Consider the following 70,203-nt stretch of genomic DNA (forward strand, 5'->3'; position numbering starts at 1 on the left):
CTAAAGAGACATCTAAGACCCCCCTTAAGGGCTACACATGGCTGGGAGTTCCGCTGCCCCATGTGACTCTTCCAGCCATCACATTCGTGACGTGGGCTGGGTGCCTTTCAAGCAGAGGTCTTTAGGTGCTCCCATGGGTGATCGGGACACCTATCATCCTTCCTGGGTTTTGTGCCTTCCAGATGTGGCCCATCTCAACGGTGAGATGCCAGCTGGAGAGGAGGTTCTGAATCTGAGACGTTGAAGAACCCCTTCAGGAGATGATCAAGTTTGGGAGATCCTAGACCCGTGATGGCGAACCTATGGCACACGTGCCACAGGTGGCACGTTGAGCCATATCTGCGGGCACGTGAGCATTGCCCTAGCTCAGCTCCAGCTGATTTTTGGGCCTTGTGGGCCTACCGGAAGTCAGGAAATGGGCCGTTTCCGGCCTCCGGAGGGCTTCCGGGCAGGGGTGAGGGAGGCCCTTTTCGCCCTCCCCAGGCTCCAAGAAAGTCCCTGGAGCCTGGGGAGGGTGAAAAACAGGCCTACCAGGCTCACCGGTAATCTTTTTGCCATCACATGCCAAAAGTGTGGGGGGGGCACAGGGGGGCATTGAATTATGGGTGTGGACACACGCACGCATGACCCCCCCATACCGCCCCCGCTTTTGGCACACGGCGGCAAAAAGGTTAGTCATCACTGTCCTAGACCTTCTCGCTCTTCACTAGCCGAAGCATCTGGAAGTTCATGCCAGTCTAGAGAACCAGGGTTGATCTTACTAGACCACGGAAACGGCTCCTTAAAAAAATAAGATTCTCATGGTCCATCAGGTGTGGGACGTGGCTGGGAAGATCCTGCTACAGGAAGGTCCCCCCCCCTTACGTTCTTGCTGAAAGCTAGAGCAAATTAGGAGTCCTTGCTGGTCTCTGAAGTGGATAGTTTTCTTGTAGGCCTTTCGTGACCCCACTAGATAACATCATCCGGGCTAGTGAGGGATGTGGTTTGCTGCTAGTTTATATAGAAGTGGCTTCCTCTATCAGTGTCGATGGGAGTGTTGTTTCCTTCTTGGTAGATCCTTGATTAAGCTGTTGTTTACTGTTTGCCTGAGTTGGTAGTTCCACCTACCAAGTTCCATTAACCCTATCAAGGAGCAAATCTCACTCCTTTTTAGCCTTGATGATGTTACCTAGTTGGGTCACAAAACGTCTGCAAGAATGCAACCAAGCTTAGACAGCACCAAGGAACCCACAGTCAGCCACCTCCTCCTCCTCTTCCTCCTCCTCTCCACAAACCCCACTCCCTTCTAGCACTGATGATGCTACCTAGCTGGGTCATAAAACGTCTCCAAAGAAGGCAGCCAAGCTCGGAGAGCCCCAAGGACTCCTCGTTTTCAACCCTGAGCTACAAATATTTGTCGGAGCAACTTACTAGTGGAATCCCGGCTACCCTATATACACACACGCATCTCTCCATCCTAAAGCTACACATTATAAACAAGATTGTGGTGTCGGTAGGCTCATAGATAGCCACTTTTGTCTCGCTTTCGTTCTCTCTCGTTGGGCTTGCAGTCCGAGGGGCATCATACCTGCCTTAACCAGAGGGGGGGTCAAGCTTTGTGCCAAAACCAAGTCTCTTGTGTCCCCCCCCCACCTCCCCAGGATTACGCCAAGGCAGTCCGCGCCAACTGTCTCTCCCTCCCTTCCGTTTCTCTCCGTAATTGTAATTCTTCGCTGCCTCATTCCGAATGTCTTAATATCTTGTATTTATTTTTGTTGACCAAGTAAATGCTTTTCTTTTTATTTTTTAACTGGGCTGGTTCTTTTCTTCCACCACCGTGCAAAATAAGGCCAGGCGCCTAATCCTCGCTCGACTTCACGACCCACCATCGAGTCCAAACTGTCCGTCGCTAAGCGAGACGATGGCGAGCTTTGCCCCATTTCTGGCCACCGTTGTTAAGCGAACGCCGCGGTTGTCCGTTAGCAAGGAGTTCTTCAGTGAATCGGGCTTCCCCGTAGTCCGAAGGTCTCAAAAGGGGATCACGTGACACCCCCACCACTCCCCCGGGACCGTCATAAATATGAAGCAGTTGCCCAGAGTCCAAATTTGGATGACGTGACCCTGGGGATGCGGCAACGGTCGTAAGTGTGAAAAACGATCCTAAGTCGACTTTTGTCTGTGCCGTCGTAACTTTGAACGGTCACTAAACGAACGGTTGTAAGTCCAGGACTACCTGTGTTAGTGTTCTGCCCCAGCAACGGACTCTAAAGAATGCAGCACACACAAAAGTCCGTACAAACCTTAGTTTACTAATTAAGGACTACTAATGAGCTTTCTTAGTAGTTGTTCGAACACAAGTACAGTTTAAATAGGTCTTTTCTGAACAAGGGCTGTTAATTTAACTTCATTAACAGCCGACAAGAATCCAAAGAATCATAACTCAGTTCTGAGGCACAGTATTTCAGATAACCGTAATCTTACTGTGCTTGGCAGAATGCCCAGAAGCAATTTGCAGGAAAACTGATAACAGAGAAACGAGCCAAATCAAACATTTTCTGTAATCAAGACGCGAAGGAATTTGAATGAAGTTGTTCCCTGCAAATTGCCTCAGTCATCATCCTTCCTTAAATAGGCTAGGGGAGTGGCCAATTAGCCCCAAGCCTTACTCTCGAGGAGACCTCCTCCTGAGGAGCCACTCCTGCCTTTTAACAGCTCTGAGCCCTCGTGCATCGAGAAGAGGCTCCTCCTCTTCGTCCCCTTCACTTATGGGAGCTTCTGGAGGTTCTGAAGGCCCTGGCTGAATCCCTGCCTCTGGCACCACATCTTCTCCAGCCTCCGCACTGTCCGACTCGAGCGCCAGCTGCACAGGCTGCTGGCACAGCACCACACCAGCCTCCTCGCTGTCGGAATCAGCTACTAACTGCACAGGCCGCTGACGGGCCACAACAGTTAGATGGAAGAGTCAAACACATCCGTGGGGGGAGGGAACAAACCCTAGATTACGCCTGGATCCTCTTAACGGCCATATTTTCGTTTCCGTCTTCAAATCAAGACATCCCTTTAATAGTTGGATGATGGATTCATTTGAATTTGGAAGCCCTGCGGATGTTTCATTCCCCATATGTGGTTTCCAACGGAAGCTGGTTTGATCATTGCTAGATAAGGAACATTTGCCCTGTTTCCTGGACAGAGGGGTGACAAAACAGCCCATTCTAATTAGCACATCTTGGCTTATTTGAAGACACACACACAAAGTCCTAGATACGTTTTAGACATAACTGGGGACCAAGCTAATGGGTGACTACTGGCTTCACGGGCACAATTGAGCCAGTTTGGTCTACTGGTGAAGGCACCAGGCTAGAAACCAGGCGACGGTGAGTTCTAGTCCCACCTCAGGCATGTAAGCCAGCTGGGTGACTTTGGGCCAATCACCAGAAGACAATGAGTTCTAGTCCCATGAAAGATTCCTGGATAACTTTAGGCCAATCACCAGGCGACTCTGAGTTCTAGTGCCACCTTAGGCATGAAAGCCAGCTGGGTGACTTTGGACCAATCACCAGGAGATAGTGAGTTCTAGTCCCGCCTTAGGCATGTAAGCCAGCTGGATGACTTTGGACCAATCACCAGGAGATAGTGAGTTCTAGTGCCACCTTAGGCATGAAAGCCAGCTGGGTGACTTTGGACCAATCACCAGGAGATAGTGAGTTCTAGTCCCGCCTTAGGCATGTAAGCCAGCTGGATGACTTTGGACCAATCACCAGGAGATAGTGAGTTCTAGTGCCACCTTAGGCATGAAAGCCAGCTGGGTGACTTTGGACCAATCACCAGGAGATAGTGAGTTCTAGTCCCGCCTTAGGCATGTAAGCCAGCTGGATGACTTTGGACCAATCACCAGGAGATAGTGAGTTCTAGTCCCGCCTTAGGCATGAAAGCCAGCTGGATGACTTTGGACCAATCACCAGGAGACAATGAGTTCTAGACACATGAAAGGTTCCTGGCTGACTTTGGGCCAATCACCAGGTGACTGTGAGTTCTAGTCCCACCTTAGGCATGAAAGCCAGCTGGATGACTTTGGACCAATCACCAGGTGACTGTGAGTTCTAGTCCCACCTTAGGCATGAAAGCCAGCTAGGTGACTTTGGACCAATCACCAGGAGACAATGAGTTCTAGACACATGAAAGGTTCCTGGATAACTTTGGGCCAATCACCAGGTGACTCTGAGTTCTAGTCCCACCTTATGCATAAAAGCCAGCTGGGTGAACCAAGAGCCAGGTGATGGTGAGTTCTAGTCCTGCCTTAGGCATGAAAGCCAGCTGGGTGACTTTGGGCCAATGACCGGGAGACGGTGAGTTCTAGTCCCACTTTAGGCATGAAAGCTGGCTGGAGGACTTTGGCCCAATACAAGCACTTGGACCGGACATTCACAGCATCACTATCGCAGTTGAGATACAGAGCTCTTAACAGAAGGCTAAAACGATGGGAGGCCTGCCAAACTTCATGAGGCAAAGAGTTCCATAGGACAGGAGCTGCCACACTTCCTAACTCCTAACTGATGGCAATATTTAGAAGGAATCAGGATTGTGCCCATCCTATCTGATCTAGTAGGACAGGTGGGTGTCCTTAGGGGAAAGACAGTCCTGCAGATTACCTGGCTCTGTGCCATACAGGGCTTTAAAGGTGAGGACTAGCACCTTGAACGTCACTCAAAAAGAAACTGGAAGCTAGCGCAGCTCACACCACAGAGGTGTGAGATGGATAAACCTAGAGACGCCCATTACAGGTAAGACCTGGCTTAGTACCACAATCCAGCCCAATGTTTCTGCTGGAGTTTTGCTCCATTTTATGACTTTCCTTGCCACAGTTGTTAAGTGAATCCCCGCAGTTTTAGTAATATGGTTGCTAAGTGAATCAGGCTTCCCCCTTGACTTTGCTTGTGCAGCAGGTTGCATATTTATGACCGCTGCAACCAAGTCATAAATACGAGTCAATTGCCATGCGCCTGAATTTCGATCGTGTGACCACAGGAATGCCTCCACGGTCGTAAGTGTGAAAAAAGGTCATAACGTCACTTTTTCAGTGCCGGTGTAACTTCGAATGCTCACTAAGTGAACTGACTGAACCCTCCAGACAGTCTTCAAGGGTAGCCCCATGTAGACCACATGGCAGTAATCAAGACAGGAGGTGACCAAGGTGTTAAATAGGAGGGGAAAGAGAACTGAGCCATGAGGCACCCCACAAAGTGGAGGCTTTGGCCTGGGCCTCTCTTCCCTATCAACCCCCGACTGGAACCCACCCCAGAAGATGGAGAACCTACAGAATACTGCCACCCACCCACAACTCCCCAAACTGGTCCAGAAGGATGCCACATCCGATGCTCCTGAAGATCTCTGAGAGGTCAAGAAGACCAAGGATGGATGCTCCACCCCATCCGATGCTCCCAAAGACCTCCAAGGATGGATGCACCATCCCATCCGATGCTCCCAAAGACCTCCAAGGATGGATGCACCACCCTGTCCCATGCTCCTGAAGACCCCTGGGAGGTCATGAAGACCAAGGATGGATGCTCCACCCCATCTGATGCTCCCGAAGACCCCTGAGAGGACAAGAAGACCAAGGATGGATGCACCACCCCATCTGATGCTCCCAAAGATCCCAAAGACCCCCAAGTATGGGTGCGCCACCCTGTCCCATGCTCCTGAAGACCCATGGGAGGTCAAGAAGACCAAGGATGGATGCTCCACCTCATCCGATGCTCCTAAAGACCTCCAAGGATGGATGCACCACCCTGTCCCATTCTCCTGAAGACCCATGGGAGGTCAAGAAGACTAAGGATGGATCTCTCACCCCTCCTATGCTCCTGAAGACCCCTGATAGGACAAGAAGACCAAGGATGGATGCTCCACCCCATCCAATGCTTCCAAAGACCCCAAAGACCTCCAAGGATGGATGTGCCACCCTGTCCCATGCCCCTGAAGACCTCTGGGAGGTCAAGAAGATCAAAGATGGATGTGCCACCCTGTCCCATTCTCCTGAAGACCCCTGGGAGGTCAAGAAGACCAATGATGGATCTCTCACCCCCTCCAATGTTCCCGAAGACCCCTGATAAGACAAGAAGACCAAGGATGGATGCTCCACCCCATCCAATGCTTCCAAAGACCCCAAAGACCTCCAAGGATGGATGTGCCACCCTGTCCCATTCTCCCGAAGACCCCTGGGAGGTCAAGAAGATCAAGGATGGATGTGCCACTCTGTCCCATTCTCCCGAAGACCCCTGATAAGACAAGAAGACCAAGGATGGATGCTTCAACCCATCCAATACTTCTGAAGACCCCCCCTGAGAGGTCAAGAAGACCAAGGATGGATGCTCAGCCCTACCCCGTTCCCACCAGAGGTCATCCATCAGCGCCATCAAGGCCATCCCAGCTCCAATGTTGTGTATTTTTGTGTGCGCGTGTGTGTGCGACAAAAACTTCAGCGACAGATTTCACAAAACATGTTTCTTAAATTAGCTCTAGCCCGCTACGGCTCCCTTTGCAAGATGAAACGGCTCCTTGTCCGCCTGGCTGATGTTTGTTTATCCTCTCCATCCAGTCCTCGGCTGATGGGCTGATGAGACCGTGGACCGTGAGGCAGGAGAAATGACGCGCTTCTTGGCATCCGACCTCCCGACACACCGTTTGTTTGGGTTAAGCTGTGTTTGCTTTTTTCTTTCTTTCTTTTTTTTTTTTAAGTACACAATTTCAGAAGAAACTGGACGGGATAAAATTAGTCCGTGGCCTTGCTTAAAATTAGATTTGCAAGGTTTCCATGCGGAGGGAGGCAAAGGGTGACTAGTAGATGATGCTTCCTGTTTTTGTAAACTTTATTTTTCCCCCTCTCTTTTGATCGTCATTAAAACAGGAAGAAGTTCAAATCTGTTGCTGTTACCAGAGGTGGTATTCAGCCGGTTCGCACCGGTTTGGGAGAGCCGGTAGTAGAAATCATAGGGGACCTGCTCCGGCTCTATGCTGTTCTATTTAGGCACGTTTTTGAGGCTGGGCGCATGCGCGGAAAGCATACGCACAAGCAAAACACTCACACAGGGGTGAAATCCAGAAGGTTCTGGCAGGTTCTGGAGAACCGGTAGCGGAAATTTTGAGCAGTTCGGAGAATCGGCAAATACCACCTCTGGCTCACCCCAGAGTGGAGTGGGAATGGAGATTTTGCAATATCCTTCGCCCAGGAGTGGGGAGAGAATGGGGATGTCAGGTTTCGAGCTCGTCTCAAATAAATTGCATTTCAAACAAAGTCTTTGAAGAAAAACTCCCATTTATTAAGCACGACATTCTAACTCCGACTTCATCGCAGCCAACACTGACTTCCAGACCCAAAACCCTCCCTTTCCGTTCCCCACTCCCCTGCACTCATTGGCCATCTTCCAAGTCACTCTACTGCTAATCTACTGCTCCAGCTCAAAGGAATTTCCCCCCTCCCATCCCATCTCCTAGGGGATATTATCTCCAGGGAAAATAAGTAGGTGAAAAGTCAAACGTCCCTTTCCAGACACCTCCACTCCTCCTTCTTATGTCAGCACTAGAGTAAATGCAGCTTGAAGTACTGACAGGGGATTTTGTAGTATCCTTCCACTGGAGTGAGAAGGGAATGGGGATTTTGCAGTATCCTTCCCCCAGGAGTGGGAGGGAATGGGGATTTTGCAGTATCGTTCACCTGGAGTGGGGTGAGAATGGGGATTTTGCAATATCCTTCCCCCAGGAGTGGGGAGAAATGGGGATTTTGCAGTATCCTTCCCCTGCCATGCCCACCAAGCCACGCCCACCAAGCCACACCAGACCACGCCCACAGAACTGGTAGTAAAAAAATTTGTACTCCACCACCACGCTCACATTTTTGGTGCTGGGAGAACCGGTAGGTTCAATTATATGAATCCCACCTCTGGCTGTTACCCGAAACTAGCTTCAGAAATACACCTGATCACTTTGGATTCTTGGGAGATCTCCGTCCGCACTTTCCAATGGTCAACTAATGGCTCTGTTCGTGTTTGTAAAGAGATTTTGTGGCGTCGGACTGAACAAAGATACAAGCAGTTCTGAGGCTGATGTGTGAATTTCAGTTCACCAAAGTTCCTTCTCTTCCAGGGGCTTTTCTAGCACTAACGACAGACAATCCAGATGTTGCTGGGTTCCAGATGCTGTCCAACTTGGAGGTTGGCTGCAGCTGAAGGGAGTTAGAATCACAGCGTTGAAAGAGAATCAGTTGCCCCGACCTCTATTAGATTAACATTTTAGCTTTCCTGGATGATGATTACTAGAGCTTGAATCTTAACTAAAACAGCCTTATGTGGCATGCCCACTTGCTGAGCCCGAATGCATTTGTATATGTATTTTAAAAACAGCTGGAATCTTAAAAGAACACCCAATCTCTGTGTTTTCAGAAGAAATGTTGCAAGTTACTCTATCTATCTATCTATCTATCTATCTATCTATCTATCTATCTATCATCTATCTATCTATCTATCTATTTATCTATCTATTCTCTCTATTCCCTTTATCTATCATCCTATCTACCTACCTATCTATCATCTAGCTATCTAGAATGGAATGGAATGGAATGGAATGGAATGGAATGGAAAGGAAAGGAAAGGAAAGGAAAAGAAAAAAAGAAAAAGAAAAAGAAAAGAGAAGAAAAGAAAAGAAAACTTTATTGTCACTTTGAAATGTACATTAATTGGCATACATTAAAATGAAATTTCATTACATACAGCTCTCAAAGGGTCACTACCTCCAATATACACAACATAAACATGACAAATAAATACAAAATTATGTATATACCCACATATACTGTATTATATCTATCTATCTATCTATCTATCTATCTATCTATCTATCTATCATCTATCAATCTGTCTGTCTCATTTGGCTATCTATATTTCTCTGTCTATATCTATCTGTCTGTCTGTCTGTTTCTATCATTATCATCTCTCTCTCTCTCTCTCTCATTAACTCTATCTATCTATCATTATATCTTTCTATCGATATCTCTCTATCATCTACCAGTATCTGTCTTTCCATCCATCCATCCATCCATCCATCCATCCATCCATCCATCCATCCATCCATCCCTGTATCCATATCCATATCCATAATCTCTCTATCTCTCTATCATCTATCTCTCTATCTCTCTATCTCTCTATCTATCTATCTATCTATCTATATCTCTCTTTCTTTCTTTCTCTCTCTCTCTCTCTATGTATCTATGTATCTATATCATTCATCTATCTACCTATTATTTATCTATCTATCTATCTATCTATCTATCTATCTATCTATCTATCTATATCTCTCTTTCTCTCTATGTATCTATGTATCTATATCATTCATCTATCTATCTACCTATTATCTATCTATCTATCTATCTATCTATCTATCTATCTATCTATCTTATCTATCTATGTATCTAATCTAACATCTCCATCTTCATCTATTTATCATCTATCTCTGTCTTATCTAGAATTTCTGTTGCTAAGTGAGACATTGGTTAAGTGAATTCTGCCTCATTTTACAACCTATCTTCCCCCAGTTGTTAAGTGAATCACTGCCGTTGTTACGTTAGTCACATGGTTGTTAAGTGAATCTGGGTTCCCCACTGACTTTGCTTGACAGAAGGTTGCAAAAGGGGAATCACATGATCGCGGGACACTGCAACCGTCGTAAGCCTGAATCAATTGCCAAGTGTCCTAATTTTGATCTGGGAATGCCAGAACGGTCGTGAGGTATGAAAAACGACAGTAAGTCAACTTTTTCCAGTGCCATTGTAACTTTGAACGGTCACTAAACGAAGTGTTGTAAGTCGAGGACTACCTATATGGTAGAATTCCCTAACAAGAGCCATGGTGGCACAGTGGTTAGAGTGGAGCATTGCAGCTTAAGTCTGCTGCCTGCCAGCAGTTCGATCCTCACTGCCTCAAGGTTTGACTCAGCCTTCCATCCTTCCGAGGTGGGTAAAATGAGGACCCAGATTGTTGGAAGGGCAAGAGGCTGACTCTGTAAACCGCTTAGAGAGGTCTGGAAAGCACCGTGAAGCGGTATATAAGTCTAAGAGCTATTTGCTATTGTCCCATCCAAATTTTCCCCTTGCTTAGCTTGCAAAGCTTAATCTAGGCCACATGCCGGCTGAGACCAACTGATGCTAAATATTTTATAAGGCTTTTTCATTAAGTCTTTGCAAGATCCAGAGAAGTCAAAAGACAGACTGCCGAAAAAGTCCCGGCATTGCACAACCTCAGCAAAGCATCCTAGAGACTCAAAAGATCTTCCACGGAGTTTTAAGATGCAGCTAACGTCAAATTGGGTGACCAATGACTTGCCCGGCACACGGGAAGGGACTATAAGTATCCACAGCGGAGGGTGTGAGCATCGGTCAGATCTCCGGGACGAAGGAGGAGGACTTAAGAATCCATCGGAGGTGAGCAGATTTTGTTTTTTTTTTTTGCTAAGCTTCTCTTAACAAGTTTGCGTCTTCTGAGCAATTTAAGGGAGGGATACGAAACTGCATGTTCAGATGGGCAGATATATTTATTGCAATTGCAGGCAATGTCAGATGGCAAAGATGCAAAGTTCCTTGGGTTGTATTACGATGCTTTTTTTCCCCTTTTTTTGCACACCCCAATCAGTGAGCCGTGGGTGGCTGCCGAACCTGGTTGCACAGGTGAAATGGACAGCCAGTGCAGTAGCCTTGCCAAATTGGGTCATGGATGATTGAAACAAGCAAGGTATTTGACATCTGCTGTTAAACCAGGATTGGGTTGCAGGCAGTAATGTGCCTGTTTTCTTTTATCATTCTTTGCTCAATTTCGGGAGTCGTTCTTTGCTTTGCGTTGTTTAAAGTTTCCTCTCTGGTGCCCAGCTCTAGGAAAACAATCAAAGCGTGTGGCAAACGGTTTTTTTGAAGGAAAAAAAAAGAGAGTTCCTTCTTAGGGGCAGCTAGGCTCTAGAAACAACTAGTGAGCAGTAAACTTTCTTATTTCATCAAGCTGGCCTGGCCTAAATCTTTCCCCCTTTTAAATGTAAATTTTAATTTGTTTTTAAATTATTGGGTATTTTAAATTTGTCTCAGCCAAATTATTTAATTTGTTTTTATTCTGTTTTAAATTTTTGTATTTATGTGTTTTATTCTGTGGCTGTTCACCGCCCTGAGTCCTTCGGGAGTAGGGCGGTATATAAATCCAATAAAAACAAAAGAAAAACAAAAACAGATGCTGTAAAAGAGAAGGAAGGAAGGAAGGAAGGAAGGAAGGAAGGAAGGAAGGAAGGAAGGAAGGAAGGGAGGGAGGGAGGAGAGAGGGAGGGAGGGAGGGAGGAAGAAAGGAAGAAGGAAGGAAGGAAGAAGAGGAAGAAAGGAAGAAAGAAGAGGGAGGAGAGGGAGGGAGGAAGAAAGGAAGAAAGAAGGAAGAAGGAAGGAAGGAGAAGGAGAAAGGAAGGAAGAAGAGAAGGAAGGAAGAGAAAGAAAGGAGGAAGAAAAAGAAAGAAAGAAGAAAGAAGAAAGAAGAAAGAAGAAAGAAAGAAAAAGACAGGGAGGAAGGGAGAGAGCAGAAGAAAGGAAGGAAAAGAAAGGAAGGAAGAATCGCAGAACCTGAGGGAAAATTTTTATAAAATGTTTTATAGATGGCATTTAGATCCCAAAAAGTTGTCATGTATGTACCCTAATGTTCAGCCAAAATGTTGGAGATGTGAATGTTTGGATGCTACGTATTATCATGTTTGGTGGACCTGTAGGAAAGTTAAGGCTTTTTGGATAAAAATTTGGTGGGTCATGCAGAATGTTTTGAAGAAAAAAATTCAATTTTCTCCACAACTGTTTTTATTGGGTATAGTTAAGGGTTTTACATTGAGTGAAACAAAATTGATATTGTATATGATAACAGCAGCAAGATTGTTGATAGGCAAATATTGGAAGAATGAAGTTATGCCCACTATTGAGGAATGGACTTTGAAGATGGCCAGTTTTGCAGAGATGGCGAAGATTTCAGCATATTTAAAAGATTGCTCACAAGAGACTTATGAATGGGAATGGAAAAGGTGGATAGAATATGTTCAGAACAAATATCAAACTAGAAAGTATCAAATAGCTTTTATTTGAAAATAATGTATTAGAAATATTTTAATGTAATGAGGTAAAGAGAAAAATTATACAGGGGAGGGAGGGGTTCAAGTTTACATATAAGTGTTATATTAAGGGTTCTTTATGAGTATGAGTATATTATAGGGAAGTCTGGGGGGAGGGGAGGGTTAGGGAGGTTGGGGAGGTTGGGGAGTTTGGGGGGGGAGGTGGGGGGGGAAAGGGGTGAAAATGTAATTGTAAAACTTTTGCAATAAAAAAAAAAAGAAAGGAAGGAAGAAAAAGAAGAAAGAGAAGAAAGAAAGAGGGAGGGAGAGAGGAAGGAAAGAAAGAAAGAAAGAAAGAAAGAAAGAAAGAAAGAAAGAAAGAAAGAAAGAAAGAAAGAAAGAAAGAAAGAAAGAAAGAAAGAAAGAGGGTTGTGGAGCCAGCAGTATAGATTACTACCAATAAGGGAGAATATTTGTAGCTCAGGGTTGAAATGAGGGCTCCTTGGTGCTCTGAGCTTGGTTGTTTTCTTGTAGACATATCATGACCCAACTAGGTAACGTCATCAATGCTACAAGGGATTGGAGGAAGAGGAGGAGGAGGACTATGGGGTCCTTGGTGCTCTCTGAGCTTAGTTGTTTTCTTGCAGAAGTTTCATCACCCAAACTTATAAATGCTGGTGCAAGAAAACAACCAGAAAGCAGCATTAAAGGTGCTTTTTTTCAGGAGACAATGGGACTTCCTTGGTTTTTCTTTGAAGACATTTCGCTTCTCCTCCAAGAAGCTTCTTCAGCTCTGATAGGATGGTGGGGAATGGAAGGATTGATATTCCTTGCAGACAGCTGGTCATTTGCATCCTTTTAGAGAGTCATTGAGGCCCCCTGGAGGCTTATCTGTGTCCTCAGGGTCACCTGAGTGGTGCAAATGGTTCCTGTAGTCTGCAATTTTTTTCCTCTGGAAATCCATTCCTACTCCCACACCATTCCAAGGGTGCTCATCCCAAATTTGGAATGGATTTCCAGAGGAAAAATGGCAGACTACAAAAACCATTTGCACCACTCACTTTGTGACTCTGAGGACACAAAGAAACCTCCAAGGACTTCAACAATAAACTATTTTATATATTTATTGTATATAAACCTCCCTTCCTTCTAGCACTGATGATGTTCCCTAGTTGGGTAATGAAACGTTTGCAAGAAAGCAGCCAAGCTCAGAGAGCACCAAGGACAATACCTACTGAGGTGGATCCCTTATAAATATGCCCCTCTGGTTGTTTTTTTGCTTGCTTGTTTTAGTTATATTTTTATGGATTTTAATGCTGTTTAGTAATAATTGTGTAAATAGTTATGTAAATAAATAAATTCCAAGACAAATTTATTTATTTATTTATTTATTAGTTCGATTTATATGCCGTCCTTCTCCGGAGACTCAGGGCGGCTTACAATGCATTAAGCAATAGCCTTCATACTTTTATATACCTGCTTAGTAGGGCTTTCGGCCCCCCCCCAAGAGGTGTTCTTTTTTATACAAAGTCCGCTTATTGCCCCCACAATCTGGGTCCTCATTTTACCGACCTCGAAAGGATGGAAGGCTGAGTCAACCTTGAGCCTGGTGAGATTTGAACTCGCCGTAATTGCAGGCAGCTGGCAGCTAAGCTGGCAGCTGTTAAGTGCTACTTAACAGCACTTTAGTCCGCTGTGCCACCAAGGCTCTTTCGGAATTGTTAGTGGTAACCAATGTTTAGATTTTATTTTATTTTTTACGTTTTATTTTCATTTATCAAATGTATATGGCTGCCTATCTTATGGACTCTGAGTAGCGTATAACAATCTAGTAAAACACTAAAAATATACAATAGTCATCATCTAAAACTGTAGAATTCTTTATTGGCCAAGTGTGATTGGACACACAAGGAATTTGTGTGCTTGGTGGCGCAGTGGACTAAACTGCTGTTAAAGTAGCATTTAGCTGCCAGCTGCCTGCAATTACTGCGAGTTCAAATCTCACCAGGCTCAAGGTTGACTCAGCCTTCCATCCTTTCGAGGTCGGTAAAATGAGGACCCGGATTGTGGGGGCAATAAGCTGACTTTGTATAAAATAGAACACCTCTTGGGGGGGGGGGCAAAAGCCCTACTAAGCAGGTATATACAAAAGTATGAAGGCTATTGCTTAACGCATTGTAAGACGCCCTGAGTCTCCGGAGAAGGGCGGCATATAAATCGAACCAATAAATAAATAAATAAATAAAGCGGGAGGGCTTTTATGGCCTCCAATCTGCCATAGTTGCTGTAAAATTTAAAAACTCTAATCTCATGACATAGATTTATGTGAGCAAAATACTTCTTCTTGGTAGTCTTTATTTGAGCATGTCCATTTTCAACCTCAAACCACACAACTATGTTTGGGGTTTAAATCATAGTTTTAAACCCCAAACATAGATTTAAAACATAGCTTGAAAACAGATTTAAAACTATGAACATCTACCAGCTAACCCAAGAAACAGGCATTAGAAATATAAATCAAAATTAATTTTTTTCCCAAAGTGTTTTGAACACCGGAAGAACCCGAAATAAATGCTAGAATTTGGTGGCCGTTGGGTAGAAGACATTGCCATGCCTACCCTTAAAATTGCATCTCAAAGAATGCCGCTGTGGGGAGCACAACATCTTGAGATGATCTTGAGAGACAGAAGAAAAACTTGGCCGTTATCTCCATCATTGTGGTTGTCTTAACAGGACTGGGTTGAGACTTGAATGCTTACGGTAACCCGGCCAAGAAATATTTCCACATTTCCATTCTTCTCCCGTCCTTCCAGATTCCGCAGAGATAGCGGGGTTGAAGACCACATCATGGTGTACGAAAGATCCCTCTTGGTCTTCCTCTGCATCGTTTTTTCTATCGGCGTGCAACTGACAAGAACTCAGCACTGGTCCCACGGCTGGTATCCTGGAGGGAAGCGAGACGTTGCGTTCCCTGGAAACCTTGAGGTACATCAACGCTAGCCTAGATCCCCTGTCCATATTGCTCATTCCAGATGCATTAAACTGATGATCTTCGCCCCAGGGAGCCAGCTAGTCAAAGAGGATGGATCAATACTTTGGGTGGCTGCCAGCTCAGGGAAGACAGGCCTAAAATCTATTCTATTCTATTTAATTTTGGTCACCACACTATTAAAAAAAGATGTGGACACTCTAGAAAGAGTGCAGAGAAGAGCAACAAAGATGATTAAGGGACTGGAGGCTAAAACATATAAAGAACGGTTGCAGGAACTGGGTATGTCTAGTTTGATGAAAAGAAGGACCAGGGGAGACATGATAGCAGTCTTCCAATATCTCAGGGGCTGCCCCAAAGAAGAGGAAGTCAAGCTATTTCCAAAGCACCTGAGGGCAGGACAAGAAGCAATGGGAGGAAACTAATCAAGGAGAGAAGCAACTTAGAACTAAGGAGGAATTTCTTGACAGTGAGAACAATTAATCAGTGAAACAAGTTGCCTCCAGAAGTTGTGAATTCTCCAACACTGGAGGTTTTTAAGAAGATGTTGGATAATCATTTGTCTGAAGTGGTGTAGGGTTTCCTGCCTAAGCAGGGGGGTGGACTAGAAGACCTCCAAGGTCCCTTCCAACTCTGTTATTCTATTCTATTCTAAGAACGGTTGCAGGAACTGGGCATGGCTAGCCTAGTGAAGAGAAGGACCAGGGGAGACATGATAGCATCTTCCAATATTTGGGGGGCTGCCACAGAGAGGAGGGGGTCAAGCTGACACCTGAAGGCCAGACAAGGAATAAAGAATGGAAACAGATCAAGGAGAGATTCAACCTGGAAATAAGGAGAAATTTTCTGACAGTGAGAACAATCCACCGATGGAACAGAAGTTGCCTTCAGAAGTTGTGGGAGCTTCATCCCTGGAGGCTTTCCAAGAAGAGACTGGACTGCCATCTGTCAGAAATGGCGTAGGGTCTCCTGCTTGGGTGAAGGGTGGGGTTGGACTAGATGACCCACAAGATCTCTTCCAACTCCGTCAATCTGCAATTTTCTCTTTCCTCGTCTCATTTCCAGGACTCTGAAGAGGGCAAACTTTGTGATGGAGGAGGCTGCCCATATCCAGAAGTCCCAAGCGATAAAGTGATGAAGCACTTACTGGTAAGCAGTTGAGATTTTGTCTATGGAGATCCTCAATCATCCAGGTCATGGATGATTGAACCAAAAGTGCTTTTCCAAAAGGCAGCTGGACTTTCCATTTCCCCTTGGAAAACGTTTTGCTTCTCATCCAAGTTCTGAAGAAGCTTCTTGGATGAGAAGCGAAATGTTTTCCAAGAAGGAAAAAAAAAAAAAAAACCCAAGTAAATTGGAAAAGCAGCTTTGGGACAAAAACATTGAATTCTTCTTCTGGAGAAGTTCATGCCACTTGATGAAAAGATCCAGTGTAGGAAAGCTTCTCGGCACCTTGTTGGGGAGAAGTAAGAGGAGTTGTATGTGGGACGCGGTGGCTCAGTGGCTTAAGACGCTGGGGTTGTCGATCGAAAAGTTGGCAGTTCAGCGGTTCGAGTCCCTAGTGCCGCGTAATGGGGTGAGCTCCCGTGACTTGTCCCAGCTTCTGCCAACCTAGCAGTTCGAAAGCAGGTAAAAAATGCAAGTAGACAAAATAGGGACCCCCTTTGGTGGGAAGGTAACCACGTTCCATGCGCCTTTGGCGTTGAGTCATGCCGGCCACATGACCACGGAGACGTCTTCGGACAGCGCTGGCTCTTCGGCTTTGAAACGGAGATGAGCACCGCCCCCTAGAGTCGGGAACGACGACTAGCACGTATATGCGAGGGGTACCTTTACCTTTACCTTTAAGATAACTTGTAGGATGAGCTTCAATGAGATTGAGTAACACCTTCTTTTGAGTCCTTACATTGTTTGAGGAAATAGGTTGTCCAAGGAGCAAAGCACGAAGGCTAAACAATATTCCAAAAAAGGAATCACAAATAGAAATATAATTGTGGTGACGTTTAGAGACAATTCAAGATTTCTGCAGAGTAAACCAAGAGCAACTCTGATCTTCCTAAATAGAGTAAACCGAGGCATGATAACCAGATTACGGAATACAGGCTGATAAAGAGAAGAATGTGAAGAGTAGGTGATATAAGGAGTAGCACAGGGAGTCCTCAACTTACGATCACAATTGAGCCCAACATGTCTGTTGTTAAGCGAGACATTTCTTAAGTACGTTTTGCCCCGTTTTACTACCTTTCCTGCCATGTTGTTAAATGAATTGCTGTTGCTGTTAAGTTAGGAATGTGGCTTCCCCATGAATTTTGCTTGTCAGCTTGCAACCGTCATGTGGATGCCGGCGTCCCGGTATAGCCAGCTGGTGCCATCGCTGGCTATTGGGGGCGAGTCACTGACCCCCACAGAGGAGGCTCGCAACTTGGGCGTCCTCCTGGACACATGGCTGTCTTTAGAAGAGCATATGACGGCCGTGGCCAGGGGGGCTTTTTATCAGGTTCGCCTGATACGCCAGTTGCGCCCCTTTCTGGATCGGGACTCCTTGTGCATGGTCACTCATGCCTTGGTCACGTCACGCCTGGACTACTGCAACGCTCTCTACATGGGGCTCCCCCTGAGGAGCACCCGGAGGCTCCAGCTGGTGCAGAATGCGGCTGCGCGGGTGATTATGGGAGCGACGTGGGGCTCCCACGTAACACCTCTCCTGCGCGAGCTGCATTGGCTCCCGGTGGTCTTCCGGGTGCGCTTTAAGGTGTTGGTTCTCATCTTTAAAGCGCTCCATGGCTTAGGGCCAGGGTATTTGCGAGACCGCCTGCTGCTACCGATAACCTCCCACCGGCCAATACGCTCCCACAGAGAGGGCCTCCTCGGGGTGCCGTCGGTCAGGCAATGTCGGCTGGCGGCCCCCAGGGGGCGAGCTTTCTCTGTGGGGGCACCCGCCCTCTGGAACGAGCTACTCCCAGGGATATGACTGATCCCGGACCTCCATACTTTCCGCCAGGCGCTGAAGACTTTCTTATTTCAGCAAGCCAGGCTGGCTTAAAATTTTGGTTAATTTTATGGGTAAGGGGTTTTAAATTGGGAAGCTAGTGATTTAATTCTTTTTAATTATCTTCAACTTTTGTATTTGTATGTTTTTTTAATTTTGGCTGTTCACCGCCCTGAGTCCCTTCTGGGAGAAGGGCGGTATACAAAATAAATAAATAAATAAATAAAATAAATAAAATAAATAAATAAATAAATAAATAAATAAATAAATAAATCTGTGTTGGTTGCCACGCACCTGAATTTTGCAATGGTTGTTAAGTGTGAAAAATATTTCTAAGTCACTTTTTTCAGTGCCGTTGTAAGTTTGGTTACTAAAAGAATCGTCGGAAGTCAAGGGCTGTTTGTATATGAATATTCCAGTTCAGGTGATGTCATTTTTATATTGTGACTTTGGATTCTTCCTGAGGCTATTCTAATTAATCCAAAGGAGATCCTCAAGACAGGTGTATAATTTACATTATTCAGTCCACGTTACTGTGATTTGCTTTTATATTTTGTTTCCAAACCAGTTTTTATGCTTCTTTTAAAGTTAAAACTGCAACAATACAATAAGTTCTGTTGATGACGAGACCGTATTTTCAATTTTATCAGGCTGGCATCCTGACTGGACAATTTCAGAAAAAGAAATGAAGGAAAAAAAGAAAGGAAAAGAAAAAAAGAACCCCTTTCTTGAGGAAGACGGGCAGCCTAGAAACATGAAATATATATATATAAATGAAATATAAATAAACAAACAAATAATGGTTTGTGTGCTTTTGGAAATGATTCACTCCTCAACATGAGATTTTTCTCCCTCCGACATCTTGTTGACGGAATTCATCCTTTGTGAATTTGAGAACTTCTGAACCACGAAGCCGACATTACATTCCCTACATCATCGTCTTCTTTTAACGACCGCATAATCCCTTGCGAGGTGGAGTCTGGGCAACCGAATGGAGCTGAGTTGTTTACTGGCCGGATGCCCTTCCTGTCACCAATGCAGAGTTTTGTTCAGCAGATATATACTCAGTGTGCCCAGAGAGAGAAATATCTGCCTCTACCTAGGATCGAACTCACAGCCTCCTGATTGTGAGGCGAGAGCGACACCTCTAAGCCACCACACCATTCGATTAGATTCCCTACATACAAACAGGCCGAAGAGGTTGTAGAAAAAATAGTTTAAAAAGTTAAAAAAAAAAAGTTGGCCACGCCCAGTTATATTACCCCCCCACACACACACACACCAAGCCACGCCCACAGAATCGATAGTAACAAATTTTACATTTCACCACTGGGCACAAGCTAGGAATTAACCATCCAAGAACTCAGTCTGTGCTGGTGGGGGAAAAAAAAGACAAATAAACAGCTCGGAGCCAGAAAATAAAATATTGTATTTAATTACAGAGCAATCCAGAGAACCTAAAGAATAGATCAAATTATTTTTCAAAGAAAAAGACTTCCCTAAGCACCTTTTCCTTTTTCTGAAGAAACCAACCTGTGAAAAAGGAAGGAGCAAATCGGTTTTGCACACCTGCAGAGACAGGATCACTTTTTTCAAAAATTGAAATCTAAAAACGCAGGAACAACTGAGGATGAGATGCCAAAATAAGACACATACACGCACCCCAAATCTCTGAAGAAGATGGATTTCGTCCTGAACAAAGAGCCAGAGCGGTCGTCAAACCAGCCTTGGAAACAGTTTGGAAAGCATGAATTATCCGCCGCTCCCCGCTTTGAGGGCAGTGATACTGATGGGGTGGAGCCATACGCGGATCCCTCGATGCGCTCACCGCAAACCTCGGATCTGGATGGAAGGCGGCTCCTTTCCTTGTGTGAGAGGTGGCTTACGATACGGCCGTCCTCTTAACTATTCTCCCGTCTTTATTGATGGCAAAATTGTAATTCTGGGTCTTGTTCAGGCACTCCTCGATCCGCTGATCCAAGTTTTCGAGAGTGATGAAATTCTGGGATTCTTCCTGGAAAGGAGGAAGGCAAGAATGAGATCGAAGCTGAGCGACACCGGATTGTAGCGTTAAAAAGATTGTGCTTGAGGCTCGGCGTCACGAGAAATTACGAGAGAGCCTCATAAAATCGATTTAGTTACAGAATTGCAGCTCTTCTTCAATTCCTGGGCGGCTTACCAAAAAATAAATAAAAAAAAAAATACAAACCCAATACACAAATTTGTAAAAGCAATCTTCTAACCCTCTTTCTAATCTGAAACCATCGTTTGCAAAACGGCGGTTAACAAACTCAGATTAAGTCATGCTGCAGTGCTCCCCCCCCGAAATCTCTCCATTATTGTGTGATCAACCCAACTGAACGCAGCAGGCCACCTCTGGTGGATCTTGAAAAAGCTACACAGGGTTTTGGAACTGTTTTGCATGGGGATAGGAGACCACTGGGAAATCCCACAATTACCGGTAAAGGAGAATCCTTCAATTATAGGTTAGACCGGGAAGCAGAGGGAAAAGAGAACCAGTGGTCGGTTTTCATTTACCTTGGCTACCGTTTTGGTCGCTCGCGCATCACTTCTGCCCATGCGCAGATTGTATTTGATGATGTCTGGGCGGAGCCTCCCGCCGCTACCGGTTTGCCCGAACCGGGACGAACCGGTAGCAACCCACCACTGGAAAGAACGCACGTGGGAACTCGGCAAGGAAAAGCCACAAGAAAGCTACACAAGTGCGACCATGAAATCACCGTGAGTTGTGTGTGGTTTGAAAAAGCCTTGACAGATTAGATATACAATAGAGAGAATGTACAACGTTCCGGTGAAGGTGAGTGATTGGAGCTTTGGGGCTGCTTTACCTGTAACTGAAGCACCTCCTCCTCTTTCTTCTTGAGAAATTCCTCCTGAAAAACTTCCCTGTGTTGGTCACTTTCTAGCTTGCGGGACTTCTCCAGTAATTCCTCCTTCCGGAGACGCTCCAACCTAGTGTGGGGAATAGAGAATAGGGAAGAAAGAGACGACCTACTGTTCAAAATGTGACAAATACAGATATACCGTATTTTTCGGAGTATAAGACGTTCCAGAGTATAAGACGCACCTTAAGTTTTTGGGGAGGAAAATAAGAAAAAAAAAATTCTGCCTCTGCCTACCAGCATCCGTCGGTATTCATCTGGCTACCGTCCTGTCAGTGTGTGACAGAGTTGAGGGCTGTTTGGAAACGGAAACAGTATTTGCTGTGTGAGCAACAAGGAAGGAGACAGCAAGGAGCCTGAGCGTGGCTTAGGTCTGCAGCTCTGAGTCTGTGCTGAACTAGTCTAAACTAGTCTGCTGCTCAAAACTGAAACTGAAACTCCTCTCCTCTGCTTGTGTTTTGTTTTGGAAAACCTGCTTTTGGTATTGTATATTTACTTCATGTGTTATATTATATAGAAAGAGAAGTTATTGAATCTTGCTGAATCAAGTTACTTGTGTGTGCTTTCTGGATGTGATTGCTGCTGCAAACTCTTGAGTCCTTGTAGCAAATAGCAAACAGCCAGGTCAGCTTCAACACATTATTGCCTCCTGATTCAGCACGAGCAGCAGATTGGCGGGTGGACTGGCCTCCTGCTGTCTTCAAGAGAGTGGCCTGTGCCTTTTTAAATACAGATGGACTCCTCAACCTAGTCCTGATGGATTTGTTCTATTTTATGCCATACATGATTTATCTCCAGCCTACAACACGGTCCTTTCGGCAGTTCCGAGAAGGCTCCACACCCATTTGCACTATTCAGGTGACCTTGAGGGCACTGCTAAACCTCCAAGTAGCCTCAATGACCCTCTAAAAGGATGCAAATGACCAGCTGTCTGCAAGGAGTACCAATCCTTCTGTTCCCCACTATGTCGGAGCTGAAGAAGCTTCTCAGATGAGAAGCGAAACGTCTTCAAAGACAAACCAGAACATTCAATTGCCTGTGGGGAAAAAAGCACTGAGAATCTCCGTAGACATTCCTCACTGTTAGGAAATTTCTCCTTAATTCCAGGTTGCTTCTCTCCTTGATAAGTTTCCACCTGTTGCTTCTTGTCCTGCCCTCAGGTGCTTTGGAGAATAGCTTGACTCCCTCTTCTTTGGGGCAGCCCCTGAGATATTGGAAGACTGCTATCATGTCTCCCCTAGTCCTTCTTTGCATTAAATTAGACACACCTAGTTCCTGCAACCGTTCTTCCTATGTTTTATCCTTCAGTCCCCTAATCCTCTTTCCTGCTCTTCTCTGCACTCTTTCTAGAGCCTCAACATTATTTCTGTAGCATGGCAACCAGAATTAAAACGCATTAATCCAAGCATGGTATCAACCAGTGCAATATAGTTAAATAGTCTCACTTCTCCTGATCTTGATGCTGTCTAATGTGTGGAATGAGGCAGGCGCACACTGATTTTTACCTGCGCTCGAGTAAACGCTTATTTTCTGCATCGTTCAAGGCCATGAGACGTTGATGTTCGTCGTCCTCAGCTTTCTTCCTCAGCTTCGCCGTTTCCCCGTACTTGAGATCGTAGCTTTTAAATTGTACTTCTTCTTTCATCTCAAATCTAGCAGGGAGCCCAGGACAGAATGTTAAAAAGATTTCATTCCCCCTGCTACAAGAGTGTCTTTTGGCACCCCCTAAGCCCGGGACAGCGAACCTATGGCACGCGTGCCACAGGTGGCACACAGAGCCATATCAGTGGGCATGCGAGCATTGCTCTAGCTCAGCTCCAGCATGCAATCGTGCACCGGCCAGCTGATTTTCGGGCCTTCCGGGCCCACCAGAAGTCAGGAAACAGGTTGTTTCTGGCCTCCGGAGGGCCTCCAGGGGGGTGGGGAAGGCCCGTTTTTCGCTCTCCCCAGGCTCCAGAGTCTTTCTAGGAGTCTGGGATGTCACTGAGTTTTTGTATTTACCAGATGAGCTCATATTTTTGGACTTTAAGACTTTCCGTAGCTTGCCAAGTTTCTTATCAGTAAGCTAACTATGCATGTCCGCATTCTTTCTTTCTCACTTTCTTTGTTCTCCTGCCAGGAGAGGTCTGGCTGCAGAGGGGTGGCCGGCAGGAACGTTGCCAAAATGTAATTATTTTGATAGGAAGGAGAGAGAGAGAGAGAGAGAGAGAGAGAGAGGAAGAAAGGAAGGAAGGAAAAAAAGGAAGGAAGGAGAGAGAGAGAGGAAGAAAGGAAGGAAGGAAAAAAAGGAAGGAAGGAAGGAGGCAGGGAGGGAGAGAGGAAGAAAGGAAGGAAAAAAAGGAAGGAAGGAAGGAAAAAAGGAAGGAAGGAGGCAGGGAGGGAGAGAGGAAGAAAGGAAGGAAAAAAGAAGGAAGGAAGGAAAAAAGGAAGGAAGGAAGGAAGGAGAGAGAGAGGAAGAAAGGAAGGAAGGAAAAAAGGAAGGAAGGAAGGAGGCAGGGAGGGAGAGAGGAAGAAAGGAAGGAAAAAAGGAAGGAAGGAAGGAGAGAGAGAGAGAGAGGAAGGAAGGAAGGAAGGAAAAGAAAGAATAGACATAGATAGACCATAGAGATAGATAAGATGATAGCCAGACAGACCTAGAGAGAGATCATAGAGAAATGAGAGAGAGAGCGGTTCTTCGTCAGCAGGCCGGAGACCCTCACAGGCCCGCAAGACCCTTTCCTGCCCTCCCAAGGACCTTCCCTGCTGGGGATGATGGGCTCAGCAGTCCCGGAGGGCCTCACCTGAGGGCGCTCACCACCCGCCGGTACTGCTCGTAGCGGTCGAGGATGACCAGCAGCTCGGCCGGGTCGACGGGCGGCGGCACCTTGATCCGGTCCGCCTTGGACTTGGCCGGAGGGTCGAAGCGGGTCTTGCGGCCTCGCGAGGGGACCAGGCTCGGGACGCCGCGGCCCAGCAGGGCGGCCCGGCCGGGAAGGCCCCTCAGCCCCGCCGCCAGCATCGGACGGGAAGCGCGGGCACAGGACGACCGGAAAACGAACCGGATCCGGAAGTGGCGCCAGGGACGCCGGGAAATGCAGTCCCGCCGACCGCAAGAGGAAGAACGAACAGAAATACCGTCCGCTCTCCTTTTTCGAGTCCGCAGACCGGAAGTTACGCCAGGGATGATGGGACAAGCGGGGAGCTTCTGGCCGAGCGGCGGAAAAACGTCATCTCATTCCCGGAAGCAGCGTGAACGTGTTTGGGAGTGGAGTGTCCTTCTAGGAATTCTGTCCAATACACCTAGTCCTCGACATACGACCACAATGGAGCCCTACGTTTCTGTTGCTAAGCGAGACGTTCAGTCAATATTATCCCACTTTAGGACATTTGGTGCCACCGCTGTTAAGCGAATCACTGTAGTTGTTAAATTAGTGACTCAGTCATTAAGCGAATCTGTCTTCCCCATTGACTTTGCTTGTCAGAAGGTCGCACAAGGGGATCAATCACGTGACCCCCTTCCCCCTCCCCCACTGCAACCATCATAAATATGAGCCAGTTTGCCAAATTTTGATCACGTGACCATGGGGATGCTGCAACAGTCGCAAGTGTGAAAAACAGTCATAAGTGACTTTTTCCACTGCCGCTGTAACTTCGAATGGTCACTATATGGTGGGACAGGTAACAAATAAAATAAAATAAAATAAATAAAAACACGGATCCAGTTAGATAGTCACTGAAGGGCCCCTCTTTGTTCTTAATATTGTAAGATATTCAGAACACAGGGAGGGATATTTCTTTGCAAGGATGCTTACTTCAAGGCCTCTCAGTTGTCACAGATAAGAACAGTCTACGTGATTTACACCTTGAGGTTAAAGTGACAGAGATGTCCACTTTGTTGTTTCAACAAAAGATAAAAGATATGCTTCAGTAATCTACAAAAAAGAATTATGACTGTTTTGCAAAGAAACTCTGTAATTAGGAAATGTCAACTAAAAATTGATAAATGTATAGGACCATATGAACTGCTGACTTCAAAGAATCCTTTGTCTAGAAGGTTATAAAACCATTGTACCTAATTCCTGTCTTTGTTCAACGCTTCATGTACAGAGCCTTGAACCTATTGCGCAATATATAAAATCTGTCTCTGATTAACCCAAAAGTTGTGTTTGTCTTATTAAATCCACAACAACTAAACGAACTGCTATAAGTCGAGGACTATCTGTATACGCCTGTGATTGTTCCTGAGGCTCGCATTCTCACGTTGGTTCACTGATCTTCTCCGGGATGTTCTGCAGCCCAGCGTGGGAAGCTCTCTCCCCACTCCCCACCCCCAGAAAATGAAATATTTGGGGGACTATTAAAAGAGACAGAATATTATATTTCCCACAAAGGAAAAATGGAGAAACAGATTCTTAAGAGGCAGAAAACCTATTCCAGAGGTGAAATGCTCCCGGTTCGGACCAGATTGCCCGATCCGGTAGTGATGGAGGCGGATGGTTCGGAGAACCGGTAGCAAAAAATCCCTGTCCCCCCCCCCCATGCCCAGCTGAGCCACATGATCATCAGAGACTTTTTAAAAAAACTTTTAAAAGCATTTTTTCTACAACCTCTTTGGCCGAAGAGATTGTAGGGAAAAAAAATACTTTTAAAAGCCTCTGACGATCCCAGCTGAGCTGCGTGATCATCAGAGGCTTTTAAGGTTGTAGAAAAAATGTTTTTAAAAGTAAAAAAAAAAAAAAAAAGTTGGCCATGCCTACCCAGTCACATTACCCGCCACCACCAAGCCACGCCCACAGAACCAGTAGTAACAAATTTTACATTTCACCACTGGCCTATTCACAAACAAAACACCTTCTCCTCCAGCGAAGGGATTAAAATTTCTCCACCCAAATTCTAAGAACAAGACATGACCCTTTAAGGACGTAATAGGATTAACCCACCAACTTTGGAACAGCCAAAGACACGCTAAAAAGACAAAAGCTCACTCCATTGCAGAACCCCCTATAGGCATGGTAGGATATGAGAAAAATCAAAAATATAATAGTATGTAGGTATATAGGTTAGAAATGCATATAAATGAAGATTCGATTTTGCTCAGGCAAGGGGGTTGGACTGGATGACCTGCAGGTGTCCCTTCCAACTCTGCTACTCTGTTAAATTTGTTAGATGTTATTCTGCTTTAAGATAGTTGGAGAACACAGCTAAAAGCATACCAATAGGTAACAATGTTGTATTAGAATAGATATTCTTTTGTTTGAGGCCCATTAGAAAGAGGCCCATTCTTTAATGCCAAGGCAATAGAGATAAGGAAAAGCCATGTTCGCAAAATATTTTATGGGTAATTATAGGGAGGTGTTGATGAACTTGTAATTAGAGAAAGAGATGATATTCTCTCTAAAAGGCACTTCGGATTAGCCGTGATCGGTCCCTGGATGCGATGTAGGAGGGGCATGGGGAGGGGGCATCGGGATAGGGAACTATAAAATGTAATGCTTTTGAAACTTTAGGTGTGACTTCCTGGCTAAAACTCCTTGTTGAGATCTGCTGGGATACCACCCTATTTTGCAAAATTGTTTCTATTATTTTCTTTTAATAAAGTCTCTTTGTTTTCATCGACCCATGCTTGTTGGCTGAATTCATTTCCAACAGCATTTTCAGAAATGGCACGATCTCCAGCAGCAGCAGCAGCATCACAGTGAAAGGATTAGAGCATGTACAGAGTGTAACTAACTCAATTTACGATATTCCTTGCTGAGCTGAAGCTCTGTTGTAACCTAATGTGCCAATTGAGGAGATTAAAGCCTTCAGGCTAATTGCCCAGTTTAGCCTTGCTTGTAACTTAAAATGTGTGTTCTCAGCAACCTAATGGGAGATGACTCTTAACAAACTCTGGGTTATATGCCAGAAAATGTATTTGTTTTTCCCCTTTCTGAGGTCCGTTATTTCAGAGCGCTGAGAAAATCATGAGCTTTGCATAAAACCGTGGAAACCTATAAAGATCCATCCATCATTCAACCAATTGGTCAGCTGCCCCAGAACTATATGCTGTTGGTTCCGTTCATCAATGAACGGAATCCTTCTTTCCAATCAGCCCCCGTTTTATTTCTAGCGCTTTTCTCCCGGCTTGAAACCGGATCTGGATTTTTCTTCCTATACCAGCCTGTGTGATTCTTTTATTTCCAATGCCCCAACCTAGAAAGTGGCCATATTAAGCCTTATGTAGCTATAGATACGGCACCAGATGAGCCCCTTTTTGCTTGTCCTATGGAGGAGGCACCTATCTTGTCTTTATCCGATCCTTCAGCTAGATCAGGGGTCAGCAACCTGTGACTCTGGAGCCGCATGTGGCTCTTTCACCCTTCTGCTGCGGCTCCCTATCACTCAAAATATGTCACAACTGCCAATGTGCAACACCCGCCGGTATGTGATTTATTGAGCTTTTTAACCCCCAGTAGGCCAACCATGGATAATTTTTTTTTTTTAATTTGATTTATATGCCACCCTTCTCCGGAGACTCAGGGCGGCTTACAGTGCGTTAAGCAATAGCCTTCATACTTTTGTATATTTATACAAAATCAGCTTATTGCCCCCACAAACTGGGTCCTCAATTTACCTACCTTAGAAAGGATGGAAGGCTGAGTCAACCTTGAGCCTTGGCGAGATTCGATCTTACTTTAATTGCAGACAGCTGGTGTTAAATTACAGTGCTCTGTCTGTTGAGCTATCCAAGAAAAGAAAAGTTTCAGAAGAAAACAGAACGTTTAATTCAACTACATATGCTAGTTTTGTGGCTGCTCAAGAAATAGTCAGGCATGGGAAAGATTTTGTGGCTCCCGGTGTTTTTTTTTCTGGGGGTCCAAATGGCTCTTTGAGTGTTTAAGGTTGCAGACCCCTGGGCTAGATGATAGCTATCAGATATGACGTTGGATTACATCTCCCACAATCCCATGCCTGCTTTTGAGTTATTCCCACAATCCCTTGCTTGCCTTTCCCATAATCCCCATGTGTTTATGACAGTTGCACTCTCCAGTCCTGGGGTCATGTGATCAACATTTCTAACATTCCCCGCTGGCTCCCGACAAGCTGAGTGAATGGAAGGAGCCAGATTTGCTTAACAACTGCACGGTTCACTTAACAGTTTCAATGGTTTTCTTAACCTCTGTGACAGAAAAAGGTAAAATGAAGCACAATTCACTTAGCAACTGCTTCCCTTAGCAAGGGAAATTTCATAGTGGTCATTAATCAAGGACTACCCGTATTCAAAAGGTAGCTCTTGCAAGCTTAAGGTATGGAATACTTTCTTCTTGCGATCAAATAAGCAACTTCCAATTTAGCTTTTGAAATATTCGTTAAAGAACCCTCGACGACATCCAACGATGGCTACGTGTGAAAGATTAAAATTTTACTATTTTTTCATTGCTTGATCTGAATTTTTAACACGTTTCTGATTTGCTTGGGTTGTTTGGAGCAAACCCAGCCAGTAAAAAAAAATACATTTCATTTTCTCACTCCTTACCAGCCTAATTGGCCCTTAACAGAGGTGGGTTTCAGCAGGTTCTGACCAATTCTGGAGAACCGGTAGTGGAAATTTTGAGTAGTTCGGAGAACCAGTAAATACCACCTCTGGCTGGACCCAGAGTGGGGTGGGAATGGGATTTTGCAGTATCCTTCCCCTGGAGTGGGGAGGGAATGGAGATTTTACAGTATCCTTCCCCTGCCACACCCACCAAGCCACACCCACAGAACCGGTAGTAAAAAAAATTGAAACCCACCACTGGCCCTTAAATATACATCTATAAATTCATTCATTCATTCATTCATTCATTCATTCATTCATTCATTCATTCGTTCATCCATCCATTCATTCATTCATTCATGGGCTAGCTTAAATAACGAATTTTAATGGGTGTTTAGTTTTTTAGTTTTTTAATATAAGGGCCAAATTGTTTAATATGTTTTAAACTGTTTTAAAATTTTATGGATATATGTTTATTGTGGCTGTGCACCGCCCTGAGTCCCTCGGGAGAAGGGCGGTATAAAAATTTAAATAATAAAATAAATAAATAAATCATTCATTCATTCATTCATTCATTCATTCATTCATTCATTCAACCCATGTCCCTCAAGAAGGGGTTCTATTGATTATTGGAAAGCTAAGAAAACACACTGGATTTTAATGGCTGTTCAACTTTTATTTTGCACAAATGTATGAATTGCAGGCTTCTAGCAAACATTTCAGAACCATCTGTCGCATCAGTTTGGCATTATCTACCAGTTCATAAGCTAAAAATTGTTTTTGCGGTGTCCTTCCGTGAGTCTTCTCATTCTTGATCACATATGGAGTCAACCAGGCAACCCTCTGGAAAAGCAAAAACAAAAGCAATGGTAAAGAAGCAAATACCAACAACAGAGTTCAAGCTGTATCTTTGGGACCTGTAGAATTTCAGGTTAGGTTCAGAGGTGGGTTTCAGCAGGTTATGACCAGTTCTGGCGAACCGGTAGCGGAAATTTTGAGTAGTTCGGAGAACCGGTAAATACCATCTCTGACTGGCCCTGCCCCCATCTATTCTCTGCCTCCCGAGTCCCAGCTGATCGGGAGGGAATGGGGATTTTGCAGTAACCTTCCCTTGCCACGCCCACCAAGCCACACCCACCAAGCCACACTCACAGAACTGGTAGTAAAAATTCTGACTGGCCCCGCCCCCATCTATTCTCTGCCTCCCAAGTCCCAGCTGATCGGGAGGAAATGGGGATTTTGCAGTAACCTTCCCCTGGAATGGAGATTTTACAGGATCCTTCCCCTGCCACGCCCACCAAGCCCTGCCGTGCCCACCAAGCTACGCCCACAGAACTGGTAGTAAAACAAATTGAATCCCACCACTGGATAGATTAGATATTAGACCACAGCGAATATAATTTTCTCTGCCCAATAGGTAAACCAGGTAAGGAAATCGACTTCACAGGAGGATTAAAATCACTTTTATTGAAGTTGGCTATCATCACAAACTCTTGCAAATTGGATGCGGACTTTTCTCACACTCCTTACACTCTAAGTACACCAGGGAGGAAGCCTGGCTAGGCTGCTCCCAAATATCTGATGATCTTATTTTAGACATGAGAATATATATTTTCCCCTTTTGCTTATCTGTATCAACGTCATCTTCCTTGCTCTCTACAAGATTTGATATTAGGCCAGAGAAGAGGTAGGTAAGATACTGGATCAAGGGATAATAATAATAATTATAAAATCAAATATAGTAAAAGCAAGAACGATTGCAGGAATTGGGTAGGTCTAGTCTAGTGAAAAGAAAGACTAGGGGGGACATGATAGCAGTCTTCCAATATCTCAGGGGCTTCCACAAAGAAGAGGGGGTCAAAGCACCAGAAAGCAGGACGAGAAGCAATGGATGGAAACTAATCAAGGAGACATTCAACCTAGAACTAAGGAGAAATTTCCTAACAGTGAGGACAATTAACCAGTGGAACAGCTTATTACCAGAAGTTGTGGCTGCTCCATCACTGGAGTTTTTTTAAGGAGAGACTGGACAGTCACTAGTCTGAAATGATAGAGGGTCTCCTGCTTAAGCAGGGGGTTGGACTAGAAGACCTCTGAGGTCCCTTCCAACTGTTATTCTGTTCAGGTTAAGAAGCACTGATTTGACATGTGTTTAAAACAGATTAAATTTACTGTCGATTCCTCATTTTGACTATAGCCAAATGCAACTTGAGTGGAATGGAATGGAGTGGAGTGGAGTGGAGTGGAGTGGAATGGAATGGAATGGAATGGAATAGAATAGAATAGAATAGAATAGAATAGAATAGAATAGAATAGAATAGAATAGAATAGAATAGAATAGAATAGAATAGAATAACAGAGTTGGAAAGTACCTTGGGGGTCTTGTAGTCCAACCCCCTGCTCAGGCAGGAAACCCTCTACCATTTCAGACAAATGGTTGTCCAATCACTTCTTAAAAACCTCCAGTGATGGAGGAGCACCCACTTCTAGTGGCAGGCTGTTCCACTGATTCATTGTTCTAACTGTCAGGAAATTGAGGGCAAAAGAAGAAGGGGACAGCAGAGAACGAGGTGGCTGGATGGAGTCACTGAAGCAGTCGGCGGGAGCTTAAATGGACTCCGGAGGATGGTAGAGGACAGGAAGTCCTGGAGGAACGTAATTCATGGGGTCGCAATAGGTCGGACACGACTTTACAACTAACAACAGTCCTCGATTTACAGATACAATTGTCCAAACTTGCTAAGCGAGATAGTTGTTAAATGAGGTTTGCCCCATTTTATGACCTTCCTTGCCCCAATTGTTAAAGAAATCACTGCCCCCCCCCCCCCATTTACAGCCATTCTTGCAGTCACACAACCGCGATTGACATTTGAAACCGACATTTGCTTCTGGTTTCCTGTGAAAACTACCAATAGCAACGAGGGTCGCTTTACGCCTGCTGGGTTCACTTAATGACTGCGGCAAAACAGATCATAAAATCAGACGCCCTGTTTGCTTAATGGTCCACTTCAAAACCGTCATGACGTACAATCAAAATTCCGGGCTCGGCGACGGACATAAGTCAAGGACTACCTGTATTTGGTTTTGTTCCGGAAGAGGGTTAGGGTGTGCTCACCGTGATTGCAGCAGATGCCGGAGGCAGCACACGTCCCTCCGTTGTTCCCGCACGGTTTCCTTCCAGATTCGCAAGGGGTTGGGAGAAAATTTTCTTCTTGGCATCGCAACGTTTCTGCTGTGCCAAAGAAACAACCGAGCTCTTCCCCGCAACAGATGCTGGGCCCGAAGCAGTGGCCTCTGTTCCTAGGTCCGCAGGAAATGCACTAGTGAGAAACACCAACATCCGAATGTTTAGTAAATATAATGTAGTTGTCAGGTTTCGATGTCATCTCAAATAAATTGCACTCCCAAACAATTAATCTTTGCTGAAATATTCCATTTATTGAGTACGACAGATCTGGCCCCGACTTCATCGTAGCTGATACTAACCCTCTGACCCCCAAACCCTTCCCTTTCCGTTCCCCAATTTCCATCTTCTCATTGGCCATCTTCCAAGTCAGTCTCCCCAGCTTCTGACCTCAGCCCACAGGAATGTCCCCCCTCCCATCCCATCTCCTAGGGCCGTGATGGCGAACCTATCAATGGGCACGCGAGCTCAGCTCCGGGGTGCATGCGTGCACTGGCCAACTGATTTTTGGACCTTCTGGCCCCACTGGAAATCAGCAAATGGGCCATTTCCGGCCTCCAGAGGGCCTCCGGGGGTGGGGAAGGCTGTTTTTGCCCTCCCCAGACTCCTAGAAAGACTCTGGAGGCTGGAGAGGGCAAAAAGAGGACCTACTGGGCCCACCGGGCCATCACATGCCAGAAATGGGGGGAGTGCAGAGGTATCACACACGCATGCGCAGGGGGTGGGGCACATAGAATTACGGGTGTGGGCACATGCGTGCCTGACTCCCCCGCGCTACCCCCCGCTTTTGGCACGCGATGGCAAAAAGGTTAGCCATCCCTGTCCTAGGGGATATTATCTACAGAGAAAATAAGTAGGTGAAAAGTCAAGCCTTGTCTCCTCCTTTTTATGGCAGCATCAGAATGCTGACAGTAGTAAATATTTAGTGTATGTCCTCATCATCATCTTGCAGGCAGCAGCCTACAGAAAACCATCACGATAGGATTAAAATAGAACTTAAATAATGTAGCCTAGTGTCAATTTTTCGGCTGACGAACCCAACCAAAGCAAGCACGGTCGAGACGATCCAATCTCTGAACGCAAAACTTTATTGAGTACATCATTTTGGCACCAAGACAGAGATGAATCCATCGATTTGGAAGTGTGGCCACCAGAGGTGGGTTTCAGCAGGTTCTGACCAGTTCTGGAGAACCGGTAGCGGAAATTTTGAGTAGTTCGGAGAATCGGTAGTAAAAATTCTGACTGGCCCCATCCCCATCTATTCTCTGCCTCCCGAGTCCCAGCTGATTGGGAGGAAATGGGGATTTTGAGTAATCTTCCCCTGGAGTGGGGAGGGAATGGAGATGTTACGGTATCCTTCCCTTGCCATGCCCACCAAGCCACACCCACAGAACCGGTAGTAAAAAAATTTGAAACCCACCACTGGTGGCTACCTCTGTCCCTATAATTCTGCGTCAAATTTCCCAGGCAGGTACCTACCTTTCTGACTTCCATGTCCAGAATAGACCGCTTCCCTCCAATGGGACAGTTCTGGATGTAGCAAGCGGAAGAAAAAGCCAGCAACGAAAATAAGCAGAAAGTCAACATGGTGTAAGACATTTTGGCAACCACCGCCAGTTGCCTAGTTTATAGAATTGCCCCGAAAAATCTCGTCTGGATTTCTTCTTGGTAGCTACCGGCATTTATACTGCTGAGAGGTCTGCGTAGGCAGGGCACCGGCTGCGTGGTCCGTGTCTCTTAAAAAGCATAAGTCATTGCTGTCCATGCCGGAGGTCTCATCTAATATGCCAAGGTCACAGGCGTGAGGCCAGTCAAATATGGACAATTTGCAGTTGTGCGTTTTGCCTCCAAAGTGGGAGAAAAAGAGGGCGAGGACCGAGACTCCAGAAGTCATGGTCGAGCAACTGAATATTTTTCTTCGTAACTTTCAAAAGTCCTCAATGGAGGAAACCAGTTACAGGTAACCCTCAGCCCAAAATAATTCAGCCCAAAATGTCTGTTGCTAAGCAAGACAGTCGCTAAGTGAGTTTTGCTCCATTTTACGGCCTTAATTGTCACAGTGGTTATGAGCGACTTGGATAGTTTTCTTCGTGCTTTCAAGAGTTCTCAATGGAGGAAACCGCTTAGCGCAGGAGTGGGCAAATGTGCCCCTTTTACAACCTGTGTGGACTTCAACTCCCAGAATTCCTGAGACCTTCACCTTCACCATGGTCTTGTTGTGACGGAGGCCCAAGTAGTGATTACCAAACACAATTCAGTCCTCAACAAACTTCTTTTATTAAAACGGAAGTTGTGAGTGCTTCATCACTGGAGGTTTTCAAGAAAAGATTGGACAACCATTTATCCAGAATGGCATAGGGCCGTGATGGCGAACCTATGGCACGCGTGCCAGAGGTGGCATGTGTAGCCATATCGGTGGGCACGTGAGCTCAGGGGATTATCGGGCTTTCTGGGCCCATCAGAAATAGGGAAACAGGCTGTTTCCTGCCTCCGGAGGGCCTCGGGGAGTGGAGGGGAAGGCCCCTTTTTTTGCTCTCCCCAGCCTCCAGAGCCTTTCTAGGAGCCTTTCCGGTCCCACTGGAAGTTGGCAAACAGGCTGTTTCCGCCCTTCGAAGGGCCTCTGGAGGGGGGGGAAGGCCATTTTCGCCCTCCCCAGACTCCGAGAAAGGCTCTGGAGGCTGGGGAGAGCAAACAACGCGGCCTACCGTATCATCGTGTGCCAGGAGCAGGGGGAGTGTAGGGGGTTTGCACACGCATGCGCAGGGGTGGGGCACATAGAATTATGGGTGTGGGCACGCATGTGCGTGACCCACCCTGCTCCTGGCACGTGACGCAAAAAGGTTAGCCATCACTGGCATAGGGTCTCCTTGTTCTGCCCCAGCTACGGAGCCCAAAGAACGCAGCACACACGAAGTCTGTACAAACCTTAGTTTACTAAATTAAATCAGTCTTTTTCAAACAAAAGCTGTTAATTAACTTTCTTAACAGCCTACAAGAATCCAAAGAATAAATAATCGTAATCTTACTATGGTTGGCAGAAAGCCCAGAAGTAATTTGCAGGAAACTGATAAGAGAGTGAACGAAGTTGTTCCCTGCAAATTGCCTCAGTCGTCGTCCTTCCTTAAATAAGCTAAGGGAATGGCCAGTTAGCCCCAGGCCTTACTCTTGAGGAGACCTCCTCCTGAGGAGCCACTCCTGCCTTTTGGCAGCTCTGCACGCCCGTGCACTGAGAAGAGGCTCCTCCTCTTCTTCCTCTTCACTTAAGGGAGCTTCTGGAGGTTCTGAAGGCCCTGGCTGAATCCCCGCTTCTGGCACCACATCTTCTCCAGCCTCCTCACTGTCCGACTCGAGCGCCAGCTGCACAGGCTGCTGGCGCGGCACCACACCAGCCTCCTCGCTGTCGGAAGCAGCTACTAACTGCACAGGCCGCTGACGGGCCACAACATGCGGAGGGTTGGACTAGAAGACCTCCAAGCTCCCTTCTAACCCGATGATCCCATTTCTAAATCCCTTCCTCCAAGCCAGTGTTGAGAGCCAGGAGTGAATATCAGTGAGTAATACCAACTATTAACCGGGGTCATCATATATATGGGGTAGAATCTGTTTTGTTTCTTTCCTTGTTCGACCTTCATCAAAGCCAATCAACCTGTTTGCAATTTTCTCAGCCCTGGACAAGATCTGGAAACACTTAATAATATTTGCAGGGTTGGATTAATAATCTGTCCACTTCTGTTTCGGATCAGCTAATTGTGTGGGAAGTCACCTCTGGACCTCGCTGTCTCTGGTTTTAATATTGGGCACTTAAGCAAGAGCAAGGTTGATAATTGCACATGTCAGCGGCATACAAGGAAAACCGGTTCAAGATATTTTTTAGATGTTCCTAAACTCATCACCGATCTGTTAGGAAATGCAAGAAATCGCACGGGGCATATTATCATCTATGGTGGACTTGTTTGACAGCAAAAAAGTATTGGACTAAAAATTAAAAAGTGACTTGAAGAAATAACAGAACAACATATGGAACAACCTGCCTGCAGAAGTTGTTAATACTCCAACACTGGAAGTTTTTAAGAAGATGTTGGATAACCATTTGTCTGAAGTGGCGTAGGGTTTCCTGCCTGGGCAGGGGGTTGGACTAGAAGACCTCCAAGGTCCCTTCCAACTCGGAAATCGGAACTATTTTTTTATTGGGTATACTTACAAGAAATTATAATAAAGAAATACAATATCTAATTCTACATATTATAACTGCAGCTAGGAGAACCTATGCACAAAATTTTGAAAAATAACGTTATACCAAAAGACGAAGAGGTGATAGGGAAAATTTTGGACTGTGCGGAGATGGACAAATTGACGAAAGAAACAAAAGGAAAAGATGAAACGGAATAATAATAATAATAATAATAATAATAATAATAATAATAATAATTATTATTATTATTATTATTATTATTATTATTATTATTAAAGTATTATTAATATTATTAAGTATGGGAAATGGTACAGGAATAACAAACAAGAAAATATATAATAGGGATGATCTAGAAATCAGGAAGCGTTAATAAAATGATATTAAGTATATAATATGTGTAAAGTAACATATGGATATAATAGTTTGTATAATAAGTAAGGTAGGGGTCAGCAACCTGCGGCTCTGGAGCCGCATGTGGCTCTTTCACCCTTCTGCTGCGGCTCCCTGTCACTCAAAATATGCATCACAACCGCCAATGTGTGATATCCGCTGGCACGCAATTTATTGAGCTTTTCAACCCCCCGGTAGGCCAACCATGGATAAATCCAAGAAAAGAAAAGTTTCAGAAGAAAACAGAATGTTTAATTCAACTACAGATGCTAGTTTTGTGGCCGCTCAAGAAATAGTCAGGCACAGGAAGGGTTTTGTGGCTCCCGGAGTTTTCTTTTCTGTGGGAAGCGGATCCAAATGGCTCTTTGAGTGTTTAAGGTTGCCGACCCCTGAAGTAAGGAATACTATTTATAATATATATGAAATAAGGGAACCACAAAAATAAGTATGTGAATACGTAGGGGGGGGAAAACATAAACTGTGGATATATATACCAATACGGAACTGTTGTAAAATGGAAATTTTTCTGTGTTTTTGTTTTTAAACAAAAAAATAATAAAAAATTATTTAAAAAACAAAACCAAGAGCCAGGTTGATAATTGCAAAGTCAAAGAATATTTTCAGCTCAGCCCTGGATTGCAAGATTGCAGGTATAAGGCAGAGAGCAAGGGATGGAGAGAGATGGAGAGAGAGGGCGAGAGGGAGAAGGGAGAGAAGGGAAGCAGGGCCTACCGGCTCACCTGGCCTCCAGCCCACCGAGGGAGGGAAGGTGGAGAAAAGGAGTGTGAGAGAAAGTGGAGAAAAGAAGTGTGAGAGAAAGTGGAGAAAAGAAGTGTGAGGGAAGGTGGAGAAAGAGAGTGTGAGAGAAGTTGTGGGAGAAGGTGGAGAAAGGGAGTGTGAGAGAAGGTGGAGAAAGGGAGTGAGAGAAAATGGAGGAAAGGAGTGTGAGAGAAGGTGGAGAAAAGAAGTATAAGGGAAGGTGGAGAAAGAGAGTGTGAGAGAAGTTGTGGGAGAAGGTGGAGAAAGGGAGTGTGAGAGAAGGTGGAGAAAGGGAGTGAGAGAAAATGGAGGAAAGGAGTGTGAGAGAAGGTGGAGAAAAGAAGTATAAGGGAAGGTGGAGAAAGGGAGTGTGAGAGAAGGTGGAGAAAGGGAGTGTGAGAGAAAATGGAGGAAAGGAGTGTGAGAGAAGGTGGAGAAAAGAAGTATAAGGGAAGGTGGAGAAAGGGAGTGTGAGAGAAGGTGGAGAAAGGGAGTGTGAGAGAAAATGGAGGAAAGGAGTGTGAGAGAAGGTGGAGAAAAGAAGTATGAGGGAAGGTGGAGAAGGGGAGTGTGAGAGAAGTTGTGAGAGAAGGTGGAGAAAGGGAGTGTGAGAGAAGGTGGAGAAAGGGAGTGAGAGAAGGTGGAGAAAAGAAGTGTGAGGGAAGGTGGAGAAAAGGAGTGTGAGAGAAGTTGTGAGCGAAGGTGGAGAAAGGGAGTGTGAGAGAAGGTGGAGAAAAGAAGTGTGAGGGAAGGTGTAGAAAGGGAGTGTGAGAGAAGTTGTGAGAGAAGGTGGAGAAAGGGAGTGTGAGAGAAGGTGGAGAAAGGGAGTGTGAGAGAAAATGGAGGAAAGGAGTGTGAGGGAAGGTGGAGAAAGGAGTGTCCTTAAACATTTATTTATTTATTTATTTATTTATTTATTTATTTATTTGTTTATTTATTTATTTATTTATTTATTTATTTATTTATTTATTATATTTCTATACCGCCTTTCTCCCGTAGGACTCAAGGCGGTGTACAGTTAGGAAAAATATAGACACACAAACATCATAAAATTGCTAATTAAAATTATTACTTAGTTTGGTCAATTAAATAAAACCCAGAATTAGATAACATTTGATGAGAAACTACAAAAGATAGTAACTTGTGAGTTCCAGGTACCCTCTTTGTATGAGAGAATGCTTTTGAACTGGAACGTTCCCAATAAATCCTCATGAAATGATCTTCCTGTCCTAGGCTGCTTAATAGTGTGTGCCGGGGCACAAGCTGAGACCCAGATTTGGGCAACAATTTGTCCTCGCTAGCCCCTTGCCTTCCCTGCCCCATTAGCTTTGCTACTAGCCCCCTGTCTTCCCTGAACCCCATTAGCTCCGCTCGGTTTCCCTGGCTGGTACCCTTCCTTCCCTGATCCCATTTGCTCTGCTAGATTTCTTCTGACACAAACGAACAGACACAAAGGAACAGAATAACAGAGTTGGAAGGCACCTTGGAGGTCCTCTAGTCCAGCCTTCTAGTTCCCCACTTTCTACCAACTAGGAAGTCTGTGTAGTATGACACATTAACTGGGAAGTATTTATAATATGACACATCTTGCAATACATTAATAGGAACTGTTTCATATCGAATTGTCCACATTCCACACTCAATCCTTAGAGTTTTAACTGGAGGGCAGCTGTCTGGGTTCACACAACCCAGGCCTAATTAAGTCAAAGAACAAGCAGTTGCATTCACACAGCAACCAACCTTGGTTAGTTTTAACCTGGGTTAGGGTTTTTTTTTGTGTGTGTGTCTCATTGGCTTAGGGGGTTGTGACCTTTTTACTTACCTGTGATGAGTTAAACTAGAAAATATTGTAACTTTTGACTTCCAGGTTCCCTCTTTGTAGGACTAAATGCTTTTGAACTGGAACGTTCCCAATAAATCTTAATTAAATGATCTTCCTGTCCCGGGTTGCTTAATAGTGCATGTGGGGCACGAGCCAAGACCCAGATTTGGTCAATATTTTCTCCTCGCTAGCCCCTTGCCTTCCCTGCCCCATTAGCTTTGCTACTAGCCCCCTGTCTTCCCTGACCCCCATCAGCTCCGCTCGATTTCCCTGGCTGGTCCTTTGCCTTCTATGTCCCCCCATTAACCCCTTTTCGGTTTCTCCTGGCTGGTACCCTTCCTTCCCCGATCCCATTAGCTCTACTAGATCTCTTCTGACACAAACGAACGGACACAAAGAAAGAGAATAACAGAGTTGGACCTTGGAGGTCTTCTAAGAGCCAGGAGACCCTATACCAGGGCTGCCATCCGACTCACAATTTTGATGATGCCCTGATTAAAAAAATAATGGGCTGCCAATAAAGTGGCAGCTTTGGGAGAAATGAACAGCTCTTGGCACTGAATGGCTCAGTTACGGGTGTCGGTCGGAGGCTGAGGAGGGAGGGGGCAGAGGCAGAGCCCCCACCCACCTGTGACATTATTGGGGGCACAGCGTTACAGGGCTCCAAACCAATTGATGCGAACAATATAAATACGCAGGGGATGCAGCCAGGACTCAGATACAAAGAGCCAGAAGGCAAGACCGTTTGCCAACCTTCCTAAGATGCCTGCCGGGATCCTTTCGGTGTTTCTCATCGGCCTTCTCACCTTGTCTTCGGCCTGCTACATCCAGAACTGCCCCCGAGGAGGAAAGAGGTCCCTGTCTGATGCAGAAGTCCGACAGGTAAGGCAAAACTTCCCATTTATCCTTCCAGCCTTCTCCCTTAAGGAAGAATTCCATAGTCTTCTCTTCCTTCTCATTGCCCCATCCCTCCATGCAATGGTGATAGAGCAATAATAGAGTTGGAAGGGACCTCAAGAGGTCTTCTAGTCCAACTCATCCGGGAAGCTTCTTCTTCAGTTCTGCAACTAACGGAGCTGAAGAAGCTTTTTGGTTGAGAATAACAGAGTTGAAGCAGAAGGCACAGAATCTCACAGGGCTGGAAGAGATCTCCAAAGTCTTCTAGTCCAACCCATAGGAGACTTTAGATCATTTCAGACAAAGGGTTGTCCAAGAAGGGAAGGGTTTCCAAGAAAAAAAAAAACTAAGAAAATCCAGTTGGTATTTAATAAAATTTTTCATAAAATTGGTTCGTCAGAAACGTTATTGCCAGACTTCTCCTGAGTTTCTGCTACCATCCGCGAACACACGGTCTACAGGCAGAATCGGGGAGATCCCGTCTTGGCAACAGCTGCCTGAAATGTTTTTATTTATTTATGTATTTACATCTCTTTATGATTTGACAGCTGGAGGCCACTAGGGAAGGATGTCCTCAGCATCAAGTTAAACAAATGAGATCCAAACTCTCCCAACGTGGTTTTTCCTGGGACCTGCGTTGCCTTCACGTTTTAGTTTATTTGTTTGTTGATTTCTATCCCGTCTTTTTACAAAGAACTCAAGGCGGTGAAAAAGATCCTTTAACAGAATCACAAAGTTGAAAGGGACCCTGGAGGTCGTCTAGTCCAACCCTCTGCTCAAGCAGGAGAACCTATACCATTCCAAGAAATGGTTGTCCCATCTCTTCTTTAAAACCTCCAGTGATGGAGCACCCACAATTTTGGGTGGCAAGCTGTTCCACTGGTTAATTGTCCTCGCTGTTGGGAAATTTCTCCTTAATTCCAGGTTGCTTCTCTCCTTGATTAGTTTCCATCCGTTGCTTCTTGTCCTGCCTTCTGATGCTTTGGAAAATAAGTTGACCCCCCTCCCCTTTGTGGCAACTCCATGGGTTGGGCACCATCCTAACCCCACCCAGAGTGAGTTCCTGCTAGAACCTTACAAACAAAAGCTAGGAAAATCTTTGGCTGTCTTCCTTACCTGTCTGGGACTGACTTACGTCGCATCGTGGTCAGTGCCAAAACTCAACGGGTTCTTCTCCATCGCATTCTTTTACAGAGAGTTGCGCCTCTGACGCTGCTTGCAAAACTGAGAATGGCGAGAGAGGATGGACGTCTCCAGAAAGGAATTTGACCAGGCTGGACAGCTCAACCAAAGATCTCTTTCTACAACTGATGCACCTGGAGAACAAGCAACAAGGAAAACCACAATTTTATTAAGGTGTCGGAGAGGTGGCGTTCCGTGGGCATCATGGGCTTAAAACCCAAGGCAGCCCTGAGTGATCTAAAGCCTATAATTGTTTAAGAATAAAATGCAAATACTCTACCCTCAAAACCGGTTCTAAATTAATAAAAGTCTTCTTGCATCGTGTGACAAATTAGTTTAAGCGTCATTTATGACGAGAAGATCCAAGCGATGTGAAACTTTATCACAAAACCCTTTGAAGGCCACAAAACTCCTAACCTTTCTGTAAGGTAGAGAAAGGGATGTCAGCACTTCAACCTGCATTTACTCTAGTGCTGACATAAGAAGGAGAAGAGGGGGCAGCTGGCAAGAGGACGCTTGACTTCTCACCTACTTATTTTCCCTGAAGATAATATCCCCTAGGAGATGAGATGGGAGGGGGGGACCTTCCTGGGAGCTGAAGTAGTAGATATGGGGAGAGAGATTTGGGAAGAGGGCCAATGAGACGCAGAGAATTGGGGAACGGAAAGGGAAGGTTTTGGGGTCAGGAAGTCAGTGTTGGCTACGCCACAATCGGGGACAGGTTGTCGTGCTTAATAAAATGAAAGATTTCTTCAAAGACTATTTGTTTGGAAATGCAATTTATTTTATTTGAGACGACATCGAAACCTGACAAGGAAATTCTTTTGTAGATAGACGGGTAGTCCTCATCTTACAACCGGTCACCAAGTGACCATTCAAATTTACGACAGATCGTCCAATACTTACGACTCCGTTCCAAAGTTCTGACATGACCGCATTTTGGGTGTTCTGCAACTGAACCACATTCCTGTGACCACAATTTATGAGATCAGGACCTTGGAGGTCTTCTAGTCCAGCCCCCTGCTCAAACAGGAGACCCTGTACCATTTCAGACAAGTGACTGTCCATTTTCTTCTTAAAAGCCTCCAGTGATGGAGCACCCACAACTTCTGGTGGCAAGCTGTTCCACTGGTTAATTGTCCTGTCAGGAGGTTTCTCCTTAATTCCAGGATGCTTCTCTCCTTGGTTAGTTTCCATCTGTTGCTTCTTGTCTGGCCTTCTGGTGCTTTGGAAAATAAGTTGACCCCCCTCCTCTTTGTGGCAGCCCCTCAAATGAGTAGTCCTTAATGGATCTAAGTCTACATGGAGGGAAGTAAGCAGTGGGGTACCACAAGGTTCCATCTTAGGCCCAGTACTATCTTCATAAATGACTTAGATGAGGGGCTAGAAGGGGAACGTACTAAATTTGCAGATGATGCTAAACTGGCGGGAATAGCTAACGCCCTAGAACAATGGTTCTCAACCTGTGGGTCGGGACCCCTTTGGGGGTCAAATGACCCTTTCACAGGGGTCGCCTAAGACCATCGGAAAACACATATTTTCAATGGTCTTAGGAATAATTTTATTGTTGGGGGTTACCACAACATGGGTGTCAGGGTGCTAATTAATCCCATTCTGCTTTTGAGTAATCGCACCTTGATTTAGAGACGTGGATCGAGGCTTTTCCCTTGAAGCATACTTTTGCAAGAAAATAAACCCCGAAGATATATCTTCTAAGAATAAACTCATTTATTTGTTATAAAGAAAATAAAACATCTTACTAATCTAAATAATTACATTTTGGCAATGTTCCTGCCGGCCACCTCTCTGTGGTCAGACTTCTTGGCAAGAGAACAAAAAAAAGTGTGAAGTAGAAAGAAAAGAATGCGGACATGCGTAGTTAGCTTACTGATAACAAACTTGGCAAGCTACGGAAAGTCTGACAGTCCAGAAATATGAGCTCAGCTGGTAAATACAAAAACGCAGTGACAATGAGGAACCGTATTAAAGGGTCGCAGCATTAGGAAGGTTGAGAGCCACTGCCCTAGAAGATAGGCTCAGGATCCAGATGGATCTTGACAGACGTGAACACTGGGCCCTATCTAACAAAATGAAATTCAACGTAGAGAAAAGTAAAGTCTTACACGTAGGTAAGAAAAATCAAAAGCACACATATAAATTGGGGTAAACCAGGCTTAATAGCCATGACTGTGAGAGGGATCTTGGAGGCTTAGTGGACAACCAGCTGAATGGGAGCTAGCTGTGTGCAGCGGCAGCCAAAAAAGCCAATGCAATCCTAAATTGCATTAACAGAGGGATACAATCAAGATCAAGTGAGATACTAATACCACTCTCGGCCTGTCTGAGCCAGGCCCGTGCGGCTATACATAAAGCCAGATTCCAAAAGTGGTTTGATGAGCTTTTATTTGCGGCTACAAAGCCCAGAGAGCAGCACACGACGAGTGATAAGTTGAAAGTCAGCGCTGAGAGCTTCCGCCTTTCAGCGCCCTTTAAATCATCTGCTCCGTTTCCCAGCTAGCTACCATCTGGCGGCCGAAACTACCACCACCCTCAGCTGTTTGGCGGTTTCTTGAATTGCCCAGCCGATGCAGCTCTCTGGCTTGCCATGATGTCATCCGTCCCTGCTTTGTCATGCGCTGGAAGCCTCGCTGTGATCACTGGCCTGCTGTCAGCCGCCCAAATCGTCCTCCCATCACCTTCCTGCTGGTTGCTTTGGCTGCTGTGTTGCCCACTTTCCCCCCAGTTATGTCGAGCCCTGGACTTGGGCTTGACAGGCGGCTCCCCTCTACCAGGGGTCCACCTACAAGGACAAAAGCATAGGGGTTACTTTCATCAACACGGTCGCTGGTCCCCCCTGGTTTTTGTGGGTGCTTGTGATAGAATCACCATACTAGCCACGTGGCATGGACGTCATGTGCCGTCACCCAGGTTGCCTTGGTGAAGGGGTACCCCTTCCACTGCACTAAGTATTGGATCTTTCATCTAAAAAGTCTGGAATCCGGTATCTTGTCTATTTTGTAGTGGTCCATGTTCACAGGCCCTGGGGGGGGGGGGTGTCAGGGAGTGGCCTGGTTCTAATGGCTTCCACAGGTTTTAGCAGGCTACTGTGGAAGACAGGATGGATTTTGCCTAGCAGTGATGGTAGCTTCAAGGAGACTGTTACAGGGTTGATCGCTCGGATCACAGTGAACGGCCCTAAATACTTAGGACCCAGTTTTTTACTGGGTGTCCAGAGTTTTAAATACTTAGTGGATAGATACATCTGGTCCCCCACCTGGGAAAATTTGTGGTCCACCCGTCTCTTATCGGCCTACTGTTTATACTCCTCTGCAGCTTTCTGTAAAGCCAGTGTTACCTTAAGCCAGACTCCCCATATCTTATCTGCCCATTCTCTCGGGGTCCCTGGGGTTTGGGGGTTAGGGAACTCCATACCATTCACCACCTGGAAGGGGGTGAGGCCAGTACTGTGATGTACCATGTTAATGTAGGTCACTTCTGCAAATGGTAGGAGGCCTGACCAGTCCGATTACTGGTATGACACATAACACCGCAGGTAGCATTCCACCATGGCATTGGTCCGTTCAACCGCTCCATTGGTGATAGGGTGGAATGTCGAGCTTAATCCCTGTGAAGATCCTATCAACCATATGAAGTCCTGCCAGAATCTGCTGGTAAACTGCACCCCCCATCCGAGACAATGTGATGTGGTACCCCATTCAGGCGGTAGATGTGTTGGAGAAACAGATTCGCTAGCCACCGTGCTGATGGTATACCGCTGCAAAGTGTGCCTTTTTTGAGAACAGATCTACCACCGTCCGTATCACTGTGTAACCGCTGCTCTTCGGGAGGTTGATGATGAAATCAATGGCGTTTTCATCCCATGGTTGGCCAGGATCAGCCACTGGTTGTAAGAGGCCGAGTGGTTTTCCCAGCCGTGGTTTGGTTAACGTGCACATTGGACAGCTCTTTACATAGTTCTTGATCTCCGCCTGCATTCGGGGCTACCAGAACTGCTGCCTCGCAAGATGCAACGTCTTAAGGAAGCTGAAGTGATCAGCCTGCTTGACATCATGGCATCGTTTCATCACCGTAGTCTGAAGGACTGTGGGGATGTACATTTTGTCCCCCTTCCAGGCCAGGCCTCCCCTGTGGGTTAATAGAGCCCTATTATCTGCCGACCAAGGGTCATTGAGCAATGCACTGCGCAGTTCATCACGTAATGGGTTTACTGGCTGGCTAGATGGTATAAGGGCCTGTACTATCTCTACCTTAGACACCGCATGCACCCCGAATCAACCAGGGCACCATGTCTGATCCCTTAGTAGGTGTGAGGGTTCTGAATGGTCACAGGTATCATGAAGGGACGAACAGGATCGCTCATCATCAGATCCTCCTGGTCCTCACCATCATCGTCACTGGACACCACCAGGAACTGCCCTGTTCCTGGCGAAACTCCAACCTCCCTGGTGGGTGTCTGTGCGTCTGCTGGCTGCATCTGTGTTGCTACCCGGGATTGTTCAGGTGTCGTTCGGGGCCGTTCTCTGTCCTTGCCCCCAGTTGGAGGTGGTTTTAGGGCTGGCGTTCATGGTGTTTGTGTTGGACACTCTGCTGCCCTATGGCCCACCTAGTTACACCTGAAACAGTGGAATAGCGACCTCCTGGCCTGGTCAGAAGCATTTGGGATCGCTACAGCGGGTCTTGCCTCCCTTGGAGGTAGTGGCCTATCCACAAACCTTCTTGGCCATCCTGGGCATCCGTCCCCCCGCACCTGGAACTCTCTCAGCCCAATGTCTACGTCTACAGCTGCCCGGAACCAATCAGCCAGATGTGGGGGAGGGGTACACACAGGCTTGCCGAAGGTCTCTCCATGCAGAATTGATGAACCAGGAGGCACTCTGGCCACGCTTGTACCCTCCCGGCGATCTTAGGGAATTTGCGCACATACTCTTTTGCCGATCGACTCTTCTGCTTTTTTTTTTTTTTTTTTAATTTGATTTATATGCCGCCCTTCTCTGGAGACTCAGGGCGGCTTACAATGCGTTAAGCAATAGCCTTCATTCTTTTGTATATTTTATACAAAGTCAGCTTATTGCCCCCACAAACTGGGTCCTCATTTCACCTACCTTAGAAAGGATGGAATGCTGAGTCAACCTTGAGCCTGGCGAGATTCGAACCAGCAGAAATTGCAGGCAGCTGTTTTAATGACAGGGTGCACTAAACCACTGTACTATCAAGGCTGCTTAAGTGTCACGAGCTCCCCTTCCGCCAATTGTGCACCGGACTCGTCTTTGAACCTTGATCGCAACGCCTCCAAGAAAAGTCCCATATTCGCCAGTTCCCTGGGGTGGTCACTATGGAGATCAGCTACCCAATCTGTGGGCTCCCCCGTCAAGACTGTTGTAACAGCCACCACCATCGCCCACTGGGATGGTTAAAAGCGTCCGTAAAAGTCCATATGGCTGATGATCTGATTGAGGAAGTGGGCCACCCGTTCAGGGCTGCCATCAAAGGTGGCCTGTATTGGTGGTGGACCCCAGACTGCTTGTTGAAGCCATATCCCTAGGCCCCACAGCGGAGCCTGGTCAGGTGCTCTGTCCACGCCTATTGCCCATCTATCGTCCATTTTTTTTTTTAATTTGATTTATATGCCGCCCTTCTCCGGAGACTCAGGGCGGCTTACAATGCGTTAAGCAATAGCCTTCATACTTTTGTATATTTTATACAAAGTCAGCTTATTGCCCCCACAAACTGGGTCCTCATTTCACCTACCTTAGAAAGGATGGAAGGCTGAGTCGACCTTGAGCCTGGTGAGATTTGAACTTGCAGTAATTGCAAGCAGCAGATGTTAATAACAAGGTGCTTAGACCACTGTACTATCAAGGCTCTTGAGGCCCCGGGTGCCCTCTCTGAGTCTGCTGACCAACCTCCTCATCCGCAGGGGTCCTCGCATGACCTCCACCAAAGAGGAGCCCTCGTCCCAAGGCGTCCGATGCCTCTAGCTTGGCTGGGCGCCTGATCTAAGGGTAACTTTGGACTTTAAGAAGAGATTGGAGAACCTCTCTTCTGAAATGGTATAAGGTTCTCTGCTTGAGCAGGGGGTTGGACTAGGAGACCTCTAAGGTCCCTTCCGACTCTGTTATTCTGCTATTTAGCTTATATAACTGACTGTCTTTATAAAGGGGGCAGGATGTTTTGTCCTGTCCAGGTAAACTTTCCTTTGTACTTACCTTTGATGAGTTAAACTACAAAAGATTGTAACTTTTGAGTTCCAGGTTCCCTCTTTGTAGGGCCAAATGCTTTTGAACTGGAACGTTCCCAATAAATCCTCATGAAATGATCTTCCTGTCCCGGGTTGCTTAATAGGGCATGCGGGGCACGAGCCAAGACCCAGATTTGGTCATCAATTTCTCCTCGCTAGCTCCTTGCCTTCCCTGCCCCATTAGCTTTGCTACTAGCCCCCTGTCTTCCCTGCCCCATTAGCTTTGCTACTAGCCCCCTGTCTTACCTGACCCCCATCAGCTCTGCTCGATTTCTCTGGCTGGTCCCTTGTCTTCTATGTCCCCCACATTAGCTCTGCTCAGTTTCTCCTAGCTGGTACCCTTCCTTCCCTGATCCCATTAGCTCTGCTAGATTTCTTCTGACACAAACAAACAGACACAAAAGAACAGAATAACAGAGTTGGAAGGGGCCTTGGAGATCTTCTAGTCCAACCTCCTGCTCAGGCAGGAAACCGTCTACCATTTCAGAAAATGGTTGTCCAATCTCTTCTTAAAAACCTCCAGGAATGGAGCACCCAAAACTTCTATTGGCAGGTAGTTCCACTGAGTAATTGTTCCTCCCATTTGGAAATTTCTCCTTAGTTCTGGGTTGTTTTCCTCCTTGATTAGTTTAGTTTCCATCTATTGTTTCTTGTCCTGCTTTTGGGTACTAAGGCAGGGGTGAAATGCTCCCGGTTCGGACTGGATCGCCCGATCCGGTAGCGATGGCGGCGGGTGGTTCGGAGAACCAGTAGCAAAAATCCCTTCGCCCCCCCCCTTCCACCATGCTCAGTTGAGCTGCACAATCTTCAAAGGCTTTTTTTTTTTTACTTTTAAAAGCATTTTTTCTACAACCTCTTCCGATGAAAAAATGCTTTTAAAAGTTAAAAAAAAAAAAAAAGCCTCGATCACGCAGCTCGGCTGGGATCCTCAGAGTCTTTTCAAAGCATTTTTTTTCTGCAACCTCTTGGCCGAAGAGGTGGTTAAAAAAATGCTTTGAAAAGTCTCTGACATCCCAGCTGAGTTGCCTGATCGGCAGAGGCTTTTCAAAGCATTAGAAAAAATGCTTTGAAAAGGTTTTTTTTTTTAAAAAAAAAAAGTTGCCCACACCCACCCAGTCACATTACCCCCCCCTCCCACCAAGCCACGTCCACAGAACCGGTAGTAACAGATTTTACATTTCACCCCTGTGCTATGGATAATAGGTGGAACCTTCCTTTTGTTCGTGGCAGTCTCTCGGATATTGGAAGACTGCTGTCATGTCCTTCTTTTGACTACAAGTCACTCAAAGGCAAAATTCACTCCAAGCATCTCTATGCAACTAGGAGCTCTGTTTTAGATGCGGTCTTGTAAGCCAATATATTGTTCCCCACTTTCTACCAACTAGGAAGTCTGTGTAGTATGACACATTAACTGGGAAGTATGTATAATATGACACACCTTGCAATACATTAATGGGAACTGTTTCGTATCGAATTGTCCACATTCTACACTCAATCCTCAGAGTTTTAAGTGGAGGGCAGCTGTCTGGGTTCACACAACCCAGGCCTAATTAAGTCAAAGAACAAGCAGTTGCATTCACACAGCAACCAACCTTGGTTAGTTTTAACCTGGGTTATTTATTATTTATTTATTTATTTATTATTATTTATTTATTAGTTTGATTTATATGCCGCCCTTCTCCGGAGACTCAGGGCGGCTTACAATGCGTTAAGCAATAGCCTTCATACTTTTGTATATACCTGCTTAGTAGGGCTTTCGGCCCCCCCAAGCGGTGTTCTTTTTTATACAAAGTCAGCTTATTGCCCCCACAATCCGGGTCCTCATTTGACCTACCTCGGAAGGATGGAAGGCTGAGTCAACCTTGACCAACTTAACATAGATATTCCAGGAGTATTTAAAAAAAAAAAAAATTCCCAGAATTCTCAGCTAGGATGATATTTGGGACTCCTGGGAATTCCCATATTTAAGGGGGTGCCCGAATTAGCTTATCTTCTGAGCTTGCAAACTGAGAGGCAAAAAAAAAAAAAAAAAAAGGAACCCAACAGGTTGAATTCACACAACAGGAACAGGGTATTTTTTTGTGTGCGGTTGGCTTAGGGGGTTGTGACCTTTGCACTTACCTTTGTTGAGTTAAACTACAAAAGATTGTAACTTTTGAGTTCCAGATTTCCTCTTTGTAGGACCAAATGCTTTTGAACTGGAAGGTTCCCAATAAATCCTCATGAAACGATCTTCCTGTCCCGGATTGCTTAATAGTGCATGTAGGGCACGAGCCGAGACCCAGATTTGGTCAACAATTTCTCCTCGCTAGCCCCTCTTCTTCCCCGCCCCATTAGCTTAGCTACTAGCCCCCTGTCTTCCCTGACCCCCATCAGCTCCGCTTGATTTCCCTGGCTGGTCCTTTGCCTTCTATGTCCCACCATTAGCTCCGCTCATGGCACTGAATGGCTCAGTTACGAGTGTCGGTCAGAGGCTGGTTTTCAGGTAGGAGGTGTGCGGTGGGAGGGGACAGAGGCAGAGCCCCCCCACCCATCTGTAACCATGTTGGGGACACAGCGTTACAGGGCTCCAAACAATTATATTGTTCAATGCGAACAATATAAATACGCAGGGGATGCAGCCAGGAGTCAGATACAAACAGCCAGAAGGCAAGACAACTGGTGCACCCGTTTGCCAGCCTTCTTAAGATGCCTGCCAGGATCCTTTTGGTGTTTTTCTTCAGCCTTCTCACCGTGTCTTCAGCCTGCTACTTCCCGGGGTGTTCCAAACGAGGAAAGCGGACCCCAGGAGTCCGAATAGTAAGCCAGAGAATTCCAGGTTCTTTGCATTTACCCTTCCAGCCTTCTTCCTTAAGGAAGAATTCCATAGCCTTCCCTTCCTTCTCATTGTCCTTTCCTTGTCTGTAGGCTACCAAATATTTTAATTTCCAGCAGGGTGGTAGTGTCAACTTGCAAAGCTTTCAGGTTGCCATGAGCAGGAGGGAGGGAGAACTGAAGTGAATTCCATACATTCTTCCTGACCGCAATCGGAAGGAGGGTGTTAGGTTTCACAGCCAGCCAAAGTGGTTAATTGGAGAATGTGATTTATGACATGGCCAGAGAGGAGGGGAGAGACAGGGTCATAGGGGAACGTAAATCTACGTGGGATCAGTCCTAACTGCATCCGAGTATTGCCGGAATGTTGCTCCTAATAAATGACTATATTTCCTTTGACGTTTGGATCATGGCTCATGAATTAATGAGGGCATCTTTCGGAAACTTGACAGGTAGCTCTCTCCATGAGCCACACTGTTGGCCTGAATGGTAAACCCACCCCCCTCCATGCAAAGGCGATAGAGCAATAATAGAGTTAAAAGGGACCTCAGAGGTCCTCTAATCCAGCCCACTGCTCAAGCAGGAGACCCTTTACCATCCCAGGTTGTCCAATCTCTTCTTAAAAGCCTCCAGCGATGAAGCACCCAAAACCTCTGGTGGCAAGTTGTTCCACTGGTTAAATTGTTCTCACTGTCAGGAAATTTCTCCTTATTTCTAGGTTGGAAATCTCTTTGATTAGTTTCCACCCAACACACCTTCCTTGTCCTCTTTTCCCCAGAACAACAACCCTGTGAGGTAGGTTGGACTGAAAGAGAGTGGCTGGCCCAGTTTTCATGGCTAAGATGAGGCTAGAACTCACAGTCTCCTGGTGATCGGGCCAAAGTCACCCAGTGGGTTTTCATGGCTATGGCAGGATTTGAACTCACCGTGTCCTGCTTTCCAGCCTGGTGTCTTAACCCCTACTAGACTAAACCTTCGAAGGGTGCGTTGCTCTCCCAATCACCTGCAATTTTTTCATTTTTACTACCTTTACTTTCTCTGCGGTGTGCCTCTACAGCAGACTTACTCCTGGGTGTAAGTGTGCCTAGCATTCGATGGTCACCTGGCTTTCGAAAGAGTCTTGAACAATTGCACAGGAGATGGGGCTCCTGAGCTGGACCATTTAGCGAACCTCCAGGTCGAGTTGCAGTCTACCTTAATGTTTTGGGATTTAGAAATGGGAAGGAGCTACAGCAGCTTAGCATGAACCTATGCCTCCAGATAAAAGTGAGACTGGTCTATCAGGGCAACCTTTTTTCTTTTTATTTATTTATATGCCGCCCTTCTCCGGAGACTCAGGGCGGCTTACAATGCGTTAAGCAATAGCCTTCATACTTTTGTGTATATTTATACAAAGTCAGCTTATTGCCCCCACAAACTGGGTCCTCAATTTACCTACCTTAGAAAGGATGGAAGGCTGAGTCAACCTTGAGCCTTGGAGAGATTCGAACTTGCAGTAATTGCAGGCAGCTGGTGTTAAATTACAGTGCTTCTGTCTGTTGAGCTAAACCAGGCTTTTGACTTTCGCTTTTCAGCCCCAGGTCCCTTTTCAGGCAGTCGTTTTCGCGACAAACTATTTTTGTGTTGAATTTATATTTACCTAAAAGAAATAAAGGGAGATCCAAAAAGGGATGCGGTGGCTCAGTGGCTAAGATGCTGAGCTTGTCGATCGAAAGGTCGGCAGTTCAGCGGTTCGAATCCCTAGTGCCGCGGAATGGAGTGAGCTCCCATTCCTTGTTCCAATTTCTGCCAACCTGGCAGTTTGAAAGCAGGTAAAAAATGCAAGTAGAAAAACAGGGACCACCTTTGATGGGAAGGTAACAGCGTTCCGTGCGCCTTTGGCATTGAGTCATGCCGACCACATGACCACGGAGACGTCTTCGGACAGCACTGGCTCTTCGGCTTTGAAACGGAGATGAGCACTGCCCCCTAGAGTCGGGAACGACGACTAGCACATATGTGCGAGAGGAACCTTTACCTTTACATTAGTATAGTTCCACTTCAAGCTATTTAGCTCTCATCAGCTAGCCATATTCGAACCCGAGCTACTTACATATTAGGTAGATGTATTAACCTCTAAACCATGGGCTCTCCTCGCTTTGTCAGCTACACCAGGGTAGAGATTAAGTGGTTTTTTTCCGGTGATACCTCCAGATGTTAATCATTTTATTTTCATCTCTCTTTTAGTGTATGTCCTGTGGCCCTGACAACAGAGGGACCTGCTTCGGGCCGGAGATTTGTTGTGTAAGAGATCATGGCTGCTATTACAAGAATGAATGGAGTGCCCGTTGCCCGGAAGAGAACTTGGACCCTACTCCCTGTGAGGGTAGTAGGACCATCTGCAATGGGAACGGTCGATGCGGATACACAGGCGTTTGCTGCACTCATGGTATTTATAGGAGGGGGGAACCAGAGGCGGGGGAGGGAAAACGAAGAGAAAAAGAAATATCAGACACGTTGTAGAAAATTTAATCGCATTCATCCTCAGCCAAATGTTACGTTGAGGGGTGCTGAAGCCCTAAAGCATTCTGTTCTCTAACCAGATGCCCTCCAGGTGTGTTGGACTTCAACTCCCAGAATTCCTGATAGCCCTGGGAGTTAAAGTTTGAGGCGTCTGAAAAGATTTCAGCACGTTAAAAGCTATCCTCTTCTATAAAGGGAGTCCTCGTTTATCAACGGCCTCCGATCGTGACTGTTCAGAAAGAGGAGGTGATTAAAAATTCATTTCCCAAGCAACGCAGGCGTTTAGAACAACACAAGTCTTCAGAGTGACTCTGATTAAGATCCAGTCAGTTTCAGGCAGCAGCTGCCAGCTGATGGGAGGCTTCGAATCAAATAAGGTGACAAAACTGAGGTCGTTGACTGGCAGTTAGAACTTTTTAAGGATGCACTGTCCTGGGAAGAGAGTAGCTTAGAAAATAAAAACCGAGCATGTTTAAGGAACTTTCTGCTTTGCGAGGGAGGATTTTGTTTCAAAATCTTGTTTCAAAATTTCCGCTACCAGTTCTGCAGAACCTGTCAGAACCTGCTGGATTTCACCATACAGAGGCAATAATACAAGGACAAACCAACTCTTTTATAGATAACAGTCAAGCTAAGCCATGCCCAGGCTCCAAACTGTCTGAGTCACCAAACAGTCCCCATTGGCTGACCTGTTACCATGTCTATTCCAATTCATGAACTCTCCGCCACTGACAAATTTATCTAAAGGAGGTGGCAAGAACCAGTGATCTTTGTCGCCTCTCTCTCTTTCTCTCTCTCCCTCTCTCTCTGTATACATTAAATATATTTTGTTTAATCACCGAGTTGTTGCAACCAACAGCAGTCACTAAATGAGGACTACCTGTATCGGCATTTTTTTCTACTGCATGATCAGGTTTCTCAGCTCCCCATAATCTTATAAAAGTCCAATAAACAAACTTCCTGTAATAGAAGTGGGAGGTGTTTTCTTTTGCCCACTGGGCAGGGATTAAAAACAGTATTACCTATTTCATTGTTTCACAACCTTTGATCCCTTGAAGATGTGTGTACTTCAACTCCCAGAAATTGTGGCTGGGGAATTCTGGGAGTTTATTTATTTATTTATTTATTTATTTATTTAATTTATATACCGCCCTTCTCCCAAAGGGACTCAGGGCGGTGCACAGCCAGCATAAAACACACAAATATAAAATTTAAAAGACAATTTAAAAAATATTAAATAGTTTGGCCCATATCTAATTAAAATAAAACTACCCAATTTAGACATTTAAAATTAAAAATCGACGATTAAAAAATTTAAAAATTAGGCCAGCCCGTCTTGTTGAAATAAAAGCGTCTTGAGGGCCCGGTGTAAGGAGTTGAAGTACACACATCTTCAAGTGGTCAAGGCTGAGGAAAACTGACCTATTCCCAAATCTTTAATTTCCAGAAATCCAGAGGGGAATATTTTCCAATCAGTCAGAATATTGCTGGAAGGGATTTTGGAAGTCTTCTAGTCCAGTCACTTGCTCAAGCAGGAAATCCTATATCAGTGATGGCTCACCTTTTTGCCATCGTGTGCCAAAAGCAGAGGCAGTGCAGAGGGGGGTCATATGTGCGCATGCCCACACCTATAATTCTATGCAGCCTGCACATGCACGCACGACTCTCCGTACTCCCCCCGCTTTTGGCACGCGACGGCACAGTGGGCCCGGTAGGCCCCTTTTTTGCTCTCCCCAGGCTCCAGAGCCACTCTAGGAGCCTGGAGAGGGTGAAAACGGCCTTCCCCAGCCCCCCACGGAGGCCCTCCGGAGGCCGGAAATGGCCCGTTTGCCGACTTCCGGTCCCACCATTTTCGCCCTCCCCAGGCTCCTAGAAAGGCTCTGGAACCTGGGGAGAGCGAAAAAATGGGCCTTCCCCACCCCCACCAAGCCCTCCAAAGGCAGGAAACCGCCGGAGCTCAGCTCGCGTGCCCACCGATATGGCTCCACATGCCACCTGTGGCACGCGTGCCATAGGTTCGCCATCGCAATCCCTATATCATTCCAGACAAATGGTTGTCCAATCTCTTCTTTAAAACCGCCAGTGATGGAGCACCCGCAATTTTTAGTGGCAAGCTGTTCCACTGGTTAATTGTCCTCAGTGTTAGGAACTTTCTCCTTAATTCCAGGTTGCTTCTCTCCTTGATTTGTTTCCATCCATTGTTTCTTGTCCTGCCCTCTGGTGTTTGGAAAATAGGTTGACCCCCTTCCTCTTTGACTCAGTGGGTTGGGCGCCATCCTAACCCCACCCAGCGTGAGTTGCTGCTAAAACCCCACAAACAAGAGCTAGGAAAAGCTTTAGCCATCTTCTCTACCTGTCTGGGACTGATTCAACGGTTATTTCTCCTGTGCATCCTTTTACAGAGACTTGCTTCGCTTCAACTGAGTGCTGAAATTAGAACGGCGAGAAAGGACGGACGTCTCCGGAAAGGAATTTGACTGTGCTGGATGGCTCAGCTGGAGATCTCCTTCTGTTGCAGAAAAATAAATGAATGAATTGAATTTCAAGATCAGAGAAAGCTTTTATTTATTTTGGCCAAAAGGTTCAGACATGCATTCTGTTTTTCATTCTGAACAAAGACCTTGTTTCAGACACGTATCTTTATAGTAACAAAACAGGAAATGTGAAATCTGCCTCTTTAGCTAGCCCCCTCCCTTATCCCTTAGGCAGGAAAGCTCCGTGTGGGTTAACTTTTTGAACCCAGCATTTGTCTCTTATATTTACTAGTTAAAGGGGCCCTTCAGAGATCCTCTAGGCTGACCCCGTATTATTTCACTCTTATATCCAATTTCATTTTACGTTCTGCCTTAACATCGCTTTTCGATTTAAAAAAAACAAAAACAAAACCAGATAAAAATAAATACAAACCTGTTACAGGAAGTCCTCCACTGACGATCACAACTGTGCCCAAAATTTTTGTTGCTAAGTGAGACACGTGTTAAATGCAGTTGGTAAGTTAAATGTCACGGTTGTTAAGTGAATCTGACTTCCTCGTTGATTTTGCTGGCTAGAACGTCGCGAAAGGAGATCACAGGATCCCGAGACACTGCAACCATCATAAATCTGAACCAGTTGCCACGCCTCCGAATTTCGATCATGTGACTATGGGGATGCCACAATGGTCATAAGCGTGAAAAATGGTCCTAGGTCAGAGGTGGGTTTCAGCAGGTTCTGACCAATCCTGGAGAACCGGTAGCGGAGATTTTGAGTAGTTCGGAGAACCGGTAGTACAAATTCTGACTGGCCCCACCCCCATCTATTCTCTGCTTCCCGAGTCCCAGCTGATCAGGAGGGAATGGGGATTTTGCAGTATCCTTCCCCTGGATTGGGATGGGAATGGAGATTTTATAGTATCCTTCCCCTGCCACGCCCACCAAGCCACGCCCACCAAGCCACACCCACAGAACCGGTAGTAAAAAAAATTGAAACCCATCACTTTCCTAGATCACTTTTTTTCAGTGCCATTGTAATTTTGAACGGTCACTAAATGAATTGTTGTAAGTCAGGGACTACCTCTACTGTTGATACTGTTGATACAAAAAGCCAGGGGGGCTTTTTATCAGGTTCGCCTGATACGCCAGTTCCATCCCTTTCTAGATCGGGACTCCCTACGCACGGTCACTCAGGCACTCATAACCTCCCGTCTGGACTACTGCAATGCTCTCTACATGGGGCTCCCCCTGGGGTGCACCCGGAGGCTCCAGCTGATCCAGAATGCGGCCGCACGGGGGATTATGGGAGCGACGGGGCGCTCCCATGTGACACCTCTCCTGCGTAACATTCCCTACCTGTAAGATAAGCTACCTTTCCTTTCCAAGCAGGAGTATGTTTCGATAACAGGATGCCCAGAGCTTACACAATCTGCAGAAAGACAAAGAATTCCTTCCAGATTAATTAACATCTGGTCTATCTCTTCATCCATTCTTAAGTAACCTTACGACTTTCTTTTTCTCTTTAAAATCTAATATCCGTCACCTACAAGCTTCTAGAACAGTAATGGCTAACCTTTTTGCCATTGTGTGCCAAAAGCGTGGGAGCATGGGGGGGGTGTCACACGTGCACGTGCCCATACCCATAAACGCGCCCCCCCTGCTTTTGGCACGCGATGACACAATGAGCCCAGTAGGCCCGTTTTTCACTCTCCTCGGGCTCCTGGGGAGGGCGAAAACAGCCTTCCCCACCCCCCCGGAGGCCCTCCAGAGGCTAGAAACAGCCTGTTTCCTGACCTCCGGTAGGCCCAGAAGGCCTGAAAATCAGCTAGCCGGTGCACGCATGCGCGCAGCAGCTGAGGTAGGGCAACAGCAATATGGTCTCGCGTGCCACCTGTGGCTGTCCCTCGGATATTGGAAGACTGCTGTCATGTCCTCCTTTTGACTACAAGTCACTCAAAGGCAAAATTCACTCCAAGCATCTCTTTTTTTAAAAAAAAATTTTTTTTTATTTAATAAACAAACATACATATACAGACGTAGACATTTAAACAAACTATACATAAACTAACTATACAGAGAGGTCAAGTCTTACAGCTTGAACTTTAAAAATAGAGCTACTTCGGTAATTATATATCCATATATTTATGTATATTTATCTTTCATCATGTATTAATGTTTATACAACGATATTTCATTTTATTTCCTTATTTTTGTATCATTGGGTGGCATTCCCTTATTTCGTGTTCTTTTTATCTAACCAGTTGTACCATTTCTGCCAAGTTAAATAATAGTCTGAGTCTTCTTTTCCCTGTATCTCTTTGGTAAGTTTGTCCATTTCCGCACATTCCATTGTTTTTTCTATTATTCTTTCCTCTGATGGCGTGTCCTCTAGTTTCCACATTTGTGCGAAAGTGATTCTAGCAGCGGTCAGGATATGTATTATCAAGTATTGTGTCTCTTTTTTATAGTCCTTTGTCAGTATTCCTATGTTTCCGGTCTGAGGGGCACTTTTTGGGTGGTGATTTCTTCCAGCTGATTTTGAATTGTTTTCCAAAAATTTTTGGCCTTTGGGCATGACCACCACATATGGTAGTAGGTCCCCTTCTGTATTTTACACTTCCAACAGTTCTGATTCGCATTGGGGAACATCCTTGCCAGACGTGCGGGGGGGAGATGCCATCTATAAAACATCTTGTGCAACAAGCATCTCTATGCAACTAGGAGCTCTGTTTTAGATGCGGCCTTGTAAGCCAATATATAGTTCCCCACTTTCTACCAACTAGGAAGTCTGCGTAGTATGACACTGTAAGGTCCCAAAATACACTTGAGTCACCAGAATGCCAAAAGAGAGACTCAAGACGAGGCTTGCAAAAAAAAAAAAAAAACAGATTTTATTTATGGCCAAAAACAAAATACTGGGTGGAACTATATCCGGAACATACAGATACAATGCATGCAAGGAGATAGCCACACCTTGGGGAAGGTCTGGTGTCCTTTTATACCCTCAGAGACATCAGCTTAGTACCCAATTCTGGCCTCCTAATTTAGGTTTGTGTATTCCTTGTTGCCCTGCAAAGGGGGAATAGAAACTTCCCCAATTAGTTTTATCTTAAGCATTTCTTTGTTTACTCAATTGGCCACTTAGCCCCCTGGCTCTGGAAGACAGGAGTTTATCCAGATCGAACATAAATTAGGCTGAGGTGTAAATTATCCCTTTGTTGATGGCTGTAGTTTCAACTGAGATACTACCATGGTCTTAGATGGCACAAAAACAACAACAACAGGGAGAAGATTGATATGGGTTCAGATCAAATGGCAGGAACAAATGTTTGACAAATACCAGAGACATTACAGAGGCCTAATAACAGAATATGTTTGTTACAGGAGATACAAATATAAAGGCATAATATATGTGATACAAATACAAAGGCATATATGTATTACAGGAACCTCATGGTGACAGAATCTAGTATACCAGTATATCATATCCTAGTATTATTTATTATATCCTTATTATTGTTTCCCTTCAACACATTAACTGGGAACTATGTATAATATGACACACTTTGCAATACATTAATGGGAACTGTTTCGTATCGATTTGTCCACATTCTACACTCAATCCTCAGAGTTTTAACTGAAGGGCAGCTGTCTGTGTTCACACAACCCAGGCCTAATTAAGTCAAAGAACAAGCAGTTGCATTCATACAGCAACCAACCATGGTTAGTTTTAACCTGGGTTAGCTGCACCCCCCGCCCCACCATGCTCAGCTGAGTCACACGATCATCAGAGGCTTTTTTTTTTTAACTTTTCAAAGCATTTTTTCTACAACCTCTTCCAACGAAAAGATGCTTTTAAAAGTAAAAAAAAAAAAAGCCTCTGATGATCGCGCGGCTCAGCTGTGATCCTCAGAGGCTTTTCAAAGCCTTTTTTTTCCTGCAACCTCTTGGTCGAAGAAGTGGTAAAAAAAAATGCTTTGAAAAGTCTCTGACGATCCCAGCTGAGTTGCCTGAGGCTTTTCAAAGCATTAGAAAAAATGCTTTGAAAAGTTAAAAAGAAAAAAAGTTGGCCACGCCTACCCAGTCACATTACCCCACACACACCAAGCCATGCCCACAGAACTGGTAGTAACACATTTTACATTTCACCCCTGCTTTGATGAGTTACACAAGATTGTAACTTTTGAGTTCCAGGTTCCCTCTTTGTAGGACCAAATGGTTTTGAACTGGAACGTTCCCAATAAATTCTCATGAAATGATCTTCCTGTTGCTTAATAGTGCACGCGGGGCATGAGCCGAGACCCAGATTCGGTCAACAATTTCTCCTCGCTAGCCCCTTGCCTTCCCTGCCCCATTAGCTTTGCTACTAGCCCCCTGTCTTCCCTGACCCCCCATTAGCTCCGCTCGATTTCCCTGGCTGGTCCCTTGCTTTCTATGTCCCACCCATTAGCTCCGCTCATGGCACTGAATGGCTCAGTTACAGGTGTCGGTCGGAGGCTGGCTTTCGGGTGGGAGGTCTGCGGAGGGAGGGGACAGAGGCAGAGCCCCCCACCTGTAACCATGTTGGGGACACAGCGTTACAGGGCTCCACACAGACAATGCGAACAATATAAATATGCAGGGGATGCAGCCAGGAGTCAGATACAAACAGCCAGAAGGCAATACAGCTGGTGCGCCCGTTTGCCAGCCTTCCTAAGATGCCTCCCAGGATCCTTTCGGTGTTTCTCTTCAGCCTTCTTGCCATGTCTTCAGCCTGCTACTTGCCGGCATGTTCCAAACGAGGAAAGCGGACCGCTCCCTATACAGAAGTCCGAAGAGTAAGCCAGAAAATCCCAGGTTCTTTGCATTTACCCTTCCAGCCTTCTTCCTTAAGCCTTCCATAGCCTTCCCTTCCTTCCCATTGTCCTTTCCTTGTCTGTTACCAAATATTTAATTTCCAGCAGGGTGGTAGCTCTTTCCATGAGCCACAATGGTGGCCTGAAAGGTAAACCTTGGCATTGAGTCATGCCGGCCACATGACCACGGAGACATCTTCGGACAGCACTGGCTCTTCAGCTTTGAAACGGTGATGAGCACCGCCCCTAGAGTCTGGAACGACTAGCACATATGTGCGAGGGGAACCTTTACCTTTACATTAGTATAGTTCCATTTCAAGCTATTTAGCTCTCGTCAGCTAGCCATATTCGAACCCGAGCTACTTACATATTAGGTAGATGTATTAACCTCTAAACCATGGGCTCTCCTCGCTTTGTCAGCTACACCAGGGTAGAGATTAAGTTGTTTTTTTTCCGGTGATACCTCCAGATGTTAATCATTTTATTTTCATTTCTCTTTTAGTGTATGTCCTGCGGCCCTGGCAACAAAGGGACCTGCTTCGGGCCCCACATTTGTTGTTTAAGAGACTATGGCTGCTATTGGGGTGCCCGTTGCCTGGATGAGAACTTGGACCCTACTCCCTGTGAGGGTAGTAGGTTCATCTGCAATGGGAACGGTCGGTGCGGACACACTGGCGTTTGCTGCACTGATGGTATTTATAGGAGGGGGAACCAGAGGCGGGGGAGGGAAAATGAAGAGGAAAAAGAAATATCAGACACGTTGTAGAAAATTTAATCGCATTCATCCTCAGCCAAATGTTACGTTGAGGGGTGCTGAAGCCCTACCACCATTTTCATCCTCCCCAGGCTCCTAGAAAGGCTCTGGAGCCTGAGGAGAGCGAAAAAACGGGCCTTCCCCACCCCCACCAGGCCCTCCAAAGGCAGGAAACAGCCGGAGCTCAGCTCGCGTGCCCACCGATATGGCTCCACATGCCACCTGTGGCACGTGTGCCATAGGTTCGCCATCGCAATCCCTATATCATTCCAGACAAATGGTTGTCCAATCTCTTCTTTAAAACCTCTAGTGATGGAGCACCCACAATTTCTAGTGGCAAGCTGTTCCACTGGTTAATTGTCCTCACTGTTAGGAAATTTCTCCTTATTCCAGGTTCCTTGATTTGTTTCCATCCATTGTTTCTTGTCCTGCCTTCTGGTGTTTGGAAAATAGGTTGACCCCCTTCCTCTTTGACTCATGGGTTGGGCACCATCCTAACCCCACCCAGAATGAGTTGCTGCTAAAACCCCACAAACAAAGAGCTAGGAAAATCTTTAGCCACTTTCCCTACCTGTCTGTTCTGCCCCAGCTACAGACCCCAAAGAACGCAGCACACACAAAGTCTGTACAAACCTTAGTTTACTAAATTACATCAGTCTTTTTCAAACAAATTAACTGTTAATTAACTTTCTTAACAGCCTACAAGAATCCAAAGAATAAATAATCGTAATCTTACTATGGTTGGCAGAAAGCCCAGAAGCAATTTGCAGGAAACTGATAAGAGAACTAAGATCAAGACGCGAAGGAGAGTGAACGAAGTTGTTCCCTGCAAATTGCCTCAGTCGTCGTCCTTCTTTAAATAAGCTAAGGGAGTGGCCAATTAGCCCCAAGCCTTACTCTCGAGGAGACCTCCTCCTGAGGAGCCACTCCTGCCTTTTGGCAGCTCTGCGTGCTCGTGCATCGAGAACAGGCTCCTCCTCTTCTTCCTCTTCACTTATGGGAGCTTCTGGAGGTTCTGAAGGCCCTGGCTGAATCCCCGCCTCTGGCACCACATCTTCTCCAGCCTCCTCACTGTCCGACTCAAGCGCCAGCTGCACAGGCTGCTGGCGCAGCACCACACCAGCCTCCTCGCTGTCGGAATCAGCTACTAGCTGCACAGGCCGCTGATGGGCCACAACACTGTCTGGGACTGACTCAATGGTTTCTTCTCCTTTGCATCCTTTTACAGTGACTTGCTTCGCTTCAACTCAGTGCTGAAATTAGAACGGCGAGAAAGGACGGACGTCTCCGGAAAAGAATTTGACCGTGCTGGATGGCTCAGCCGGAGATCTCCTTCTGCGACTGATGCACCTGGCGAATGACGAAAACCACAATTTTATTAAGGTGTCCGAGAGCCGGCATTTCATGGGCTTCATGAGTGACCCAAAGCCTATAACCATTGAAGGATAAAATGAATTCTAAATTAATAAACGTCTCCTTGCATCGTGCGACAAATTTGTTTCAGCGTTGTTTATGAAGAGAAGCCCCATGCGATGTGAAGCTTTATCACAGAAGCCTTGAAGGCCACAAAACTGGTGGTGAAATCCAAAAATTCTCCCTACCGGTTCGGTGGGCGTGGCTTGGTGGTCATGTGACCGGGTGGGCGTGGCCAACTTGACATCACTCATGTCACTCACTGTTAGAGCCAGGAGCTGCACATTCTGAAGCACCCATTGCTTTGAGCTTCCCTACGCCCATCTGCCTTAACTGCCCAAGCGAACCTTGGAACCTTCTCTTGCCCCGCTTTCCATCCCGGAGGGCCACGCATCCCCTCCGCCAATCCTCCGTACAAACCGCCTGCCCCGTTTTGGCAAAGGCAGAGCCGTCCACCTGCAGGGCGATCCAAAGAGGGAAGGGGGATGCTGCAGAAAAGGCTGCCTTCCACCCGGGCCCGTGTATCTTCTGTGCCGGCTCCTAAGAGCAACTAAGATGATCAAAGGCCTGGAGACTAAAACATACGAAGAAGGGCTGCAGGAACTGGGCATGGCTAGTCTAGTGAAGAGAAGAACTAGGTGGGACAAGATTGCAATCTTCCAATATTTGAGCGGTTGCCCCAAAGAAGAAGGGGAAACATATTCTCCAAAGCCCCTGAAGTCAGGACAAGAAGCAAAAGATAGAAACTAATCAAGGAGAGACGCAACCTAGAACTAAGGAGAAATTTCCTGACAGTTAAAAGAATAGAATAGAATAGAATAGAATAGAATAGAATAGAATGGAATGGAATGGAATGGAATGGAATGGAATGGAATGGAATGGAATGGAATAGAATAGATAGAATGGAATGGAATGGAATGGAATGGAATGGAATGGAATGGAATGGAATGGAATGGAATGGAATAGAAAATATGGAATAGAATAGAATAGAATGGAATGGAATAGAATAGAATAGAATAGAATAGAATAGAATGGAATGGAATGGAATGGAATGGAATGGAATGGAATAGAATAGAATAGAATAGAATAGAATAGAATAGAATAGAATAGAATAGAATAGAATAGAAAATATGGAATGGAATGGAATGGAATGGAATGGAATGGAATGGAATGGAATGGGTAGAATAGAATAGAATAGAATGGAATGGAATGGAATGGAATGGAATGGAATGGAATAGAAAATATGGAATAGAATAGAATAGAATGGAATAGAATAGAATAGAATAGAATAGAATAGAATGGAATGGAATGGAATGGAATGGAATGGAATAGAATAGAATAGAATAGAATAGAATAGAATAGAATAGAATAGAAAATATGGAATGGAATAGAATAGAATAGAATAGAATGGAATGGAATGGAATGGGTAGAATAGAATAGAAAATATGGAATGGAATAGAATAGAATAGAATAGAATAGAATAGAATAGAATAGAATAGAATAGAATAGGAAATATGGAATGGAATAGAATAGAATAGAATAGAATAGAATAGAATAGAATAGAATAGAATAGAATAGAATAGAATAGAAAATATGGAATAGAATAGAATAGAATGGAATGGAATGGAATGGAATGGGTAGAATAGAATAGAATAGAATAGAATAGAATAGAATAGAATAGAATAGGAAATATGGAATAGAATAGAATAGAATAGAATAGAATAGAATAGAATAGAATAGAATAGAATAGAATAGAATAGAATAGAATAGAATTTTTTTATTGGCCAAGTGTGATTGGACTCATAAGGAATTTGTCTTTGGTGCATACGCTCTCAGTGTACATAAAAGAAAAGATACGTTCATCAAGAATCATAAGGTACAACACTTAATGATAGTCATAGGGTACAAATAAGCAATCAGGAAACAATATCAATATAAATCATAAGAATCCAAGCAACAAAATTACAGCCATACAGAATTAATCAGACTTGCCTCCAGAAGTTGTGGGTGCTCCAGCATTGGAGCTTTTGAACAAGAGATTGGACAAACACTTGTCTGAAATAGTATAGGGCCGTGATGATGAACCTATGGCACACGTGCCCGAAGTGGCACGCGGAGGCATGTCGCTTGGCACACGTGGTGTCACCCGTTCCTCTTCCGGGTTTCTGGCGTGCATGCACATGTGACAATCATATAAATCAAATTAAAAAAAAAAATCAGCTGGCCTTTGCACATGTGGCAGTGCTGGAAACCGGAAGAGCTGGTCCTCCGTTTTGTGGCGTATGCATGCGCGCCAGCCAGCTGATCAGCGCATGCGCGTGTGTGGCAGTCACCAGAAGACATGTATCAGCACTTCAAGCTGCATTTACTCTAGTGCTGACATAAGAAGGAGAAGCGGAGGCGTCTGGAAAGGGACGTTTGACTTCTCACCTACTTATTTTCCCTGGAGATAATATCCCCTAGGAGATGGGATGGGAGGGGGGAAATTCCTTTGAGCTGGAGCGGTAGATTAGGGGTAGAATGACTTGGAAGATGGCCAATGAGTGCAGGGGAGTGGGGAACGGAAAGGGAGGGTTTTGGGTCTGGAAGTCAGTGTTGGCTTCGATGGAGTCGGATTTAGAATGTCGTGCTTAATAAATAGGAGTTTTCCTTCAAAGACTTTGTTTGAAATGCAATTTATTTGAGACGACCTCGAAACTTGACAACATGCTTGCCGGTGTGCATGCGTGCGCCGCAATCCAGAAGTACCTTATCCGATCTGCTCATGCCCCCTGGGCTGCTCCACTTCCTGGTTGCGGCCCTGACGAAGTGCTCCCTTTTCGGAACTTGGCACTGCCCGTGAGCTCCCTTTTTGGCACTCTGTGCTGAAAAAGTTCGCCATCTCTGGTATGGGGTCTCCTGCTCGAGCAGGGGGTTGGACTAGAAGACCTCCAAGGTCCCTTCCAACTCTGTTATTCTGCTATTCAGCTGTTCTGTTTCGCTTATGTAACTGACTGTCTATGTAAAGGGAGCGGGATGTTAATAAACTTTCCTTTGTACTTAACGTTGATAAGTTTTAACCTGGGTTAGGGGTTTTTTTGGTGTCTGGTTGGCTTAGGCCTTTGTACTTACCTTTGATGAGTTAAACTACAAAAAAAATGTAACTTTGGAGTTCCAGGTTCCTTCTCTGGAGGACCAAATGCTTTTGAACTGGAACGTTCCCAATAAATCTTAATTAAATGATCTTCCTGTCCCGGATTGCTTAATGGTGCATACGGGGCACAAGCTGAGACCCAGATTTGGTCAACAATTTCTCCTTGCTAGCCCCTTGCCTTCCCTGCCCCATTAGCTTTGCTACTAGCCCCCTGTCTTCCCTGACCCTCATTAGCTCCAGGTGGTCCCTTCTATGTTCCCCCATTAGCTCCGCTCAGTTTCTCCTAGCTCCGTGATGGCGAACCTATGGCACACGTGGCACAGGTGGCACGTGGAGCCATATCGGTGGGCACGTGAGTGTTGCCCTAGCTCAGCTCCAGCATGCATGCATGTGCCAGCCAGCTGATTTTCAGGCCTTCTGGGCCCACAGGAAGTTGGGAAATAGGCTGTTTCCGGCCTCCGGGGGCATGGGGAAGGCCGTTTTCGTCCTCCCCAGGCTCCAAGAAAGGCTCTGGGGAGGGCAAAAAATGGGCCTACCGAGCCCACTGGGCCATTACATGCCAAAAGTGGGGGGAGCGCGGAGGGGTCATGTGCGCGGGGACGGGGTGCATTGAATTATGGGTGTGGACACACATGTGCGCGACCCCTCCGTGCTCCCCCCGCTTTTGGCACGCGACGGCAAAAAGGTTAGCCATCACTGTCCTAGCTAGTACCCTGCCTTCCATGATCCCATTAGCTCTGTTAGATTTCTTCTGACATAAGCGAACAGACGCAAAAGAACAAAATAACAGAGTTGGAAGGGACCTTGGAGGTCTTCTAGTCCATCGGTCACCAACTGGTGGTCCACAAGAAAAATTTGATCGTCCGCAGAAAATTTATTTGCATTTTTTATATTGCACTAAATTAGGAGTCCTCAATCTATGGCCCCTGGGCTGGATACATGCAATGAACGTTTGTGTTGCTGCAGAGAGTCTCCCCTTCGGGGTCTTTTTGTGAGAGGTTGGCAAGACGCCCCTCAATGTTAGTGACATCAAGTTGGCCACGCCCATCCAGCCGGTCATTAGGCAGATCATATTAGTGGTCTGCGGTCTTTAAATTATGAATTTAGTGGTCCCTGTGGTCTGAAAGGTTGGTGACCCCTGTTCTAGTCCAACCTCCTGCTCAGGCAGGAAACCGTCTTACCATTTCAGACATATCGTTGTCGAATCTCTTCTTAAAAACCTCCAGTGATTGTGCATCCATCAATTAGGTTTTAGGTTTGGATTTATATACCGTCCTTCTCCCGAAGGACTCAGGGCGGTGAACAGCCAAAGATAAAACACATACAATATAAAATTTCAAAAAAAAAATTAAAACATATTAAACAAATTTGGCCCATACGAATTAAAACACCCCTTTTTTAAAAGTAAATTAAAATTAAGCAATTAAATAGAGTTAGGCCAGCCCCGCTTGTTGGAATAAAAAAGTCTTGATGGCACGGCGGAAAGTGCGTAAATCCGGGATCCTCTGTATCTCCGGGGGGAGCTCGTTCCAAAGGGCAGGTGCCCCCACAGAGAAGGCTCTCCCCCTGGGGGCCGCCAGTCGACACTGTTTGACCGAGGGCACCCTGAGGAGCCCCTCTCTGTGGGAGCGTACTGGCCAGTGAGAGGCTACGGGTGGCAGAAGGTGGTCTCGTAGGTACCCAGATCGTAAGCCATGGAGCGCTCTAAAGGTGGTAACCAATACCTTGAAGCGCACCCGGGAGACCACCGGGAGCCAGTGCAGCTCATGCAGGAGAGGTGTTACATGGGAGCGCCATGTCACTATGTCAGTTAAACATGAGCCAGCAGTGTGCAGCAGCCTATATCTGAAACGGTATAGGGTTAGGATTAGAGTTAGTTTTTTTGGCCAGCAGAATGCTGCTGGAGGCCGGGGAGGCCAAAAATGATCACGCGGGGGCCTCGCGCAGCCTCCATACGGCCCATTTTCAACCAGGAGAGTGCTGCAGGAGGCCATGGAGGCCGACAACGAGGAACAGGGGTGCCACGCGTGCCTCACACGTCCCATTTTGGTCGGCAGGGGCTGCAGGAGGCATCGTTTCCACAAGTCTTAAAGCTGCCAAATTTGAAGACCTCTGTTCTATATTCTATGCTTCCCTCCAATGGGACACTTCTGGATGTAGCAAGCGGAAGAAAAAGCCGGCAGTGGAAAAAAAAAATTATTTTATTTATTTATTTGTTTAATTTGATTTATATGCCGCCCATCTCCGGAGACTCAGGGCAGCTTACAATGCGTTAAGCAATAGCCTTCATACTTTTGTATATTTATACAAAGTCAGCTTATTGCCCCCACAAACTGGGTCCTCAATTTACCTCCCTTAGAAAGGATGGAAGGCTGAGTCAACCTTGAGCCTGGTGAGATTTGAACTTACAGTAATTGCAGACAGCTGGTGTTAATCACAATGCTATCAGTCTGCTGAGCCACCAGGCCCGTCAAATAAGCAGAAAGTCAACATGGTGTAAGACATTTTGGCAACCACCGCCGGTTGCCTAGTTTATAGAATTGCCCCCCAAAAATCTCGTCTGGATTTCTTCTTGGTAGCTACCGGCATTTATACTGCTGAGAGGTCTGCGTAGGCAGGGCACTGGCTGCGTGGTCCGTGTCTCTTAAAAAGCATAAGTCATTGCTGTCCATGCCAGAGGTCTCATCTAATATGCCAAGGTCGCAGGCGTGAGGCCAGTCAAATATGGACAATTTGCAGTTGTGCGTATTGCTTCCAAAGTGGGGGAAAAAGAAGGCTAGGACCGAGACTCCAGAAGTCATGGATGTCATTGGGAGGATGAGCAACTGAACATTTTTCTTCGTAACTTTCAAGAGTCCTCATTGGAGGAAACCAGTTACAGGTAACCCTCAAGTATATAATTCAGCTCAAATTTTCTGTTGCTAAGCCAGACAGTCGTTAAGTGAGTTTTGCTCCCATCTTATGACCTTTCTGGCCACAGTTGTTTAAATAAATAAATAAATAAATAACTTTATTGTCATTGTGCGTGTATACACAGTAAACCCATACAACGAAATTCACTTAACACCCAAAGACCAGGTCCAACACACATAACAATCCCCAAATACACTCCCACCCACCACAATTCCCCACCCCTAAACCACCCAAACATCCACACAACAGACCACGTAATGCTGTCCAACAGCTCACTGATGGTGGCCCTTTAGTTCAATGCTGAGTGCAATTATAGCTCTGGGATAAAAACTATTCAGAAGACGTGTGGTCCGAGTTTTAATTGTTCTCTATCTTCTGCCAGAAGGCAACAGTCCAAAAAGATTGTAAGCAGGATGGGAAGAGTCTCTGAGAATGTTATGCAACTTTCTCAAACAACGAGATTCAAAGATGTCGTCTAGGGCTGGTAGCTGGAGGGACTCCCTGCAGTTGTTAAATTAGTACCACGGTTGTTAAGTGAATCGGGCTTCTGACTTTGCTTCTCAGAAGGTCGCAAGAGGAGATCACGTGACTCTGGGACACTGTATACCGTCCTCAATATGGGCGTTAAGTGTGAAAAATATTCACATGTTCCTTTTTTCAGGGCCATTGTTACTTCGAATGGACATTATTAGAATTATTAGAATTAGCATTAGAATTAGAAATAGAATTATTAGAATTAGAATTAGAATTAGAATTAGAATTAGAAGAATTAGAATTAGAATTAGAATTAGAATTAGAATTAGAATTAGAATTAGAATTAGAATTAGAATTAGAATTAGAATTAGAATTAGAATAATTAGAATTAGAATTAGAATTAGAATTAGAATTAGAATGATTAGACTTAGACTTAGACTTAGACTTAGACTTAGACTTAGACTTAGAATTAGAATTAGAATTAGAATTAGAATTAGAATTGAGCTGGAAGGGGCTTTGGAGGTCTTCTAGTCGAGAAGAACCTATATAATCTCAGCAGGGGTGAAATCTAAAATTTGTTACTATCGGTTCTGTGGGCATGGCTTGCTGGAGAGGGTAATGTGACTGGGTGGGCATGGCCAACTTTTTTTTTTCTTACATTTAAAAGCATTTTTTCTACAACCTCTTCGGCCGAAGAGGTTGCAGAGAAAAATGCTTTTAGTAGCCTCTGACGATCAGGCAACTCAGCTGGGATCTTCAGAGGCTTTTAAAAGCATTTTTTTTCCTACAACCTCTTCGGCTGAAGAGGTTGTAGAAAAAATGCTTTTCAAAGTTTAAAAAAAACAGCCTCTGATAATCCCGCGGCTCAGCTGGGCATGGGGAGAGGGCAGGGTGCAAACTCCTCCGCCCTAGACAAGATCTGGAAACACTTCATAATATTTGCAGGTTTGGATTAGTAATCTGTCCACTCCTGTTTCAGATCAACTAATTGTCTGGAAAGTTACCTTTGGCACTTCCTGTCTCCGGCTTACATATTAGGTATTTAAGTAGGACTCAGGTTTCTAAAAGGGACGCGGTGGCTCAGTGGCTAAGATGCTGAGCTTGTCGATCGAAAGGTCGGCAGTTCAGCGGTTCGAATCCCCAGTGCCGCGGAACGGGGTGAGCTCCCGTTCCTTGTCCCAGCTTCTGCCAACCTAGCAGTTCGAAAGCAGGTAAAAAAATGCAAGTAGAAAAATAGGAACCACCTTTGGTGGGAAGGTAACAGCATTCCGTGCGCCTTTGGCATTTAGTCACGCCGGCCACATGACCACGGAGACGTCTTCGGACAGCGCTGGCTCCTTGGCTTTGAAACGGAGATGAGCACCGCCCCCTAGAGTCAGGAACGACTAGCACGTATGTGCGAGGGGGAACCTTTACTAGCTTTACAGGTTTCTAATTGCAAGGTCAAAGAATATTTTGCAGCTCAGCTCTGGATTTCAAGAAGGATTAGCAGGGTGGTCCTAATAAATTTTAAATAATATAGATATGTATTATATTATACGGGACTGCAGGGAGAACTTTGTTCACCTATTTGCACTATTCAGGTGACCTCAAGGTCACAGATAAACCTCCCAGGGGCCTCAACGACTCCCAAAGAGAGTACTAACGACCAGATGACTGCAAGGAATATAAATCCTTCCATCCACCACCATTTAGTCAGAACTGAAGAAGCTTCTTGGATGAGAAGCAAAACATCTGAACAGAGTTGGA

At 45.5% G+C, this 70,203-nt stretch overlaps 4 protein-coding genes across 4 annotated transcripts; 2 read left to right on the forward strand and 2 right to left on the reverse strand.

Moving 5' to 3' along the window:
• Nucleotides 1–14,835: 14,835 nt before the first annotated feature.
• Nucleotides 14,836–18,802, forward strand: LOC139320618 (progonadoliberin-2). Its single transcript, XM_070949013.1, has 3 exons — nt 14,836–15,069; nt 16,139–16,222; nt 18,713–18,802. Exons 1-3 carry the CDS (start codon nt 14,836–14,838, stop codon nt 18,749–18,751), a joined length of 357 nt encoding a protein of 118 aa, XP_070805114.1. The 3' UTR covers nt 18,752–18,802.
• Nucleotides 18,803–19,472: 670 nt separating this feature from the next.
• On the reverse strand, nt 19,473–24,083 carry MRPS26 (mitochondrial ribosomal protein S26). The gene is made up of 4 exons (XM_070948922.1): nt 23,746–24,083; nt 22,471–22,617; nt 20,912–21,035; nt 19,473–20,076 (listed from the first exon to the last, which is right to left on the reverse strand). Exons 1-4 carry the CDS (start codon nt 23,961–23,963, stop codon nt 19,945–19,947), a joined length of 621 nt encoding a protein of 206 aa, XP_070805023.1. The 5' UTR covers nt 23,964–24,083; the 3' UTR covers nt 19,473–19,944.
• Nucleotides 24,084–29,265: 5,182 nt separating this feature from the next.
• Nucleotides 29,266–33,243, reverse strand: LOC139320396 (neurophysin 1-like). The gene is made up of 3 exons (XM_070948710.1): nt 33,124–33,243; nt 31,576–31,780; nt 29,266–29,303 (listed from the first exon to the last, which is right to left on the reverse strand). Exons 1-3 carry the CDS (start codon nt 33,241–33,243, stop codon nt 29,266–29,268), a joined length of 363 nt encoding a protein of 120 aa, XP_070804811.1.
• Nucleotides 33,244–49,833: 16,590 nt separating this feature from the next.
• LOC139320470 (neurophysin 1-like) lies at nt 49,834–54,892 on the forward strand. Its single transcript, XM_070948811.1, has 3 exons — nt 49,834–49,944; nt 52,186–52,387; nt 54,864–54,892. The coding sequence occupies exons 1-3, from the start codon at nt 49,834–49,836 to the stop codon at nt 54,890–54,892; spliced, it is 342 nt and encodes a 113-aa protein (XP_070804912.1).
• The last annotated feature ends 15,311 nt before the right edge of the window (nt 54,893–70,203 follow it).

Source organism: Pituophis catenifer, unplaced genomic scaffold (genome assembly GCF_029215685.1).
Source record: "Pituophis catenifer annectens isolate HBS135680 unplaced genomic scaffold, rPitCat1.0.hap2 SCAF_8, whole genome shotgun sequence".
Taxonomy (NCBI): Eukaryota; Metazoa; Chordata; class Lepidosauria; order Squamata; family Colubridae; genus Pituophis; species Pituophis catenifer.

What these genes read in the sequence shown, in the direction of transcription:
- LOC139320470 (XM_070948811.1), top strand. Translation starts at nt 49,834, where the DNA reads ATGCCTGCCAGGATCCTTTTGGTGTTTTTCTTCAGCCTTCTCACCGTG. An exon ending in GGACCCCAGGAGTCCGAATA is followed by an intron (nt 49,945 to 52,185) that starts GTAAGCCAGAGA and finishes TCTCTCTTTTAG; the next exon opens with TGTATGTCCTGTGGCCCTGA. An exon ending in AGGCGTTTGCTGCACTCATG is followed by an intron (nt 52,388 to 54,863) that starts GTATTTATAGGA and finishes ATCCTTTTACAG; the next exon opens with AGACTTGCTTCGCTTCAACT.
- LOC139320396 (XM_070948710.1), bottom strand. Translation starts at nt 33,243, where the DNA reads ATGTCTTACACCATGTTGACTTTCTGCTTATTTTCGTTGCTGGCTTTT. An exon ending in TGGACATGGAAGTCAGAAAG is followed by an intron (nt 31,781 to 33,123) that starts GTAGGTACCTGC and finishes GTTTCTCACTAG; the next exon opens with TGCATTTCCTGCGGACCTAG. An exon ending in CGGCATCTGCTGCAATCACG is followed by an intron (nt 29,304 to 31,575) that starts GTGAGCACACCC and finishes TTGCTTTTCCAG; the next exon opens with AGGGTTGCCTGGTTGACTCC.
- MRPS26 (XM_070948922.1), bottom strand. Translation starts at nt 23,963, where the DNA reads ATGCTGGCGGCGGGGCTGAGGGGCCTTCCCGGCCGGGCCGCCCTGCTG. An exon ending in CGGGTGGTGAGCGCCCTCAG is followed by an intron (nt 22,618 to 23,745) that starts GTGAGGCCCTCC and finishes GCTCCCTGCTAG; the next exon opens with ATTTGAGATGAAAGAAGAAG. An exon ending in AAGCGTTTACTCGAGCGCAG is followed by an intron (nt 21,036 to 22,470) that starts GTAAAAATCAGT and finishes TCCCCACACTAG; the next exon opens with GTTGGAGCGTCTCCGGAAGG.
- LOC139320618 (XM_070949013.1), top strand. Translation starts at nt 14,836, where the DNA reads ATGCTTACGGTAACCCGGCCAAGAAATATTTCCACATTTCCATTCTTC. An exon ending in CGTTCCCTGGAAACCTTGAG is followed by an intron (nt 15,070 to 16,138) that starts GTACATCAACGC and finishes TCTCATTTCCAG; the next exon opens with GACTCTGAAGAGGGCAAACT. An exon ending in AAGTGATGAAGCACTTACTG is followed by an intron (nt 16,223 to 18,712) that starts GTAAGCAGTTGA and finishes CAATTTTATCAG; the next exon opens with GCTGGCATCCTGACTGGACA.